The following is a 72,089-nucleotide window of genomic DNA, read 5'->3' on the forward strand; positions in this document are numbered from 1 at the left end:
GCACTCGTGGATGGTATAGGCAATTTCTTCTTGCAACCACCTCCTGGAGGCGGTTTCAAGGTTAGGTTTAGGTTAAACTATTAAAAAATGTAAGTAATATACAGGGTATTCCAAAACATGTGGGTCAACGCTCGTAAAAAGGTAGAAGGGATCGAGATGAACATAAAAGTCCAATATTGTCTTAGGTTAGGTCCACCAATAATCGAAATATTAACGTATCTGCAGATAATCTGCAGGAATCTGCAAATAATCTAATTAATTTCTATCGTAATTGTGAAATTAATAAAAACTTATCATACATTCACAATAGATTTTTTCTTCCGTGTTATGGCTCGAACGGATCGAGCTCTTTCCTTGGCGCGCTCTCATTTGCATAATTTGAAAAATTAATACTTCAATTATTGGTGGACCTAACCCAAGACAATATTGGATTTTTATGTTCATCTCGATCTTTTCAAACTTTTTACGAGCGTTAACCTACATGTTTTGGGACATCCTGCGTAATATAAATAATGTTTCTTGCCATAACTCTTTTTAGAATTTTGTACACTAAATATTGTATGTTACTCTAAATCTTTTACAATTCTGTTATCTACATGATCTGTGACAAAAACTTTTATCAATATAAAACATGAGACGTTTTGTCACTCGTGTGTCTCACTTTATACTGAGGCCGATATTCATAGTCAAATCTTATTTCAAGATCGTCTAAAGCAATGAGATGCTAATACGGATCTGTAATTGGTTGATAGCATCTTAAGACAATACTTTAAAACGATCTAAGGCGTAGTCTGCAATGGAGACTTTTAAGCTTTAAGCCGTGAGAAATTGACTAATCACAATTGAGTACTTTTATGAAAATCGATTGTGATTGGTCACTTTTTTATGGTTTAAAGCTTGTCTTCATTGTAGACTACGCCTAATAAAATATAAGACCTGGCAATGAATACCGGCCTAAGATACTTTGCTTGAGCAGAACTCTTTATGTTATATCTGTGTCTGTCAGAAACTATATAACTATTACAATTGAAGACAGAACTCTGAGTAATTTAATCAATTTTTACGAAATAATATGCCAGGCTTACACACACACACACACACATTTCACAATGTATAAAGTTGGCAATTACATTAATTACTTTTTGACATACGATATGTAATAACCCTCACACTTATGGTGTTAAAATAATTTCTCCATATAATAACATAATTGAAGATACTAACCTTAGTACCCATCCTCTTTTCGTAGAACGTCGAGGATACCAAAGAGGCCTACATTTATCGTTATATGTTTTCCCCATTGTTTGCACTATCACTAGTACACACTTTATATTTTTATTTACTTTACAAACTCACTGAGTTATTCTGCACGTGAGATCTAATACACGTTACGACGTGAACGTCTCCCCGTGCCGCCCGTGCGTCTTTGTTTTGCAACAAGCGTAACATCGGTAACAATTCCCGCTACGAAACAGTCCGCGCAGTAGATAATACCGACGCACAAGACAGTGCGTTTACTGTATGGTTTATATATACCACTATAATGATACAGCACGATTATATAGTAAAAACTGTAGTACAAATCATATAATGAAAAAGTTTCAAAATTGGTGTATATATTGCAGTAACCATTTTCTCTTATAAAAAATTAAAAAGAAATAAAATGTTTAAGATTTATTCTTACATATTTCCTAATTGTTACTGTCACAAGTATGTGCATTATAAAATTATATTACACAATTTTCTGATAGTTTAAAACATTATTCCGTTGCATTAAAACGAATCCTCGATTTAAATAAATAAATAAAATAATTTGAAATAATATAAAAAATAAAACCAGATCTAACATTTGTCGGAATAAATTTACATTTAAACAAAATGCATAATTTTTAAAAATTAGATACAATTAATAAGACAAAATAAATTTTATTGCATACTATATGTTTATGTTTATGTTAGTTATTATTGTAAAAATTAGTATTAGACATTAGACATATTGGATTTTCTGTACTATACACACTGAAAGAAAAATGTATCGAGAACTAAATATTTCTTATGACTTACGTTACAAAAAGTTTTTTTTTTTATTACTTTGACTTTTTCTCTCAGTGTGAAAAATATAATTTTATATTCGTATTTAATCTTTTTTCGGAAAAACCTTTGTGTTTAATAATAATTTGCAGGCGATCTAACATGTTTCGATCGTTTTTGTGTAATTTGTATTTGTGTGTCAATACATAAAACAACATACACTTTTTTTACTTTGTCCCTCCAAAATATGTATATATTACATGCTCATCAGCAAAAAATATTTCGAAACAAAAATAAGAAGATAGTAATTTCTCGAATCTGTTATATAGTCCATTTTTTTACGGTAATGTTCTATTTATGCTTAAAAATTATGGTATGCAAGTTCCATTTAATTTACATCAAAATATTAAAAAATATTAAAAATATAAAGTTAATCCAAAATATTAAAAATATAAAAAGTTAATCTAAAATATTAAAACAGTTAAAAATTATAGGCAAAAAAACATAAAGGATAAACCAGTTTTAAAAATATAACGTTATTCCATGACCCTATATAATATTTATTTACAATTATATGTTGAATTATCTGCAAAAAAAAGATAGTCCAACAAGATATTAACATATCTTGAATTAAAATTTTTTATATTACATTTTCCAATGTATTTGTAAAAATATAATTTTCATAAATTGTTTTATAATTAACAAATATGATTATGTTATATTAAATAATATTTATAGTAATAAACCAATTTTATGAATTGCCATAGCATATTTCTAAAAACATTACATTACATTTACATGCCGCAAAAAATAAGTGCGTGTGTGAGTGAGTGACTGAGTGAGTAAGTAAATGAGAAAGATGAAAAAAAGAATGCGATTGGCCGCCCTAAGCTGCGACTCTGAGTCCCGAGACTCCCGAGTCCGTGCGAGAATTACCCACTACACTCACGCATACGGACGCGCTCCGTGTATCCGTGAGACACCGGCGCCAGCCGCGCGCTTTTCTTCTCTGTTCCCCCCTTCTAACTCGGCACTGATTCTGAAACGACCGCGGCGTATGCTATCGCATCGACGCTCGCAATTACGATCTTAGTTACGACCTCTCTCTCTCTCTCTCTCTCTCTCTCTCTCTCTCTCTCTCTCTCTCTCTCTCTCTCTCTCTCTCTTTTCTCATATTTTATCTCTATACATACAACATTATTCTTACTAGAGCATGAACGACCAAAGAGAGAGAGAAAAAGAGGGAGAGAGGGATGACAGAGAGAGAGAGAGAGAGAGAGGACGAAGAGAAAGAGAGAGAGAGAGAGAAAGAAAGACATGCAGACGTACGTACAAGCGCGCGCGTGCGAAATTTTTTTACACAAAATGTTTACCAATGTCTATTTTTTTTATTAAGACGCCTACGCTTAATCTGATAGCGTAGTATTGTTTCTAAATGTTCACTCGTGTACGGACATAGCTTGATTTATACGTACAAGATGCAACATTTTTGTTTCATGCATATTTTGTTACGAATCAACGCCAGAAATTTTCGTAGTCTTGGCGCTATATATACCGCGTCTGTAAGGTTCATCTCAAGAAGGCTCTTTGGCAGAGGGCAATAGGCGAGTGCCTACCGATCTGTCGAGCCGGGTTCAATTCCCGCAGTATTTTCTTTCTTCTTTTTTGTAATTACAATCTATAAAAATTTTTTTTATTCACGTAAGACGAGATTTACTAATTGTTTTAAATTCTTCTATATAAAATAATTATTTTTCTATAGCAGTGAAACACGATTATTATTTATTTTCAGATTTTTTTATACGTATCATTTTTAAAACAAAAAGGAAAAATATAACGCTATTTTAATGACAATTTTTTGGCAAAAAATAATTATTTTATACAGAAAAATTAAAAACAATTAAATCTCGTCTTACGTGAATAAAAAAATTTTTATAAATTGTAATTACAAAAAAAAGAAAAAAAATACTGCGGGAATTGAACCCAGCTCCACAGATCGGTAGGCAATCGCCCATTGCCCTCCGCCAAAGAGCCTTCTTGAGATGAACCTTACAGACGCGGTATATATGTCACCAAGACTTTATGAAAATTTCTGGCGTTGACTCGTAACAAAACGGGCTGGAAATAAAAATGTTGCACCTTGTACGTATAAATCAAGCTATGTCCGTACACGAGTGAACATTGAGAAACAATACCACGCCATCAGATTGAGCGTAGGCGTCTCATTAAAAAAGATAGACATTGGTAAACATTTCGTGTAAGAAAATTTCGCACGCGCGCGCTTGTACGTGCAATGCATGTTCTCTCTCTCTCTCTCTCTCTCTCTCTCTCTCTCTCTCTCTCTTCTCTCTCTCTCTCTCTCTCTCTCTCTCTCTCTCATTTTTCCTCTATATACAACTCATTCTTGCTAGCGCATAAACGCCTGTTTTGCGCGCGCGCGCGCGCGCGCGCGTGTGTGTGTGTGTGTGTGTGTGTGTGTGTGTGGTGTGAATGCGCGGGTAAGTTTCGTTGGCAAGGAGAAGCGAGGAAGTGCTGGACTAAAGTAGCGCCGTCTGTCTGAACATTCGTCAACTAATCTACCGCTATATATATGCCATTTCATGCAAATCTAAAAAATTTTGAGACACGAAATTTTTACCAATGTTTATCTTTTTTATTAAGACGCCTACGCTCAATCTGAAAGCATAGTATTGTTTCTTAATGTTCACTCTTGTTCGGACCTGACTTGATTTATACTTACAAAGTGCACAACTTTTATATCAAGCACATTTAGTTACGAGTCCACGTTAGACGCCTACAATTAAAAAATTTTTTTTGATTTTTCGTATAAAATCGTTACGTCCGTACACTGTTATCATCTATACTTTAATTGTGGAGAAGGATTTTTAATTCTGCAAATGCAATAAAAAGAAAGGCATTGGTAAAAATTGTCGGTAAAACAGACGACTTTAGGATCCCCTTAAATGCAAGGGTGTTCTGTTATGAAAAATGAAAAAATTATTAATGTTATATGGCGTTACTATTATTAATAAAATAAAAACAATTTTAACATTTAAAATATCAAGAGGCACGGTAGTGGAGCAAGCAAAAGTAGTACCTAGTACTCTGATGCCTAAGCTATTTAACTCAACTACCTAACGTCAAGATAGAACGTGCTGCTTCCACGCACACATCACTATACAGTTCCGAATTCACGCGGTCCGCCTTTTCCTTTCTATATTCTATAAGTAATATAGGGAATAAGAATAGCTATTGCGTCTACTGCAGTCCACAAGTCGGGCGCAAGGAAATGGGTCTGAGTGTGCCATGTGCAACCTGGAGATGCGCTTACTGAAGGGATTAGTATTAATTTTGTTGGGATATCACGCATTTTGTAGTATTAAGCATTTTATTTAGAGTATGATGTTGCAATAAAAAAGTATTATATATGACTTAAATTGATTTACATTACACAATTCTTTATATTATATTATTTTTTATATTATTTTATTTTATATTATATTATACTACCGTGTCTCTTGATTTCTGCAATAGGCTGACAAGTGCAGAAAATATCGAATTTTTACAATACACAGAGTGTCGTAAAAATTAATTTCTGCAATAGGCTGACAATTGCAGAAAATATCGAATTTTTACAATACACAGAGTGTTGTAAAAATTAATTTCTGCAATAGGCTGACAATTGCAAAAAATATCGAATTTTTACAATACACAAAGTGTTGCGGAAAATATCGAATTTTTACAATACACAGAGTGTTGCAGAAAATAATTTCTGCAATAGGCTGACAATTGCAGAAAATATCGAATTTTTACAATACACAGAGTGTTGCAGAAAATATCGAATTTTTATAATACACAGAGTGTTGCAGAAAATATCGAATTTTTACAATACACAGAGTGTTGCAGAAAATATCGAATTTTTACAATACACAGAGGATTGTAAAAAATAATTTTCGCAATAATCTGACAATTGCAGAAAATATCGAATTTTTACAATACACAGAGTGTTGTAAAAAATAATTTCTGCAATAGGCTGACAATTGCAGAAAATATCGAATTTTTACAATACACAGAGTGTTGCAGAAAATATCGAATTTTTACAATACACAGAGTGTTGCAGAAAATATCGAATTTTTACAATACACAGAGTGTTGCAGAAAATATCGAATTTTTACAATACACAGAGCATTGTAAAAATTATTTTCTGCAATAGGCTGACAATTGCAGAAAATATCGAATTTTTACAATACACAGAGTGTTGTAAAAAATAATTTCTGCAATAGGCTGACAATTGCAGAAAATATCGAATTTTTACAATACACAGAGTGTTGTAAAAAATAATTTCTGCAATAGGCTGACAATTGCAGAAAATATCGAATTTTTACAATACACAGAGTGTTGTAAAAAACAATTTCTGCAATAGGCTGACAGTTGCAGAAAATATCGAATTTTTACAATACACAGAATGTTGTAAAAATTAATTTTTGCAATATGCTGACAATTGCAGAAAATATCGAATTTTTACAATACACAGAGTGTTGTAAAAATTAATTTCTGCAATAGGCTGACAATTGCAGAAAATATCGAATTTTTACAATACAGCATGTATAATTATAAATAAATTATATATGAGCCTCATATATAATTTATATATGATTTATATATAGACTCCGTTGTTCTTGTTCTTTTATATATGAAACTATATTTGACTTTATATGACTATATATGTATCTACATATGATCACTCAATTTCAATAGATACAATCAGATATGACCAGATATTATTATATATAATCGTATAAAGCATTTGCAGTTCTTCGGATATAACCCGGCAGGAACAATGGAATCTATATATAAAAATATATACATACAAATATATATAAATTATATATAAATTATATATGATGCCCATATATAATTTATATATAATTATATATGCTAGTATATATAAACCATATATAATTATATATAATTGTATGACATCATATATAATTATATTTAATAATTTTTTTATGGGTTATCAGTGTATTTATTTCACTGACAATCAGTGGAATAAATACACTGATCTTTCAGTGATTATACACTAATAAAGTAAAAATTACTAAAAGACAGTGAATATTCACTGATTATCACAGTTAAAAAGTTTTTTATGGCTGTGTTTATTATTCTCTTTTTCTCTCTTTTTTCTTCTCTTTCAGCAGATAATCGAGAAACAGCCACCATGATTTGAAGGTTCTTTTCTCCTAAAAAAAAATACGTATACATATATACATTGTGGCGAGTCAGGGCTAACGCGCCCCTGACAGTACGCCACCACAATACATTGTTAGAGAAACAGGACCACGCGCCCCTTGACGGTAGGCTACCACAAGAGCACAGTAAGAAATTCGAGATCTTACTTTCCAAAAACGCGTTACGCACGCTCACCGCTAGAGGCCCTCCTTACTCAAGAGTAAAAAGCCAGTTACCAGCCTTTATAAGGAGCAGCGGTGAACCGGAAAGTCACTCTTTGCGCTCTGAAGCAGATAGTCAATTTTGCGAGCAGAAAGCACTACGCTTTACCGCCAGTACAGTCACCACGGCGACTACTCCGGAAGAAGCCAGGAAGCTGCAGTGGAGACTCCGGGCGCTCACGCTGTCACCAGTCCGGAACACGCGGCCACCTCGTGTACTGCTAGCCGAGGGAGATCTGAGGATCTGGAGATACACCTCTCCACGGTACCAACTGCCGGACCTACTAGAGAACCTCGCCAGGGACAGCTGCAGTGTCGCCACACAGACGGACACCACAGACGACTGCCAGAGAGATCAGGCGACGCAGACAGCCCTCGGAACTACCACCACGAGTGGAACGCAGACCAACCGCAGCAGTCAGGCCGGCAGACCAAAGCGGAAGAAGGCTAAGCAACGGAGACCATCAAAGGATAGACTGTCCAGGGTAAAAAGGCATTGTATCGAGGGGCCCGCTGCTACGCCGCCCAAGAGCGTGACCGACTGTAACAACAACGAGGAACCAGCATACCGGGTTACAGTCACCAAACCACCATTACGGTGGAGGCCTAAGGCTTAAAGTCTTCTTCACAACGGTCCTTATCAGGGCCACCTGAACATGCGAAAACATAGTAGTATATATATGTACATAGTGTATAGCAAAGAATAAATATATATATTCTGTTTTACCAACGGCCTAGTTCACTGGCGAAAGACCTATCCCAAGCGACCAAAAGAAAACGAACACACCGGAACGAGCGAAGTTCCGCCACATACATATTATATTTCTACATACTAATTTATGGAAAAAATGTCTTAGATTGTCTAGATTATATGTATAAGTATGTTTATATATACATATAAGTAAATATTTTCATATGTTCGTACATAAAAGGATGTATGTATCTAAATATGTGTGTGTATGTGTGTCTGTGTGTGTGTGTTATTTGTAAATTTTATTTATCTCTCCCTCACTTTTTTTGTGTGTAAGTAATGCTTTTCTTCTTTTTTTCCGTACGTTATACAAAGTTCTAATAATTTCTAATACTCGTATACTATATTTAATATGAGTAATTAAAATAATTACTCATATTAAATATAGTATACGAGTAATAACGAATAATTTACTAGAACTATGTATAACACAAGAAAAAAGAGAAGAAAAGCATTATTTATATAAAGAAAAAAGAGAGAACACACACACGCACGCATATGTAAATACATACAGTTTTATATGTACATACATAACATATAAAAATAAATACATACATATAAACACATTATTAGCAACGTTATTGTCTATTTTGTTGTTACCTAATATTCTTCTTTATTTCTTCTCTGTCTCTCTCTTTCTCTCTCTTTTCTTCTCTCGGTATCTCTAGTCAGTTTAATTAATCTTTAAAATATTTTTCGTTTTCACTATCAAAAGACAAAAATTATATTATATAATATTCAGAAGAAAACATTACTTACACAAAGAAAAAGAAAGAGGGATAACATACACACATACATATATATGTATATATATGTACATACATACTTATATATTTATATATGTACATACATACATCTAAGAATATACACACACACACACACACACACATATAAATATATATATATTATTACACAATGTTATTCACTTCTCTCTTTTCCTCTCTCAATTTGACAATAACACTCTTTTTAACATACATTAATTATAATTTATTTAAGAAAGAAAGAGAGATACTCATATGTATATACGTACATACATATACTCGTATATATGTAAATATAAGTACATACACAATAAATATTACACGATATTATTCTCTTCTCTTCTCTCTCTCTCTCTCTCTCTCTCTCTCTCTCTTTCTCTCTCAATTTGGCAATAACGCTCTTCCTAGCATACATAATTAATTATAATTTACATGTGTAACATAACTTACTTTATTTTCACTTTTTCTTACACTTCCTTTTTATTTTTCCCTTTGGTGATTATTTTTTCCTTTGGTGAACGAAGGCGGGCGGTATGTTTAATAAATTGCCGCGTTTTCGGAAAAGTCTCTATGTTCTCCTCGCAGATGCTCTTTCTCTCTCTTTCTTTTTACTTGCCCAAACTATTCTTCCTTTAGTTCAACTTCAAGTAAAATATTTCTTTCTCTTTTTCTTTAATAACTAAAAATAAAACATGACACAAAGTACTGACTTATCTCAAAAAACTTATTTTCTTTAAAAAATGAAATTTTATGTAATATACTTATCTGATTCTATAACGCACGGTACGTTAACCAATTTCCAAATTCGGCACAACCGTATTTTCCTTTGCAATATAATACACGTACAGAAACACAAATAATTCGCTATTAATCTCGCGCACGTCATTAACTACGAACTGTCATATCATCGCCGTGAAACTCGTAGCGGATTCGACCGTCAATCATTTACGCGGAAAAGCGATGACAAAACGTGCACTTCTCGGATCTACACGACTTTTTTTATAAGAGATTATTATTATTAATCGTACGATTTATAGACATATTACTTAATATTTATTTATTTTTTACTCTCGCAAAGCGAATAACAGCGATTTATCATCATATCAATATACTTATAGTATACATCATTTATAAGAGACCTGTCACAGGTAAATCTTAATGCCCTCTAGTGTTAAATTTATGTACTGGACATCAACGACGATGACGTATCTTAAATTAAAAATTAAAAATTCGGTATTTGCGTCAAAATATCTCCACTCGTAGGGCACGTAGAGTAAAAATAAAAATAGTTTTTTTATAGAAATCGAACCCAAACTTTCGATTGAGCTTAGTTAGAACTCGATTGGTTTAGTCGTTATTGAGATCTGGTAATCTCAGGTGCTCGCAAGTCGCGTACTCGCGTATAATACACGGGACGGTCTCGCGCTGCGCGTTCACTTGGCGCGAGACACTACCGTGTCTCTTGTGTGTATATATATATATATGCGTACATACACATTTCAAATACATGTTTGATGTATCATCACTCTTGGATTAGTCTTTGACCGTCTGCCATTCACATTGAACCTTCGTATTTTGATTCATAATAGTACATATTCATGTCTGTTATGTCTAGCGATGTCTGTGCGAGATTATAAATTGCATATTGTCCTTCAAAATTAATTGGCATCGTCATCTTCTATCGGGAAGTTGCGAACGAAACGCGTGAAAAATCGAGCGCGGTAACGGGCATAATGCATATATATCGAGATTTTTAATTTTTTCTGAAAAATGATTTGTCGAAACATAACTTCATCACATACCGTTGAATTCGTAAAAAAATAATCTTTTATTTGGTGATAAAAAAATTTTTAAATTTTGAAAAAATTTATTAAGTAGTGGGGGTATTTTGAAAAATTAAAACATCAAAAAAATTTCTTTGCTACTCTTTTATAGTACTTCTAAAGTTCTTCAACTTTTATTTTGACAATTTTTTTCTATCTTGTTTAGTTTCGGAGATATTCGCCCCGAAACAGAAAATCCAATTTTTTCTAAGAGATGTTTCACCCTCTAAAAGTGCGTATGGGCACTTATAAAAAAATACGTATCCCTTATTTTTGTCTAGAAAACAACATATTAAAAGCTCATTAAGATCGGAGGGGGACACTTCCGACCCTTTCCTTGTAAATAGCAATTGAAGGTGATTTGTAAGACCCAATCACCTTCAATTGCTACTTAAGCGCTCAATGAGCGGTTGTGCTACTGAATGCAACCATTAGAAGCATTTACGATGTATGAGTAACGCGATTGTGAAGGATTTAGTTTATGGTTATTGATACCTATCCTTATGAAACATTCATCATGACAATTGCGCGACTCATACAGAATGAATTGAGTTTATGGTCATAATGAATGTTTCATAGGGATAGGGATCAATAACCATAAATTAAATCCTTAACAGTCGCGTTACTCATCATCGTAAATGCTTCTATTGATTTTTGATCCGTGATTGTTCTATCTAACATAAAAATGGACGACGTCGACGACGAGATGTAGGTAAAAAGACGTTTTATAAGTACATTAAAATATACTTAAAAACATTAAAATATACTTATTGTTGGAGTATTTTGAACTCTCCGCCTTTTTCCTTTGTACTCGCTTGACTCTGGTATTTTTGGGTCTGTTCCCCACTTTTTTTTATTCGCGACGACTGACTCTCTCTCGCGACGACTGGCGAAGTGTGGCGATGTGTAAAGAACGAAGAATAAAGAGTTAACCCGCAAGTGTCTAGTTGGTTTTTGTGCACCTTCCAAATAAAAACGTCAACAGGTTATGGGCCCAGGGACGATTCCACTGCGCCTAGACAGCTAGTTGAAAGAAGCAGAAAATAAAAAGAAGTACTGGAACGTTCTGAACGACGAGGCTTAGTGCCATTTTTTTCTGAAAAGTAAGGTAATGTGAAAAACGAATCGTTTTCTGAGCATGTCTCTAGAAACGATAAGGGCTGAAAGAATCTAATAACCTGACTGCAGCCAATGCATGCAAAAATTAATAAGTGCACAGCACACGCCACGTGGCTAATGGCGGCGAAGGCGGCATATGTAAATCTGCATGTACGACTGTTTGACCGACGAGCCTAGATCGATAAACCGCCGACAGATAGCATAACGACAAGTATTGAACGATTACCGGTATAGTTGTATCAACGTGTTACAGGAAACGATAAACCTAAAGGACAGTTGCCATATAACGAGAGGTCACTTTCCAACAAATCATGTCGATGGTTCGGAAAGTTCTAGAGCGATGCAGACGTGCGTTGCTTCTAGAGACAACTGAAGAAATGAAAGCGGAAGTCAAACTTGACGAAAGTTTTTTTACTGTGACGTCCGGTGAAACGATCAATCTAAGTACGTACTTTTTCCTTTTTCTTCCTCGTTTTTTTTTTGTTTTTGATTAATCGTGCAACGACTGTCGACGACCGTTATTTTTCACAATGTTAACGGGATACAGGAAATGACAGTTTGAAAGTGAGAAACTTAACGAAAAGGATTGGAGGGAGATACGAATTTGTTCGTTTGAGTTGTTTTTTTTTTGGTCGGATGAAACTGTGTTCGTTTCTGAAGACTGGAACAGCCAAGCTTGTCTCGGAAACACACGGTAGTAACGGGTGTGAAAGAGCAAGTCAGCTTCGAGTCACTCCGACTTGTGTTCAGTCTCAGCGACTCGAGAGCAAGTTTTTTTTTGCACTTACGTGTAGAGATTATCAAATCAATACACACTTATTGTCTTTTCGTGTCAAAAGATAAACGACAAGTCTAAAACAAGAAGTTAACGAATATAAAATTTATTTAAGGCAGGAGATCTCTGAAAACCGAGTGGGAGAATCTAAGAGCTGAGCTTACAAGTGCAAAACAGAGGCAAAAACCAGAAGGCAGCAACGCCGAGAGCAGTAAAAGGCCTGACGCTAAGATGGATACAGTTAATATCACGGATAGTGAAGAGGAAAGACTATTAGCTGATCCAGAAGGCGAAACGACAGATAAGACAGTGGACACGGAAATAGAAGGCCTCCTACCTCTGATGACTCATAGTTTGAACGACGAGTTTACTAGAGTCGAATCGTCAAAGACTATGGAGGGAGGGTCTGGAGAAAAAGAGGATTACTGTAAAAACTCGAATGACAGTGTCGAAAAGGAACGAATTTTTGCAGGGTTAATCCAGATAGGCGATGGTCAAAGCGGAAGGACGGTTAGCTTTGAAGGAAAGCTCGATAATAAAATTCAACTTTTAGAGCGTATGATGAGTACAAATATAAACTTGCATACTAAAATGCAAGATAACCTTAAGCTATGGTTCAGAAAGCGCGAGTTAGAAGACGAGAGGACAAAGAAACCAAGAATAGAGTCAATTGTGACTCTTCCTCCTAATAGTAAGATTACGACTGGACTCCGGACACTCGCAAAAGCGACGAGTATATTGAACGAGTATATTGAACAGTAATGAGAATTCGGTAAGCAATAAACAACCGGAGAGTAATGAAACAAAGACTGGCGTAACAAACGAAGCGACGAGCTATATAATACCTCGATTGATTCTCGCGGATTTGCAAATCAAGTGACCGAGGCAATCAAAATTCAATTGATTGGCAAAGATAGTAGTACGAAACACGATTATAAATTGAAACCGCAAATAAAATACGAACACTTTTATGAGTTTTTAACATCAGAATTACGCACTATCGATTTGTTGTATGTTATCGATAAAACAGTTGCTCCGCCGGAAGGCTTGAATGACAATTTGAGAGAAAAACACAAATTTAAGGTCCGCGACATTCTCATAAATAGAGTCGATAAATTTTATCATACAAAAATTTTACAAATCAAAGATCCGGTTGAAATGTTAAATAAAATAAAGGAATTCAAACGATGCGAAGTAAATGTAACAAGTGTAAGCGTTCGTAAGCAATTGTATTCGATTCCGTATAATGCAAATCGCGAAACTGCGATGCAATTTATGGACCGTTTCGAAGAAATAGTACACAACTACGAGTCGATTCAAGGCTCAATCCCGTTGTCTAACGATGAGAAACGCGATGCTCTGTATAATGCAATCATGAATCAGGTGCCGGAAGTTCAATCAGTAGAGTTTATAACAAAAAATCAAATAGGCAAAGGTTTGACATATGACCTGCTAAAATCATTTATACTTCAAGCAGAAGCAAACCGCATTCAAAAGGCGACAAGTAATCATCCAGGTATAAATTCCGGCACGATAGGCTCTACCTCCTTGGTCAACGCAAGACAGCCAAATAAGTGGGTTAACGAAAGATGCTATGAATGTGACGACTATGGTCACATGAAGAACGAGTGCCCTCGGAAGGGTCAAGGTTTACGAACATGCTATGAATGCCAACGGTTCGTTACCCACAAAGCGTACGAGTGTCCGCAGCGAACGTCCAGGCAAAAAAATGTGTCAGGTAGAGGAGGCTATAAAGGAAAACGTCATAAAAGCAATAATCCAAACTATAAATTTGACAGTCATCTACAAGCCAGAAACAAACGGCTATTTAAACCCAAAGGAAATAACAACTATTATAAAACACACACAACTAAACAAGCTCGTAACGACGGTAAACGACAATGGAATAAAGAAAACAACAGTAATGCTTCAAAACAAACCAAGAACAAGAAAGATAGCAAAAGTAACCAGCAACATCAATCTCGGACTGGAACAAGCGAAACCCCGACAGTTCACTTTGCAAATAACCAGCAGAAAAATCCAGGTATGCGAAATTTTAGTAACCACATAAATGTACATTACTTTAAGGGTCAATTAGAGAGTTTAAACCAATCTTTTTCGCCTACTGGTTGTACTTACCTTACAAAAGACAGTAATAGTTCTAAGAATGACGACGGTAATCAAAGGGACAGGTACGTGTCATTTATTGTAGACTCAGGTGCGACCGAGCATCTCACGAATTCAAAGGAAATTTTCAGTTCATTTAAACAGATTAAATCTGGCATCATTAAATGTGCCAATAAAGATAGCAGAGCAGATCTAGTTGCCGAAGACAAAGGTATCGTTAGTTTGATCTCAACCACGTGTAACGAAAATTCGCTTAGACTAGATAATACTATTTATACTAAATCACTTTCCAAAAATTTACTTTCCCTCCGACGATTCGCGGAAGCGGGGCTGACAATTCACCTGAATGATAAGTGTGTAAACATCTTTGATCCTAAACGAATAAAATAATAGCGACGGGCGTGTATGAAAGTCCCTACTGGTTGATCGAGTTTCGAATAGATAAGAAAAACTCAAAGGAACAATATAAATAATCAACGCTGCGGCTTTCGACACGAATTTAGTAGAAAAAGATCCGAAATTAAATAACGAGATAAACGCCACTGAAGGTAAAGAAACGACAGTCGAAATTGAGTATAAGAATCGCGAATCGGAAACACATGACAAACAAATATGCGAAGATAGTAGACTAAAAACAAACGATAATAATTATTGATAAGACCCCGGTTGATGGATTCGAAGTAACCACTGATAATAATCACATAGTCGATAATTATATATTTTCGGATTTTGACACGCTAATCACGAAAAGGAAAATAACTAATTTAGACAAACTGCCGACAGTTGAATTACTCGAAAGTAACTCTCCTTTAGTAAAATCATATAGCGACTTTGTTTAAACAAATAAAGCTATGCTTTGGCACGTACGAATGGGTCACGCGTCTGTTAGTTATTTACGTAAGTTACAAAATATATGGAAAAATAACGGAGATCTGCAATCCGTGATTTTTGACGACAGTATACGTGAATGTGAGATCTGTGCACTTACTAAGCTAACAAAATTGCCTTTCCGGAGCGAAAGAAATAGAGCGACGCGACCATTGCAGATTATACATTCAGATGTGATGGGAAAGATTTCACCTTCCACTTATCCGCATGAGTATCAATATATCTCGGTTTTTATTGATGATTTTTCGCGCTTAGCCTTGGCGTATCCAATGAAAACAAAAGACAAAACTGGCCATTGCTTGGAAAGATTTATAAAGAGCTCGCGAAATTTAAGCGGCAAAAACGAAAAAATTTGCTATCTGAGGTCAGATAAAGAAAAAGAATACATGGGAGGTTATACAAACGATGTGTTAATTCGCGAAGGAATAGAGCGTCAACCCGCGTGCCCTGATACACCGCAACACAATGGAATCTCGATTTTTTTTAAATTTAATTACTGTAGTTAGATAGAAGTACTTTTATTGTAAAACTTTTGTATAAAACATTTTTTAATATTTTGTTTAGTTTACGAGATATATCGAGAAAACGAAAAATGTCTCAATCTTTGAAAGGTGGTTTCACCCCTTTAAACCGTTTATGGGCAGCTACGATAAATTTCTAAATTCATATATTTACCCCCTCTACATTTATGCCAAGTTTCATTAAAATCAGAATTTTCGAGTTCGCGAGGTTCCCTTGTGAGATTTTATACTCGCATAGTAACGTTATTACACAGTGACAGTGATTAAAATGAATACGTAAGTGAGAACATCACTCAGTAACTTTATTGTGAGTACGCGAGACTCAGTAAAGCACAAGGTCTTGAAATTGCTCGGGGATTGTGGGTATAAACTCAGTTCAATCTCACTTATGAGAATGCAAAAGGAACTGAGTTATAACGTCACAAGTGAGAATTATCTGAGTTTTCGTGCAAACGGAAAGCACAAAACGTACTTAAAATTATATCTTTTTTTAGTGTCATGGCACCCACCGAAGAAAATCCAAGAATTGCAGCCTTGGAGGTGCAACTGAAGAAAGTGATGGAAATGTTAGCTGGGTCATCAAGGCTGCAAACGACTCCACCAGAACGGGTACGACCGAGCGGGTCGTCCCCGCAGCATTTGAACGAGCAACGCAGCCAGACAGAGATAGAGACTCAGTCGTCGAGCGGGACGAGCCCACAGTCGCAATCGCAACAATTACAACAGCGAGATGAAAACATACGTAACTATTTTATTTAAAACCGTCACACTGTTATTAAAGTAATAATGTGAAAGTAATATTATAAATTTTTTAATTGTTACAGCGCGGCGCTGGGAAAAGAGCTCGAGAAGGTCGAGGATGTCGAGGAGATCGAGAAGGTCGAGGAGGACGAGACGGAAAAGGCAGATCTCCGAAATGTTTTTATTTTAATGTCTATTGATGTATTTAATATCTTAATGAAAAAATGAAATAAAATAAGTAATATTAAATTTTTGAACAATTTATTTAATAAAACTGAAACCTTCAACGAAAGCGCAAAGAAGTTATTTTCAGAATTTCTGTGAATACTAAAAATCTATAGTTGTGTATGGAACGGAGGAAACTACTTGATGATGTTTATAGTAAGAGGCTAAAATCTATAATTCTATTCTAAGTTTGACAACATTCAGGAGTAGCATGGGAGAAGCGTGCACTGCAGAACCACAATTATGACAGAACAAATGGGTGCGTTGATGGAGATGACAGTAAGACGGAGGTTAGTGCTAAATATTTTTTTAGAATCTGTACGAGTTACTATAAACTGACTTTGCTGTTTAACCCTGGTTACATTTATTATCTAAAGATTATCTTTTTCATAAAATCATGTTGTGACTTTAACACGTGTTGGCTTTAATAATTAAATTAATTAATAAATGCAGCCAGAGTTAAACAGCAAAGTCAGTTTACATTATTGTATAGATCCTAAATTAATAATCTCAGTTAAATTAATAATCTAGAGTTATTAGAAATTAATCTTCTTATTGATTCTTTCAAAGTTTATTTCTATATAAACCATTAATTAATCTTGCAGAGGTGGTTTTGGACAAGGAGTAGCAAATATTCCCCATACAATCCACAAACACCTTCAGGAATAGATGTTGCTTCTTGTATCATAGGTAGCTTAGATCAAATTGGCATACGACGGATATTGAAGTACGTATTTGTGACTCTCACATGACAATCCTGCGCTCACTGGACAAAAAGCAGTCATCCGAGGAATTTCAATAATAAGAGATTGTGTGTTGATTCTGATTTTGACTGAATTAATTAAGATATTGCAATATCAATTTCAATAGTAAGAGATTGTGTGTTGATTCTAATTTTGACTAAATTGCAATATTATTTTTTTTCCAAGAAAAAACAAATTGATATTGCAATATCTTTACTAAAAAATTACTAAAATTCCTCGGATGACTGCTTGTTGTCCTGCGAGTGCAGGATTGTCATGTGAAAGTCACAAATACGTACTTTAATATCCGTTGTATGCCAATCTGATCTGAGCTTTACCTATGATACCAGAAGCAACATCTATTCCCGAAGGTGTTTGTGGATTGTATGGGAAATATTTAACTGAGATTTTTAATTTAGGATCTATACAATAATGTAAACTGACTTTGCTGTTTAACTCTGGCTGCATTTATTAATTAATTTAATTATTAAAGCCAACACGTGTTAAAGTCACAACATAATTGTTCCGTATTGTAGTTTATTGTGTATCACGTGCTCTGTATATGACTTTCACAAGTATCAATATTGAGATCAGATTCGCTCTTCTTCGGAGATTCACGAGAATCCCCGGAACCCTCCCGAATTCTCTACGAACCCGCGGCTATGAGCCTTCTAAGAAGGTGACGAAAATCACTTCGATTTGAATCATTCTCTCGAACACTTGTTAATATGGAGAGCCTACCGCCAGAACCAAAAAACATAGAATAAATCGAGAGTCAAACGAGCATACCGAAGCATTCAGAAAAATCATTATACATCCGCTCTCCCAACAACGCACAATTCAACATAATTAACCAGAGGCCTGTGCCTTCAGTCGTGTCGACCGAGGAAATCCGCCCGGAACTATACGTGACTTATATTCAACATTTTATGGTCCTTCGAGCCGGATCTCAACTTTAGAAGTTCCTGGAATGGAAATTGTCTGAGGTACAAAGAAAAATTACAACTTGAGCGACTTAGAGTCGCCATCCGAGGGCAACGGCGATGGGAAGAGTTGGATCCACCAACGCAATATTGTAAATCGATCAGGAGCGGTGTTTTGCGTGCTGGAGGACGAGGACTGCTGAGCTGCTGGACGTTCGAGCAAGGCATTGGCAGTCAATCGGCGGTCCAAATTCAGTGGCTGCAACAATGGGCGACCTTTGACCGTGAGCGGCGGACACCATCCATTCTTATAATTTGGTTGCCAATCAATTTTAATCATTGATCAATTTTCATACAAAAAAATATATACATATATATAATATACATTCGTGCGTTATATACAAACGCGTTATAAATTGTTCGAATCATGGCTCTAACGGCTCAGGCATTAAAGAAAAAGCACGCGACGATAAAGGCGGCGTGTACTGTTACGTGTGAGATGCACGTAATGTGAGAGATAGATTGCACTGGTATTTTAAAGTGTTTATTCTAACGTTTTACAGACTTTCGTCTAACTTCTAGTGGTTTAGTACAGAGACTGACTCTAATCATCGAGAGGGATCCTTATATTAAAGTCGGAATAAGTTAGCATCGTCCAATCATAGGAAGTGCTCGTAAGGCGGTAATAGCTATTGGTTGATTTCTTAAAAAGGAGAGAATTTGATAATTGATATCTATGTCATAAAGAATAGTTTGGGTGGGATGCAGGATGTTTACAGGACGAGGAAACAGACAAATATTAAGTTTAAAAAGACCGTAGATAGAAAAGGTTATCAATAAGTAAGGATCTGGTATGACACATCGGGACAGTTTTAAGACATAGTTTGTACAGAGTGATTAGATAGAAATATTTTAAAGAAGAGAATTTTTATCGTGTCTAGACACGTAACACCTTCCCCCTTAAGGGGATGCTGGAGTGACGGCCGAACTCCGACGGTCCTGCCCCGCCACCTAGACGGAACTAAAAATGTCGATAAAATCGATATTTTCAATCAAATCAAAATGTCGATAATGTCAACATCTTTAATTCCGTACATTATCATCTAAGTTCTGCTTCTTGCATCATCATGTTAGAATGTAACATGGTAATGCAGGATTAGAAAGTTATGTACAGGATGTTCCACTTGAATAATTCAAGTTAGATTATCCCATTAGTCCAGTCAAATTAGCTGGAAAAAAGCCAAAATTTGAACTAATTGTAAGTGACACTTTCTCTTCACCAAAATGTTCGGAAGATGATTAGAAATAAAATGTGTTGAGACTTGCAAGTTTCTTAAAATTGTAAAAAAGGCATAAAAGTGCGAAAAACAGGTTTTTTACATATGCAGCAAAACGTAAACGTTTTACAAAAAAGTTAAAAATAAAGTAAAAAATAAAATAATTTTAATAAGTACAAATATTTTAAAAAATAGACAAAATAACACTAAAACATGTTTTTTAATAAAGATATAAAGTATCAAAAAAATAAAAAAGTTATAGAAATGGAAGCTTAAAAAAGTTTGAAATAATTATAAATAATTTAATTATCATATATTATAACATACGATAAATTATTATATCAATATTAATTACATAAAAAAGTACATAAAAATACTTTAAAATTTAATGAACTTAATTTTTATTATGTAACATAGAACATTGAGATAAGTAAATTAATAACTTAAATTATTAAAATTATATTAATTAAACATTTTAAAAAAGCAATCGCGAGACGCTATGCTAAATTAATTATCAATCAAAAATGTACTATTTAAAAAATGCGCGTGCGCATAAAGAAGATATATACACAAAAATAGGAATACAATAAAAAAGTATACGCTTTCACGGCATAACGTCTCCCGACTACTCTTTAAAAATGTTCAATTAATATAATTTTTATAATTTAAATTTTTAATTTACTTATCTCAATGTTACATAATAAAAATTAAGTTAATTTAATTTTAAAGTATTTTTATGTATTTTTAATTATACATTTTATTAATATTATTTATATTTTATTTATTATATTAATGATAATTTAGTTAATATAATTTATCATGTGTTATAATATATAATATTTAAATTATTTATATTATTTATTTTAAACTTTCAAGCTTCCATTTCTATACCTTTTTTATTTTTTTGGTAGTTTATACCTTTATTTAAAATTTTTTTTAGTATTATTTTATTTTTAATTTTATTTTCTAAAATTTGTACTTATTAAAATTATTTATTTTTTTTAACTATAGTTTTAACTTTTTTGTAACTTTTATTTTGTTTAAATTTTAGTTTTTTATGTTATCTTTTAATTTCATTTTTTAATCGTAATTTTTTATTGTGTTTTTATAAATATATTTTTTATTTTTTTAAAACTTTTTTGTAAAACGTTTACGTTTCGTTGCACATGCGAAAAACCCGTTTTTCGCATCTTTATGCCTTTTTTTTACAATTTTTTGAAACTAGTTGCGAGTTTCAAACACACATTTTATTTCTAATCATCTTCCGACATTTTGAAGAGAAAATGCCACTTACAGTTAATTCAAAATTTGGTCTTTTTTCCAGCTAATTTAACTGACTATTATAATATATACTACATATAGACGTACAGTAGTTTATGACATTTGTACGTATACACTGTAGCATTTTCTTATAACTAGCCAGTTACAACAAATGTCTGATATTTTAATATTACTAGCCAGTTCATAAAAAATGCCTCTGGCATTTTAGAATGGGCCCCTCCATCGCCCATTCCTGTGAAACGCAACCAAAAATTTTTCATCGTTTCTCCATTCACCCTTGCTTACGTTTGTTTATGAAATAAGCAAACATAACTGCTTTTTATTTACAAAGTACTTCCATAATATAATACATATAAAATATATGTATAAATTTTGCACTTTCCCACATATACAAAAAATTTTCTACATTTCTACAAAATATCTTGCCATGTATTGAGATATTTTGCATTTTTTGAAAAGTTTCAAAAAATGGCAATATTTTTAGATATTATTTTAGATATCTGTGAAGATGTCTTGAATATATTTTAGAAATGTAAAAGACATCTTACGTGACAAATATCTTGAAAATATCTTTTAAGATTACTTTTAGACATCTAGAAATATCTTCAAGATATCTTTAATAAGATATTTTTTAAATATTCACAAGATATTTTCTGAGTTTTTTCTGATAGTTTTATCACACATGCTTTCTGGAATATACATTTAAATTTTCATATAAAAACACAATTTCAATATTCTTCGAAATAATATATCATTCAAAGAATATTTATTGTCTAGGAAAAGGAAAAAGTTCACTATTTTCTACGATAGTTACAAAATGCTGTCTCATAGATTCAATGTCAGTGGAATACGTTTCTTTGCAAGGATTTCTACCTAAGACTATGTCCGTTGCAAAAGCCGCAGCATATATTCCACAACACGTACCATCCGGTTGCGCTTGAACATTTTCAAAGCTTATGTCGGTAGGTACTATCTGTGGAAAACGAGCGTTTATATATTCTTTTTCTTTTGACGCCATTCTATCATATGTACAGCCTGGTATACTGTCATATACATAAAGTTTGATTCCGTCAAAAAAGATACAACGCCAGTGATCAGTACAATTGCCTCCTATTATTTGAACGCTTTTGCTACAACTGGCTTTAATTAATTGTGGAAATTCTATGTAGTGTACGCTTTGTGTTTCGAAACAAGAAGTTTCTGTTACAATGCGTAAGAATAGATCCAATGAATCATCATTTAATTTACTACTTTTAGGCAAAACATTGTCTCTCACTGAAGAAAGAGATATCTCACGATTATCTAAGACTCTTCTGCGACTTGCCATTTCATCAGCTGTTGGAATATATTTCATTACATGACTGACTATAACACAGTCGTCTTGCTCTATCACACCAGTAGGAACAGTAGCACTGTCTCTATTGGTCTTCATTGAAATATTATATTTCAAACGTTTATTGCCAGTTGCTTTGTTTTCTTGTTCATTGATTGTTGCTATATGTTGTCGCTTAGTGTTACAATTTATTACACTTTTGGACAATTCCTCTTTTGCCTCTATTATATATTTTGGTTCTCTGATAGGCATATGTCTATTATGCCGACTGTCCAAAATTTCAGGAAGCATACAGTCAAAATAAAAACGTATTAACAAAGGCAACATTTTTGTTTGCCAAAAATCGCTGTCTTTATTAACACGCAGAGTTTTTACGCTTTTCGGCGTCCATATAGCAAAGATGCAATAATCGCGCTGTGCTATGTTAAGTTGACCCTGTATTTGATAAAAGAACCGATGATTTCGATTCATTGCACTTGGATTTTTTCTATTTAAAATACTTCTCAGTTGAGGCAATGTGCGAATAGCTTCCTCCGCTGTTAAATTTTCAGCTGAAAGAGGACATTTGATCTCTACTAGACCATCTTCATCGAGAAGTCCATCAGGAGAAGCACCCAAGCATGGATTGTCACAATCAATAAACAATCCGCATGGTTTAATATCTTTTTCTAATTGTTTAGATAAATCTTGTTTTGCTATTTCCTCCATATCGCGGCCATATTTCATGGCTGCAGTATCGATGGATGGAGGAAACAAGATATTCTTTACAGTCGATGCGCGAGACGTTGTTGGTCTCATACGACATATCACTCCAAAATTTGATGCTGTCAACATTTCTCTTCTTAGTGATAACCAAAATTCGCAATCACTTTGCTTTCTGGTTTTGCATTCAATTTCTTGCCTATTTTTTGCATTTTCGATCAATTTTTCTAAATGTTTTTCCTTAAATTGCTCGAATATTTCAGGGGAGAGATCTGGTTGTTGCGATTGAGGTCCGTAATAACCATCTGTTCCTATCTTTCTTTTGAATTTTTGGGGTTTTCCGTCTATTTTTCGACATTCTCTGGTTCGAGCTATTTTTCTTTGACGTCGCTTCTCCAGATTTTCGATAGGAGGAAATAGGAGGAACACTGTTACATACGTTCTTATGTAATTCTGTGAGAGCTTGTTGCGTGTTATGTTGAATAACAGCTGCTGTAACTCTCGTATTATAAGAACCTCGCGCGCCATACAAAATGCGCTTTCCGCCTATTACGACGACTACCGAGTGATACAGTTCCGCAAAATTATTTGTTACATTAAACAACAAACTGTCGGAATGAGCGCTTAAATATTTAATTGCATTTTGTATTTTTGGATAAAGACCGTACAATTTCAGATACGGAATATAATTTTCCGTATCTGTATCAGCGATGTTCTCGCATGTACGATCCTTACATCGCTTGTGTTCACCAAAGATATGACTAGGAACATTTAATATATCTTCCCGTAAATTCTTTGCTAATACTTGACAATCCGGAGTATCCTTCTCTCCCCTTCTACGCTCAGCTAATTGTAATATTTCTTTTCTAATTTTTTTAATATTGTTTTTCACAATATTTCGTGATTTTATAAAATCACGATTTCTACGCAACTTTGGTTCGGTCGTCTCTGCAACTACTTTTAATTTTTTGCATAAATTACGAAGCAAATGATTAGTGCATTCTATCTTTCGCACTCTTACCATATGCTCTTGATATGGATTATTATTTAGGATGGACTGATACACGTTGCTATCACCATCGGCAATAAGTGTTTTAAAAATTAGTCCATGCATTTCAATGCTACATTTGAATCCTTCTACAACGGCATCACTTTCCATGCGTGTAGAGCTCGCGTTACGGTCAAAATTTTTGTAGCATTTATGAACTTTTGCCTCGAGACCTTTTCGTTCCGCCGTATCACATACCGTGCAAAATTTATTGCGAATACCAATAAAGAGAATTTTTCTTGTGCGATAATCAAGAATAGCTACAACTCCGGAAAGTGAATCGTAGACTGTGCCATACGACCTCTTCGCCCAACTGCCATCCGCTACAACGGTTATGTACGGAATACCATTAATCACTTCATTTCTTTCTAGAGCGAGTCGCTTTTCCTCTTCGCCTGCCATTTTCATATCTTTAAGAGCTGTTTTAAAATATTCTTCGAGTACTATGTCTCGATGTTTGATATATGTTTTTTCGGACATGGACGGTACATTTGCAGCTGCAAACATTTCTTCCATTTGAGCAAAACCAATCCCGGTAGTAATGGTTCCAGCTGCAATAGCCGTGTTGATGTCCAAAATTTTTTCATCTGTAGGATGTGACCAAATACTTGCCCTATGATGGCACATATCACATCTGTAGAAATACTGAGTCTTAAACCCAGAACGATGAATATTTATGAGTTTCCAGTATTTAAAGCTGCACTCAATTCCTCGCGCATGATCGTCAAATATTCGATGCAGTTCTTCATGGAAGAAAGCAGTATTTACAAGACTATCACCTTCAGGCTTATACTGTTGGATACGATCAGTATCTACAAAGCCTGTGTTTTCGATGACAAAAGTATCGTCATCTTCATATTCAGGCTCAGGCTGTTGGATACCATCCGTTTCTACACGGCCTGTGTTTGCGATGACAAGAGTATCGTCATCTTCATATTCAGGCTCATGCTGTTGGATACCATCCGTTTTTACACGGCCTGTTTTTTCGATGACAAGAGTATCGTCATCTTCATATTCAGGCTCATGCTGTTGGATACCATCCGTTTCTACACGGCCTGTTTTTTCGATGACAAGAGTATCGTCATCTTCATATTCAGACTCATGCTGTTGGATACCATCCGTTTCTACACGGCCTGTTTTTTCGATGACAAGAGTATCGTCATCTTTATATTCAGGCTCATGCTGTTGGATACCATCCGTTTCTACACGGCCTGTTTTTTCGATGACAAGAGTATCGTCATCTTCATATTCAGGCTCATGCTGTTGGATACCATCCATTTCTACACGGCCTGTGTTTTCGATGACAAGAGTATTGTCATCTTGACATGTTTGTACATTTTTGTACTTACCACTTTTGAAAACTGGCTCCAAGCACTGTGAAGCTTCATTAATGATCTTCAAATCCATCAAGTCAGGCAGTAATTTAACTGAATCCTGATAATTGATAGATTCGTCGCCAGTATTACATTTCTCAAGAGACAATCCTTTCAGCATCTGTCTCCTGTAAAAAATAAATATATTAGTGAAACATAATGTTAATCAGTAGTTGCGCAAATCTACAATTTTTAAAATTTGTTGTAGCGAGCATGTTACATATCAATATATACTTTTATGACAAAACAGGCCTGCGGCGGTTTGCACTTTTAATCTATTCAGTCCAGCAAAATTACACTTTTTTGTACAAAAATTGATAACTTACATTTAACTTCGCGTAAAACACAATTAATGTGTGTAGATTAAGACAGGTACGTTTGCCACTTGCAAAAAATTAGGGTCATTGCAAAATTACGAGTTGAAGTGAAGAAAAAGCAGTTTTTTGCTTGTGACTGTAAACTAAAAACGGAATCAAAAAATGTTTTAAATGTTTTATTTTTTTTTTAATGTTTTAATTAACAATTACATAACTTTTAAAATATTTACGCTGTCAAAGTAAAGTAAAATGTATTTAAAAAATGTGATTTTTTTAAATTTTAACAAACTTAATGTTTTAGTTATATTACTATTATTTGCATTAGTTTTTTTATTTAAATGTTTGTTAATTGCATTAAATTATGCGAAAAAAAATAAAACGTACACATTCCTTGTGTAATAAAAGTAGTAAAAAGATTAAATTATATTAACATATAGCATATGCACATGCCGCACAGATAAATAAATTATTTATACATATTTAACGCGTCAAATAAATAGTTTTAAAAAGGAAAAAATTAATTATTACGTTTATTTAAGGAAATATAAGAAAATAGTTTAGCTCGTTAATCTTGTCTCGTTGAGATAGCCCAGATTTAAAAAAACTCGTCTTTCTAGGACACTTAGTTTCCGAGATAATGACGATTGAAGTTATTTGAACGTGCTAGATCAATTTTGTACGCGCATGCCTGGCCGCGCGCACGCGGCTTCGCCGGCCACCGCTCTCGGATTGATACTGCTTTTATTAACACATTTACAGTAGTCAATCTTCATGAATCGTTTCAAATTTTGGAGAAAGACTACTTTAACGTTTTAATAAGACGCTGTCAAAATTTCAGCTCTTAATATTCATAACTGTAGCAACAATAATTAAAAAAAAAATTATCTCTGTTTCTAAACAACCTAGAATGACGTACTTTTTCTAAATTTAGAGAAAAATCGCACCTTTTAAATACATTTTACTTCATTTTGACAGCATAAATATTTTTAAAGTTATTTATTTGTTAATTAAACGTGTTTTTTACACGTTTATTTAAGACAATTGCATTGCACACATTTTGTAATGCCAGTATATAATACTGCAACTTCTTAAGAAGAGAAAAACTTTGGTTCTAGTTTGTGCGTGGTCTCAAAAATGTAGACATAAAATTTTAGTGGAGCGCTTTTCGGAATGATACTGAAGTTTGCATCGTTGAAATGCAACGATTTCAAATTTAAAAAAAAAATCGATGTAATCCCTAATAAACAGGTTTTTCTTGCATGATTGGTGATGAGATTTCGCAAAAACATAATAAAACAAATGTCAACAGTATTTCACCCTCGGAACTCACCTCTAGATAAGATTAAAATTTAAAAAAATTTCTCTATTCTTTTTTATTCCAAGGATCCAAAATTTTATGAACGTTATTCGTTCAGGAGTTCTGAAAATGAAAATAAAAAATTGCAAAAAATATCCGTCCCTCGGAACACACTCCTACAGAGGGTTGAAACCTTAAAAAAATAATTATGATTAAAATACGGAGGGACAAAATTAAATAATTTTGAAATGTCCAATAAGAATACTATTCGGTTTTATACTATAGCTTATATTTTTTCATTAATAAAAAAATCTTTAAAAAGATTGGCACTTAAAAGGATCAAACCCGGTGATACGCTAATAATAATTTGTAACGTCGATAAGCTTATCGAGGATCTGTTTTGTGTTTTTGTTTTCAAGTCTTTTATGCCGAAGGTATCGAGTTAGATTCCGGCAGTGCGGGTTACCCATACCCGTACTTGTGCCCTATGCCCATACAATGCTTGTAATTTTTAAGAAATGCTTGACCTGTAAAGTCATTTTTTATTTAAAGAATATCTTTTTATATAAAATATAGTTACAAAATTTTTATATAAACATTTATATTAGAATAAGTATTATAATTTTCAATATTTTTAGTAGTTTTAAAATTATTATTAAATATATAAAAAAGTAATTTATTTTTTATTGAATTTTATCCTAGATGACATAACAGAATGAATGATAAGAAAACAATAAATGGTATGCCGGCCGTGCACGGTCGTGGTCAGCTTTTTACATCATTCCTTATGTATCAATTTTTAAACATCACTTACAATCTGGTAGACGTAGCTGAGAGCGTAAGGGCCGAAGCACAAAACATGGTGTAATGATTAATACAGTCGTAGTGCGACAAACATGTGCGTGTCTACGTCTACGACTACGACTGTCTTAATCATTACGCCATGTTTTATGCTTCGCCCCTAAGACAGCGAGCCGATAACGCAAGTATCGCGCGTCGTCGCGTGTTTGAATTTTTATTCTTTTTTTTGCATTTATATAATTACTTTTGCATTGTAACTATACAACACATTTAAAAATCGTTTTTTTAATTAATTTTTAAATTTGCCGTATAACTTCCATATATTAAAAATGTAGCAAAATGTTTTTATTTACAATTAAAGCAAATAAGATCAATTTTAAATAATTTTTTAATTATACCATTTTTATGTTTATATGCGTATATAAAAATAAATATACAAAATTATATAATGTAAGTGCAGAAAATCTTCCTGATAATTATATATACATGTGTTCAGAGTAAGTGTCTAAGGTGTATAATAGGTTGTAGGAAGATAAAAAAAGGAATTTAGGTAAACGTTAATTTTTGTGTTGTTTTGCGTTATTATAATAATCGAAATTTTTTAAAATAACGAATAAGAGCGCGCCAAGAAAATCACTCGAGCCGCTCGAGCTGCAGGCCTCATAGTACGGCCCACTGTATGAAGCATGGGTGCGATGCGGCGAGACGTGGGAGCGGCGAAACGTGGCAACAACGCGCTTCCCCTCTTTTCCCCCTTCACTGACTGCCGCCGTTTCCACGTCTCGCTCGAGCCGGCTTGAGCGCTTTTCTTGGCGTGCTCTCATTCCAGGGCCGCCGCTAGATATTGAAGCACCCGTTTTGCATATTCACTTACGCCGCCTCTGTCTCATTCGTATAATTTGAAAAATTATTTTGGTTATTGTAATAATGCTAAACAGTATGAGACTTTTACACTATAGATATTTTACGCTATATAAAAAAAATATTGTACATCTTAGACATCCTGTACATATGTATATACAATTATCAAAAAGATTTACTGCATTTACACTATACCATTTATATATATATATGTTTTTGTATATACATAGAAACATAAAAAGAGTATAATTTAAAAACCACTTAAAATTGATTTGATTTGCCTTACTTTGATTATAAGTGAAAACATTTTTTTACTTTTTCAATAAATGAAAATTATATGGCAAATTTAAAATAATAATACAAAAAACTTTTTTTTTAAGAGTGTATTCCGTTTCATGCATGATGTGCATTGTGCATTGTTGATCCTCGTTGTCTATCAAACAAATAAAAGAGAGAATAAACAATGCATTATGCACATCATGCATGAAACGGAATGCACCCAAAATGTGCTGTATAATTACATGTAAAAGTAATAAAAATGCAAAAAAAAAATAAATAAAGATTTGGACTCGCAACCGTGCACTGTCAATGAGTGCTAATACTATTTATTCTATTTTCTTATTATTTATTCTGTTATGTTATTTTAAAGAATAAAATATAATTAAAAAATTAATTACTTTCTTATATATTTAATAGCACTAATTTTAAAATTACTAAAAATATTGTAAATTATAATACTTATTCCAATATAATTATTTATATGAAAGACTTTGTGACTATATTTTATATTTTGTTTAAAAAAAGCATTACATAAAAATGTTAAAAAGTTAATCATAAAAATCATGATAAATTCTTATATTTAGTTTTTGTTAAAGTATGTAAAATATTTATTTTACAAATTGTCACGCGTTGTATTATACTAATTGTTCTTTGATACTCATTACTCGTATGAGAAAAACTATAGTTACGCGATGTTGGTTAAAACTTTTCTAAAATAAATGTTTTGGATGACACGTCTCATGTTCTAATTTTGTTTGAATTAAAATTAAAGAAGGAATGTTTATAAACAATTTTAATTTGTAAATGTTAATTTTCAATTTGTAAAGAAAAGAATTGATAACGAGAGAGAGAGAGAGAGAGAGAGAGAGAGAGAGAGAGAGAGAGAGAGAGGAGAGAGAGAGAGAGAGAGAGAGAGAGAGAGAGAGAGAGAGAGAGAGAGAGAGAGAGAGAGAGAGAGAGAGAGAAGAGAGAGAGAGAGAGAGAGAGAGAGAGAGAGAGAGAGAGAGAGAGAGAGAGAGAGAGAGAGAGAGAGAGAGAGAGAGAGAGAGAGAGAGAGAGAGAGAGAGAGAGAGAGAGAGAGAGAGAGAGAGAGAGAGAGAGAGAGCGAACGCGGTGGGCCGCCCTAAGCTGCGACTCTGAGTCCGAGTCCGTGCTCGAGAATTACCCACTCCACTCACGCACACGGATCGCGCCTTGTCTATCGATGAGACATCGGCGCCAGCCGCGATCGCGGCGATGACTCTTGCAATTGTTATGATCTCTCTCTCTCTCTCTCTCTCTCTCTCTCTCTCTCTCTCTCTCTCTCTCTCTCTCTCTCTCTCTCTCTCTCACTCACTCACTCACTCACTCACTCACTCACTCACTCACTCACTCACTCACTCACTCACTCACTCACTCACTCATTCACTCACTCATACACACGCACTTATTTTCCGCGGCATACAAATCTAACGTAATGTCAGATTTTTAAAAATATGCTATGGCACTTCTTAAAATCGGTTTATTACTATTACTACTACATTATTTTTAAATATTATATAATTTGTAACATAATTATGTTTATTAATTATAAAACAATTTATAAAAATTATCTTTTTACAAATATATTAGATAATGTAATATAAAAATTTTAATTCAAAGTGATGTTAATATCTTGTTACTATCTTTGTTTTTTTTGCAGATAATTTAACATGTCATTGTAAATAAATATTATTTTTGTGTCATGGAATAACATTATATTTTAAAACCGGTTTATCCTTCATGTTTTCTTTGCCTATAATTTTTAATTGTTTTAATTTTCCGATATGCTCGAAATTATTACGCGTTGCTGCTCTGTCATCGCTGTTGCACATTACCGCGAAATCGATCTCTCTCGCGCTACATCTGGAACGGATAATTGTGAAACATTCCGTTTATTTGCAAACTTGCTGAATTTTTCGAGAAACTAGCTGTTAGCAAGAGATAAGGTTCTCGCGAACAGAACCCAGAATTTTGTGAGAAATATTTGACGTAGGTATTTTCGGAGTTTACTGAAAAACTGTCCTTGAGGCACGAAAAACGACTGTCGCTCTGAGAACTTGCGACTTGGCTAAACCAAAGTAACTCTTACAAATTAAAATTAAAAGATAAAGAAAACAAAAAAAACAGGCTTCTTATATGCTTTATGAACGGATTTTTTTTCGCATTTTTTTATCATTTTCTGAAGCTCTTGAACGAAAAACGCTCATAAAATTTTGGATCCTCGGAATAAAAAAAAAATAGAAAAATTTTTTAAGATTTTAACCTTACCTAAGGGTGAGTTCTGAGGGTGAAACACTGTTGACATTTTTTAAATTATGTTTTTGTGAAATCTTATCACCAACTATGCAAGAAAAACCTGTCTATTATGAATTACATTGTGTGTGCATTATTTTACATACACCGGTGTTCATTAATTCGGGAACGCTTGAGATTTCCTGCTTTTCACAAAAAGTTAAGTTACAGAAAAACATAATGGTAAATAATGTTTGTTATAATGTGCTCGATTCGCGTAAATTCTTTCAAAATTTATTAAACTTTTCCAATTGTCAATAATTCTTAATACGGTAATAATTATTGACGGTGGAAAAAAATCTTTAAAAAAGGCTGTAGCCGGATACGGAGGGGCAATCTGCCCTCGCACGAATCATGCTCGTTTTTTTTTTGCTTTGATTGCTATCAATGTCACTTATGATTTATCCAACTATTAGTCCTTTTTATTGAACCGTTTTGGTATAAATAATAAAAATAAAAATTCCGAAAATAATTTATATCTTTTGATCGGCTTAACCGATTTTGATGACATTTTTGTATGTTATAGATATCATTAAGACACATTCATGAAAAATTCGGGAAAGGTTTCTAATGACGAAAACATTGATGAAAAAAATAAATAAGTATTCTTGCTTTTTTTAGTCCCGATATCTTTCTGGTACAATTACGATAATTTTTTTGTAGAATCTGGAAACAGTTTCCTACCGGACATAATTTCTTAGAAGCAATAAAATGGATAGCAGGTATCCATAAAAAATAAAGTATTCTTTTTTAGTTTTTAAAAATATGATATGCTTTTGCTACAATTGCCAAATTTTTTTTGGTAGAATGTTGGGATAGTATTCTACAATACCAAATTTTATCGAATCAATGAAATCAGTGGAAGGTACTTAAAGAAACAAAATATTTTTTTATCATTGTTTTTTTATATTATTGTCATATTTTTGCTTAAAATCTTGAAATGGAATCCTACAAAAAATTTTCTGGAATCGATTAAATAAATAGGTGGTATTAAAAAATTAATAAATTAAAATAATTATAAAAAATTGTATAAGTCAAATGTTTATTAATGATTCTCAAAATAATGAATTAATGAATTACATATACACATTCCTTCACATAATCACTCTTATACTATTATTTACAATATACATATGGACGGACTAATCTTCAACACTATCTTCATTGATAATAAGCGTGATGCCGTCTGTTTTGAATAGTGTACATAAATGCTGGCCTGGTCTCGTAATTTTTGATAAATATCGATTATATTGATAATAACAATAATTTGATAATAACAGTTGGGAGCTATTCGCACATTGCTGACATTATTTATTATTTATCCTACAAACGATATTTATCAAAATTTCCGAAACCAACCCAGCACTCATGTACACTATTTAAAACAGACGGCATCATGCCTATTATCAATAAAGATAGTGATAAAGATTGGTCCGTCCATCATATGAATGTTATAAATAATAGTATGAGAGTGATTATGTGAACGAATGTGTACGTGTAATTTATTATTTTAAGAATCATTAATAAACATTGGATTTAATACAATTATAATTTATCCTTTTATACAGGGTGTAATGTAATCGGAAGCCATCCCGTAATGGAAAGATAGACGGCATCGAGATGAACATAAAAGTCCAATATTGTTTTGGGTTAGGTCTATCAATAATCGAGATATAAATATTTCAAATTGTACGAATGAGAGCGCGCCGTGTGAAGAGCTTAGACGCTCGAGCTGTAGCGCGGCCCACTGTGTCGAGCATTGGCTGCCGGCGGCGGGGGGAAGAAGGAGAAGCGGTGCCGCTGCCTGTGCTTCGCCGCCCTCGCGTCTCACCGCACCGCGCCAACACTCGTGGCGATGGCAGCTATGCACATTCGCGATTACTTGACAAATTAGGAGTTAGCAAAGATATGACAAATTAAAACCGTAATAAACTGCTGTGATTAAGAAAGTCGAAAAAGCGAAAGCGATAGATACTTATGGAATCTACAAATAATTTAATTTCTATTGTAATTGTGAATAAGTAAAATAATAAAAGTTTTTCGTACATTCACGAAAGATTCTTTCTTTTTTTTAAATATCTTGTATCATGCCTGATCTAATGATTTCGTGATAAATTATACGATACGATCGTAATTATACTTGGAGATGTTAATGTCACCAGTATGGTTAACAACAAAGCGTTTTCTTTCGTAATTATACAATAGAGAACTTAAGTTTACGGCATATTCCAACAGAACTATTAAACATGATGTCTCCGTAGATATTTTGTCATATTCCAACGAGAAAATATACTTTCCTAACAGGAAACGAGAGAACGATAGACAATGATATCACTTCTTGAAATTCTTTTTTTTTTATTCAGACAAGTAATGGATTACGAAAAAGAAATCAATTAGATTTTTGTATTTTTCTTGATATCTATTCTGAATCAATCAGTAAAAATCTGTCGTAATTAATAATGTAATTAAAGATAAAAGAAATTACGAGTTCCCTATTGTTATGAAAGAAAAACTCTTCGTTATATTAATAATATTTGATATTGAACATCTCTAAGCATAATTATCGTAGAAGACATAATCTATTGTGAAATCGTTACATCAAGAGATATTTTTCTATCGTGTTATGAACAATAAGTGTAACATATTATATGAATATATCGCGCATTTTATAATTTTCTAATTAAATATTTACGAAATAAGAATGTATGAAGAATCAATCGTAGATATTAATCGTGATAAACCTTCGTTAATTTAACATTCCATGGAAAAAAAACAATAAGAAACGATGAGAGAATTTGATGCGGCAAATATTATAATACACTTATAAAAGAAAATTATCACTTTAGAAATCAATCGTGAATTTATGGTAATTTTTTATTAATGTTTTCATCAAGGATTTAACAGTACGACACAATTCGATAAGAAGCAAAATTAGAATTGTATGATACTGTAAATAAGATATTTAAGAAAAAGAAAGAATCTTTCGTGAATGTACGAAAAACTTTTATTAATTTACTTATTCACAATTACGATAGAAATTAGATTATTTGTAGATTCCATAAGTATCTATCGCTTTCGCTTTTTCGACTTTCTTAATCACAGCAGTTTATTACGGATTTAATTTGTCATATCTTTGCTAACTCTTAATTTGTCAAGTAATCGCGAATGTGCATAGCTGCCATCGCCACGAGTGTTGGCGCGGTGCGGTGAGACGCGAGGGCGGCGAAGCACAGGCAGCGGCACCGCTTCTCCTTCTTCCCCCCGCCGCCGGCAGCCAATGCTCGACACAGTGGGCCGCGCTACAGCTCGAGCGTCTCGGCTCTTCACACGGCGCGCTCTCATTCGTACAATTTGAAAAATTTATATCTCGATTATTGATAGACCTAACCCAAGACAATATTGGACTTTTATGTTCATCTCGATCCCGTCTATCTTTCCATTACGGGATGGCTTCTGATTACATTACACCCTGTAATTATTTTATTTTATTTTTTTGTACCACATTAAAAAAAATTTTGAATTAACTTTGGTGAACTAACGGATTCTAGTTGAACCTACTAGATTTACAATTAATTTAACAAAAATTATTGTTGAATTAATTGGAAATCTGGTAAGATCAACTAGAAATCTGAACCGTTAGTTCAATTCAAATTAATTTAACAAGGCTCTTTTTTTTCAGTGCACTAATTTATTTATTCGATTCCGGAAAATTACTTGTAAAATTCCATTTCAAGATTTGAAGCAAAAATATGACAATAATATCAAAAAACAATGATAATAAAAAGGAATATTTTGTTTCTTTAAGTACCTTCCACTAAATTTATTGATTTGAAAAAATTTGGTGTTATAGAATACTATCTCAACATTCTCAAAAAAATATGGCGATTGTACCAAAAGTATATATTTAAAAAAAATAAAAAAAAAGTATATTTTTATGGGTACTTGCTACCCATTTTATTGCTACCAAGAAATTATGTCTGGTAGAAAATTGTTCCAAGATTCTACAAAAAAATTTTCATAATTGTACCAGAAAGATATCGAGACTAAAAAAAGCAAGAATATTTATTTAATTTTTTATCAACGTTTCTGTCATCAGAAACCTTTCCCGAATTGTCCATAGATGTGTCTCAATGATATCTATAACATATAAAAATATTATCAAAATTGGTTAAGTCGATCAAAAGATATGAATTATTTTCGGAATTTTTATTTTTATTATTTACACCAAAACGGTTCAATAAAAAGGACTAATATTTGGCTAAATTGTAAGTATTGATAGCAATTAAAGCAAAAAAATAAAAGCATGATCTGTGCAGAGGCAGATTGCCCCTTCTTATCCGACTACAGCCTTTTGAAAAAATTTTTGCGAATCGAGCACATTATTGTATCAGTATAACATACTTGTTTTATTGTACTGTAATTTTTTATTTTATAATATTTTAATAAAAGTAATGATAGTGAACAGATCGCGGGAAACACGCATCGAAGCTCCACACGATTTACTGCAAATATCATCTGTAAACTCAAACGTCTAACATTTCCGCGAGTAACCAACATTTTACAGAAGATTACAACAGACAAAATTGACCGAAAAGTTCTAATCAGCCACAAGCCTGACATAAAACAAATCTTTTCACTAACGACATGATTGAATGACATACTAACCTTTTAATCCATGCTTTCTTGGTAGAGCGTCTGGCTCGAGAGAGATGCAATCTTTTGCTATTTATTTTTCGTCCCATTATGTCAACACAATACACACAAATTGTATGTTTTTGATAACACTGTTAACAACACTACTGTCAACGATACTGTTAACGGTTTTGTACGTTTTGACGTGAATTCGCGTGTCTCTCGCCTGTGATGCGATTTCAAGCCCGGGCACGCTCACGCACACATCGCACTCCGTCTATCCGTGAGCCACGTGAGCTCGGCTGCGATCGGCGTGAACCGTCGCGCACTCGACTGCATTCGCGGCCGTTTCGTCCCTTCCTCTTCTGCCCGTTCTTTCTGACTCCGTGACAATCACGGCGTCTAATGTTTTTTTCGGAGTATATTTATCGCGGGCGCCGTCGGCTCTCACGATTATTACAATCGGCGCATTATTGTAAAAATAAATATATACAATTTAATAGACAATTAATTGTACAATAAAAAAAAATGAAGACTTTAAAAGTCTTAAATATTTTTTCACAAATTATAGAATTAAAATATTAATTTTTAATAGAAAATAAAAATACATTAAAAAATTGAATGTTAAAGATTTTTAGTTGATTGATAAAATACAGATTTTAATTCTCAACTAAAAATACAGATTAGAAAATTTTAATGCTTGAATAAATTTTTTCAATTTAACATTAACATTTTAATTTTGATTGAATATTTATATTACATTTTATACTTATATGTTGCAGAACAATTTTCACGTTTTATTGCATTTAATTAAAAAAAAATTATTTTTTAATGAAGTAACATATTTGTTTCTTGTTTTGTAGACAACATTTTTAACTTTTTTAATTTTAAATTTTAATTCTTAACTTTAACTAAATGTTTTTGAAACACATAAACTTTAACTTGTTAACTTTTTTCCAAACTTAAAAATTTATTTATGTAAAAGAAAAAATATATTTCTAAATAATCATTCACTGACTCACTTTGGGATGCTTATTGTTCGGATTCGCTGAGAAGAACTCAAAAAGAGTCGAAATGTTCCCGTAATTATATAATCTGCCTTCTATAATAAACAAATAAATTGATGATAATTCGCGGATGACTATCTGCGCTGTTTTCTCTCAGTAGCTCTTTCTTATATCAATTTTAAAATTGTGTTCCAAAAATATCCAGTTAAAGTTAAGAATTTAATATTAAAAAAGTTAAAAATGTAGTCTACAAAAATAAATAAACGAATACGTTGCTTTATTAAAAAATAATTATTTTTTTTTATTAAATGCAATTTTTTTTTTAATTAAAACATGAAAATTTTTTGGCAGCATATAAGTATAAAATGTAATATAAACATTCAATCAAAATTAAAATGTTAATGTCGAATTGAAAAAATTCATTCAAGCATTAAAATTTTCTAATCTGTATTTTTAGTTGAGAATTAAAATCTGTATTTTCTTAATCATCCAAAAATCTTTAACATCTAATTTTTTGTTGTATTTTTATTTTTAATTAAAAATTAATATCTTCATTCTATAGTTTGTGAAAAAAATAAAAAATATTTAAGCCTTTTAAAATTAATCTTTATTTTTCTATGCGTTATGCAAAAGTATGTGCGGGGGCCTTTACGGTACACGCAGTAAAATAGTAGATGATATCGGCGCACAGAAGAGTCTGTTTACTTTGCAGTATGTTTTCACTACTGCAACGATACGATGCGAATATAAAGATGCGTCAAGATTATGGATTCAGACCTCAATAATAAGCGCATCAAAGAAATTGGCATGCATTTTTATAAAAATATAATAGGTATAAATATTCTTTGATTGAAAAAATTATTTGTATTCAAGAAATAAAACATTCCATATTTATTAAAAGCTTTTCCCATATTTATTAAAAGTTTTCGGATTCAAATCTTGCTTTTAACCATTTATTTTAAATTTACATGTATATATTATTATGTAAGAAATTTTGAATTAATAAATAAGCATTTATTAATTTTTTATAAATATTAATAAAAAATATTTTCTATTAAACTTTTTCAAACCAAAGGAATAAAAAGAAAATAATAGAGAAGTAATGAAATAAGTACAATATTTTTATATTTTTATATTTTTTATATTTGTCACAATATATGACAGCACTATAACAATATTTCATTACTCGAATTTCTTTGAATCTTTGGATGATTTACATGTTGGAAGATATTTATCATTAAAAGATATAAAACATTATTTATGCACAACGAAAACATTTTATAAATCCGAAATTTTTACATTAACATGGTATTTTTCTTATTGAAAATGGGGAAAAATTGGTGTACGTTGCTTTTGATTATTTTTATAGATTTTTAGCTTTAGTTTATACTAACATACTCATTAATTTACAGACACTTATATCTGTCCAAAATTTCCCAAAAGTCTGAGTATGATTATTAAAACATTGTTTTATGTAGAAATACAATGTGACAATTAATAAAAGTAATGTGTACTTGTATTATTTCTTTAAAATTAGATAGAAAAAATGGCGGAAGGAGAAGGTTGGTTGAGTGAGTGCTCGCGGTTGTAAAGAGGTGAATTAGTGGAAAAAAAGTGAGGAATGATGTGAGAAGGTATGGACGAGGAAGAGGAGGAGGAGGAATAACCGGGGCATTGAAGGGAAGCACGAGACGGAAGGCAGAGAAGCAGGAGACATGGTGAAAGAAATTGGAGCAGGTGATAGTGAAGAGATGGAGAGTCGGTGGAAGAACGCGAGGCGCAGGATCGGAAGGAAGCGGAGAGGTGGTCTGGACAGATGGCGCGGCGGACGGAAGGAGCGAGTGACGGATGCGAGATATCGATATACGAGGAGAGAAACGGATTGGTGGAAGGAATGAGAGAGGGAAAGGAGTGGTAAATCATGGGATATCGATAAATCGATGGGTCGATGAGATGGGGATTGGTGGAGAGTTCGAGAGTGGAAAGATGGAAAAGAATCGAACATCGAAAAGGAGTAGGGAGAAGGGAAGCACGAGGTGTCGTGAACTGAGATGGTGGTGAAAAAGGAGGTGAAAAGCGGGAAGCGGAACAAAGAAAGCAGAGAGGATAGTGATAGAGGAAAAAAGGTGGAAGACGGGAAGATGGACAGCGGAGAGCTGAGGAAAATTAGAGAGGAATTGAGAGGAATAAGAGAAGGTATAGTGGACTTGGTGGGGTTATGGAGGAGTTGGATAGAGAAAGAGGAAAGACAGGGGAAAGCTGGAGAGGAAAGAGAACAGAAAGAGAGCAGAGGGGAAGAGGAGACGGAGGGACAAGAAGAGCAGGGATCAACAGAAGAGAAGGTTGGAAGTAGAGATTTCAAGAGAAGAGGAAGCGGAGACGAGCAGAGGGACAGCAAGGAGAGGAAGGAAGAGGAGAGAAGGAGGGTCACTGAGGGGGAAGGAGAGGTAAAGGAGAAGGAGATAAAAGGTGAGAGGAGGGAAGAAGAAACGAAGAGCAAGGAAAGGAGGTCAGATGGAGGGGAGGGGTTGAGGGTCAGAGGAGAGAAAGACAAGGAGAGGAGGGAAGAGATGAACGAGGTGACAGAAGAGATGATGGAGGAGTGGTGGAGAGAGGTGGAGGCGGAGAAGGAGAGGCTGTGGAAGAGAAAGGCAGAAGGAGAGGAGAGAAGGAGAGAGGAGGAAGAAGAAAGAGGGATGACGCTGAAGAAGTGGCAGAAGGACATAGTAAAGGAAAAAAAGGAAAGTGAATGGAGAGAGATACAGAGGAAGAAGAATGGGCAAAAAGGTGACAGAAGAAGGGAGGAGTAGGAAGGAGGGAAGAGAGGAGCCAGAGCAAGTCAAGAGGGGGGAGGATTGGGAGAAGAGGACAGATAGAAGGAAGGAGATGGAGGAGAGGACGAGGAGCAGACTGGAGGAGAGAGAGAGAGTCACGCAGAAGGAAAGAAGGAGGGCAGCAGGAGAAGAAGAGGACAAAAGGAGAAGGGAGAAGAATGTAGTATGGAGAGGGGTAGAGGGGGAGGATGGAGAGGAGAGAAGGTTCTTTGTAGAGGGCATCATGGAGCGGGTGTTGGGAAGGAGGGTGACAATAGACAGGGTGGAAGAAAGGAAGAGGGAGGGGGGAAGATGGGTACTAATTACAGAAATAGTAAGAGAGGCGGACAGGGAGGAGATTCTAGCAAGGGAAGGGGAGGTAAAGGGGACATGGGGAGTGGGAGTAGATGAGGACCTGTCAATGGAGGAGAGAAGGATGAGGTGGAGGATGGTGGAAGCGGCGAGAAGGGAGAGGGCAAAGGGAAGGAATGTGGTAGTAGCGAACAGAGGGCTGTGGGTGGATGAGAGGAGATGGAGTTGGGATGAAGAGGGGGGTAGATGGAGGGAGGAGGGAAGGGAAGGAGAGAAGAGGAAGTAAGGAGGGGATGGTGGTACAAGATTATTAAAAATGTTTTTGATTTGTGACAGGTGGCAGACAAACGGAGGAGAGGGAAGGAGATTGGACGAAAGGAGTATGGAATAAGGAGCGAGAGTGGAGAGAATACATCCTTGGACATGGAAATGAGAGAAGACTCGGATAGAGGGAGACGGAGGAGAAGCAGGAGGGAAGGAGAGAAAGCATGAGGAGGATGGAGTAGGTAAAACAGAGAGCAGAGGAAGACAGGAGAGTAAGTGGAGGAGAAAGTGGAGGAGAAGTCCAAGGATGAAAAAGGAAAGAGAGGTTCAAGGAGAAGGGGTTAAAAAAGACAGCGGGGAGGAAATGGATAGAGAGAGAGAAGGAGTGGTCAGAGAGGAGAGGGAGGAAATGGGGGAAAGGGCGTGCGAGGGGGGCGGGGGGGTAACAGATTGTAAGGGTCGCATATGGTCAGGTCGGTTCGGGAGTGGAGGGGCTATGTATGTGAACGGTTCGGGAACGCTCCGTGAAAAAAGCGCCTTGTATACCCCGTATTTGGGACGCAATAAAGTCTATTCTATTCTATTATTTCTTTAAAATTAGTTATTTTTTATTCCTTTGGTTCGATAATATTTAATATAAAATGTATATTAAAACGGACATAAATGCTTATTTTTAATATGTAATACAAGAGTGATCACCTAATATCAAAGACGCGTTAGCGACTGATTAGCTGTTTTTGAACGTCTTCGCTTTGCCTCGAATGTTTATCTGAAGCATTTTATTACACTATTAAGTTAATAAAAAAAATTTTATTAAAAAAAATTATTAATAGTTTTATTATAAAGGCTTATGACCGTCCGTGTTTCGCGCCGTACAATGTAGAGCCTGCTGTATACATCTAAAACTAAAAATCCATAAATATTTCGTTACTTTATGAGTGTACACAGCACAAACCTATTTTTAAAATAAAAAATGCAAAATTAAAAAAATGGTGCCGTTTTAGAAAAAAAGTTTATTTTTTAAGAAAAATTTTGCCAAAAACAATTAATTATTTAAAGAATATCGCTATAAATGTAGAGTTCATGCTGTGTGTACACTCATAAAGTAACGAAATATGTTTGGATTTTTAGTTTCAGATGTATATAGCAGGCGCTACATTGCACGACGCGGAACGTGGACGATTATAAGCCCTTATATATAATACCATTAATAATTTTTTCTAATAAAATTTTCTTTATTAACTTTAATAGTATAAGAAAATATCCTAAAAATTTTTAAAAGATTGATTCAATCCTTTTTTAAAATAAATTCTTAAAAGAATCGCTGTTTTTCAGCAATCATCAGGTTCCCCCCTTGATTCCATCGCTCAAAGCGTGGACGAAGCGTGGACGAAGCGTAAACAAATCGTGAGCTCACACAAACGTAGACTCATGCTTTGGTGTGCGTTGTCAGGCAGCGGCGGCGCCGCAGTGGCGCCTAGCCTAGGGCCGGTTTCACCATCTCCGGTTATCTGAACCGACTAATTATTACATCAGAATTGACCAATCGCATTTTTAATATTACTTAACGACAAATACGGTTGGTTGATCAACCAGAATCTGGCTATAATGGCTCCGGCAGACCAGCGCAATTTCTGTCGCGCGCGATGTCCAATGAGTGACCGCCTTTCCGCTCATCTCTTCCGCTCATTGTATAATGTAACCCATTAACGCTTCTGATTGGCTAGACTCTGGATGAGGGTATCTAGCGACTCTAGCGTAGCCCGTGTGGTGATTGGAAAGAGTGGGGATAGTTGTGCGAGCCGAACATTCTCGTTTAGCGGCACGTGCAGGCAAGCACGTGTTCCGTGTGCCCCCGTGTGCTTTGCCCGTGTGCTTTTGTGCGGTGTGCCTCGCAGCCGTTCTGGTGCTCTAAAGCAGCCAATTTGTACGAAGATGAGTGGACGGCGAAGAGGTAAGTAAAAATTATTGTTGAATATTAATTAAAAGTAATATCAAGACACACGGTCAAATATAAGCGCCAAATATAAGCATAGCGCGAGACCGCTGTGTATCTTCACGCGAGTACGCGACTTGCAAAGAAGATCTCAATAATGATTAAATCGATGAAGTTCTAATCAGGCTCGACCGATAGCTTGGATTTAAAATAATAAGTTTTTGATTACAGAAAAAAGTTTGCCGATGTGTAAGCTGCCGGCACGAACGACGACAACCGCGGCGACGACGACGACCGCGGCGGCGACGACAACCGCAGCGGCGACGACGACCGCGGCGGTGACGATGACCGCGGCGGCGACGACAACCGCGGCGGCGACGACGACCGCGGCGGTGACGACGACCGCGGCGGCGACGACGACGATCGCGGCGGAGACGACCACCGCGGCGGCAACGACGATCACGGCGACGACGACGACCGCGGCGGCGACGATGCTCGCGGCGACGACGACGATCGCGGCGGAGACGACCACCGCGGCGGCAACGACGATCACGGCGACGACGACAACCGCGGCAGCGATGACGACGACGGCGACGGCGACGATGGCGGCGAAGGAAATAAAAAAAATTTCCCGTCATACCCAGTATCAAAATCCTTATGGGGGCCTAAACAAAGTAAGTAATATTAATTTCAGCATGTATATATACTCTATTTAATGAGATTTAAAAAACTCGTTTCGCGTCTTGAAATATCGAGATTTCACCCGTACAGTGTTCAAAGCTTAAGCCCGAGCGTGCCGTAATTACGTATATGTACTGGATACATCCCCACTTTGCCTGATATGCCGCCTCTTGTGCGCGAAGGGGGGAGAATCTATAGTTGAATAGAGTATAGTTGTGATAATAATATGCATGCATACATGTGTGCAGGTATACATACGTACGTACATACATACATACATACATACATACACTGAGAAAAAAATTTTTTTAAAGGAAGTAAATAGAATTACTTTAAATTATTTTCTTTTGTTAAAGTAAATATTTATTTTATTTAAATAAAAATATCTAATTCCAAGTAAATATGTGTATTATATTAAGTAAATTAATTTAAATCATTGCATTTTCTACATTCAAATAAAGATTTTGAGATTTAGAGTACTATTAATAATAAAATAAAATAAATTGTTTTCTTTTTTTAATAAAAAATCCAATTTTCTTTGCTACGAAAATATTTTAGTAAATATTTAACAGAATTAATTATTTTTTTTAGTAAACTAAATTATATTTGTGCTATTTAAATAATTATATTTAAATTCATTACACTTTCTATTTTTTAAATAAAGATTTCATTCATAAAGATAAACATTTGGGAATTAGAATTATCTTCTTTAAATAAATTCTTAGGAATCTGCCTTAGAATCGCCGCTCGCGAGCGACGGCCAACTTCGCCTCCGTCCCTGGTCGCGGCCCTGAGCCGCCCGGGTGTCGGGGCGACTATCCTCGCGGGGGTTTCCGACGTTACTCTAAGTTGGGCGCCAGGTACGTTAAGCGTACCACTCTGTGTTCACCAACTCGCAACAAATGCTACTATCCTTGAATCTCGGGAAAAACGGGCGCACGCTAGGCGACCGGGGCGTTAGCGGCTCCGAGATCCAGCTGCTCAGCCCTCAAATGGCAGAGGGGGAGGTTCGGTGCGGGCGGATGGAATCGGGAAGGCGAGAGAATTGCTTGTACGACACAGATGTAACAAATAAAAATAACAATTGTATTTGATCGTAAATAATACAGAAATGGACGACTCTGCGGAGCGGTGGTGGCTCGCGCGCGTTATCAGCGGTTGTCCGCTGGATATCAAATCTTTCGAGAACGATATGTCGAACGAGCGGGCTATGATGCGTACGCGGGAACTCTCCGACTTGTCTCACGCTTGACTCGGCGTCGTTGGAGGACGCCGACTTCCGTCCGGGTGACCTCGCCAAGGGCGAGCGGGACGGATCGCAACTCCGAGCCCGCGCGACATGCGACGGACTCGTGTTCTCCCGTGCTCGAACGATTCTCGCGAAGATAAGCGCGATGATTACTAATGCTTCGCCCGTACGGCGGGATACGACGAACGCGTCGACAATTATCCGAATATACTCCCCGAAGGGCTCGCAGTCACAGTGCGATCGACCAAATTTTACAGCATTGACGAACAAAGTCTTCTACGACGCGACAAGATACAGCGCGGGGATAACCCGCGACACGACGACCGGACGCAACAACAATTGACTCGGCTGCGGATCGGGACGCACACGCAACGCGAAACAATTATAAAACACACGGCACGTAGCGAAATCACGCGGACGGGCGCGATCGGGCGAGACGACGAAGCTCCGTTGAATCCGGGAGCTCGAGATTCTCATAAACGCCGAGAGATTTTGCGACAAGTACGCGATTTCCTCGCGGCTCGCCCAACCCGCGAAATCGGTGGCTTTACAATATGCGTGACGCTCGTCTCACCACTTCGCCTCTCCTTGGCTGGCCTCCTCCGGGTCGGGATGAATTCCGTCCCCGCGTCCTTCCGTACAGCTCGGCTCGGGAACTTGAGAACGCACGCACAGTTTTTAATTCTACGTCCGCAGCACGAGTGAGGAATCCTGGATCTCGCGGGGACCGCTCGGCGGCGCGCCCCACCTTGCCTCCGGCGTTCCCGGCCCTTATTGGCGGATTTAGCGAAAATCGATTTTCGCGCAGAGCGCGGTGCCCACGCTGTCGCCGGCTGATCGATCCACGCACGGCGGTCGATGTTTATGGGCCCCGGGCACGGGAATCCTGGCGCTTCCTTGCGCGGCCGACTCTTTTCTCTTCGCCCGGCGTATCCTCCGCCATCGGGGCGTCATTTCCTCCTCGACGGGGCGTCGGCGGATCTTGAGTTGTCGTGATTCCTTCGCCGCACTTCCCGCGGTATCGGGTCTTCAGTCGCCCCGTCGGGATGTCGGCCTCGCGCGCCGTCGCTGGATCCTGAAAGCGTGATTCAGCGGCAGTATCGGAATTCTTACATGGCACAAACGGTAGGCAAGATAAGGGCGGCATTACCTGCGGACCCCCGCTTAAAAAGGGTCTTCCTTGACTCCCTCGTTGTCCGTTCCTCTGCAATCTCCGGGAAGATTTTCCGTGGAGACGAGACGTCCGACAACCACAATGAGATCTTCACAGCCACCGATCTCCGCCGCACCCGCGGTATAACGCTCGCAAAAATCTTAACACGTAATTATAGGGACAGCACGTGGGACGCCACACACACAAAAGTACAGAGAATACGCTTTTGCGTCCGCCCCCGAGCGGGAGGACGCAGCGCCCGCGTGATGTTATTGCGTAAGGGCCCTCAGGGCCTTGTGACGGACAGCAGCCTGCGGCTGTCACGTCACAGTATGTATGTATATAATATGCATATAAGATATGTACTCATTTGCGTACAATACAAATATGTTTGTTTTTTATTTCCAGAAAATTAAAGAACAAATTCATCGAGCATTTGAAAAAAAAAAGACAAGAAAAAAAGTTTATTGCTCGCTGGCAAAAACAAGATGCAGCGCCCGCCCCGGCCACACAACACGAATCTGTACGAATCGCACCGCCTCCTGCGTACGCACCACCGGCCGCTCCGTACGCACCACCCGCACCGGCCGCACCGTACGCACCACCCGCACCGGCCGCACCGTACGCACCGTACGCACCACCCTCACCGGCCGCTCCGTACGCACCACCCGCACCGGCCGCACCGTACGCACCACCCGCACCGGCCGCATCGTACGCACCGTACGCACCACCCTCACCGGCCGCTCCGTACGCACCACCCGCACCGGCCGCACCGTACGCACCACCCGCACCGGCCGCACCGTACGCACCACCCGCACCGGCCGCACCGTACGCACCACCCGCACCGGCCGCACCGTACGCACCAGCCGCACTGTACGCACCACCCGCACCGGCCGCACCGTACGCACCGTACGCACCGGCCGCTCCGTACGCACCACCCGCACCGGCCGCACCGTACGCACCACCCGCACCGGCTGCTTCGTATGCACCGTACTACTACCACCAGTAGGATATCAGGTACCAAGCCATAGAAAAAACTATATGGTTGCCACAATCATATAAATAGTAAAATATGGTATAGCCATACTGTCGCGATGCGGCAAACACTCGTAGCGGGAACTATGATATGGTTGACACTCCCACAACGTTGTGAGCGTGAGAACATCGTTATGAGTGTGACAACCATATATAGTTCTTGCTATAGCATGAGTGATTGTCGCACTGTAACAGAATGGCTGTTCCACATCTTGCTATTAATGATTGTGACAAACATAGTTTCTTCTATGTATGCAAACTAACAGGTAAATTATGTGTAAATCTTTGTCTAATTGAAAGAAGAAACAAAGACATGATTTAAATATAAATTTTCTAAAAAGTTGAAACAACCTGCCGTAGGTATTATTAAGTTAACATTCATGTATTGTAATATTGGACAACTCGAAATGGATTGTCCAATATCACAATATAATATGAGTGCTCTCGTTGCATCTAAAGACTCGCTTTAAATTTGTAAAGAACTTGGAATATTGTGTTTAAAAAATAATATGCAAGTTGTGTTTAATGCAAATTTTAACAGACGGGTGATTTAGTTATGATTTGCAAGATACGCCAAAATTGTCTTACTTCGCAGGTTGTTTTAATTTTTTAGTAAATTTATAGTTATATCATATGTCTGTTTCTTCTTTCAATTAGACGAAGATAAACACATAATTTAGCTGTTGGTTTATTCACCAAGAAATTGGAACAAATCGCAAGAAATGCTTTTTTATTAGCATGTAAGTTTTTTTTATGTTTTTCTATAATTTTAAGATAGAATGTTTAAAAAAAAATGAACGTGTAAGGAAAATTGAATGTGTAAGGATCGATTGTTCCAATATCTTGGTCAGCAAACTAACAGGTAAACTGTGTGTTAATCTTTGTCTAACTGAAAGAAGAAACAAAGACATGATTTAAATATAAATTTTCTAAAAAGTTGAAACAACCTGCCGTAGGTATTATTAAGTTAACATTCATGTATTGTAATATTGGACAACTCGAAATGGATTGTCCAATATCACAATATAATATGAGTGCTCTCCTTGCATCTAAAGACTCGCTTTAAATTTGTAAAGAACTTGGAATATTGTGTTTAAAAAATAATATGCAAGTTGTGTTTAATGCAAATTTTAACAGACGGGTGATTTAGTTATGATTTGCAAGATACGCCAAAATTGTCTTACTTCGCAGGTTGTTTTAATTTTTTAGTAAATTTATAGTTATATCATATGTCTGTTTCTTCTTTCAATTAGACGAAGATAAACACATAATTTAGCTGTTGGTTTATTCACCAAGAAATTGGAACAAATCGCAAGAAATGCTTTTTTATTAGCATGTAAGTTTTTTTTATGTTTTTCTATAATTTTAAGATAGAATGTTTAAAAAAAAATGAACGTGTAAGGAAAATTGAATGTGTAAGGATCGATTGTTCCAATATCTTGGTCAGCAAACTAACAGGTAAACTGTGTGTTAATCTTTGTCTAACTGAAAGAAGAAACAAAGACATGATTTAAATATAAATTTTCTAAAAAGTTGAAACAACCTGCCGTAGGTATTATTAAGTTAACATTCATGTATTGTAATATTGGACAACTCGAAATGGATTGTCCAATATCACAATATAATATGAGTGCTCTCCTTGCATCTAAAGACTCGCTTTAAATTTGTAAAGAACTTGGAATATTGTGTTTAAAAAATAATATGCAAGTTGTGTTTAATGCAAATTTTAACAGACGGGTGATTTAGTTATGATTTGCAAGATACGCCAAAATTGTCTTACTTCGCAGGTTGTTTTAATTTTTTAGTAAATTTATAGTTATATCATATGTCTGTTTCTTCTTTCAATTAGACGAAGATAAACACATAATTTAGCTGTTGGTTTATTCACCAAGAAATTGGAACAAATCGCAAGAAATGCTTTTTTATTAGCATGTAAGTTTTTTTTATGTTTTTCTATAATTTTAAGATAGAATGTTTAAAAAAAAATGAACGTGTAAGGAAAATTGAATGTGTAAGGATCGATTGTTCCAATATCTTGGTCAGCAAACTAACAGGTAAACTGTGTGTTAATCTTTGTCTAACTGAAAGAAGAAACAAAGACATGATTTAAATATAAATTTTCTAAAAAGTTGAAACAACCTGCCGTAGGTATTATTAAGTTAACATTCATGTATTGTAATATTGGACAACTCGAAATGGATTGTCCAATATCACAATATAATATGAGTGCTCTCCTTGCATCTAAAGACTCGCTTTAAATTTGTAAAGAACTTGGAATATTGTGTTTAAAAAATAATATGCAAGTTGTGTTTAATGCAAATTTTAACAGACGGGGGATTTAGTTATGATTTACAAGATACGCCAAAATCTTACTTCGCAGGTTGTTTTAATTTCTTAGTAAATTTATAGTTATATCATATGTCTGTTTCTCCTTTCAATTAGACGAAGATAAACACATGATTTAGCTGTTGGTTTATTCACCAAGAAATTGGAACAAATCGCAAGAAATGCTTTTTTATTAGCATGTAAGCTTTTTTGAAGTTTAAAATAATGATTTATTTTTTTATAATAAAATGTTTATTATTGAATAAATAAAATATGATACTGCTTTGTATTTTAAATATGTTTAATGTATTTTAAATAAATTTAATGTTTAATATTTTCTAACCGTAACTTTTGTTTAATCCTTTACATCCTTTTTACCTCCCTAATATTAAGTTATTATTTTTAATACTTAAATTCTGACGCAATTAAAAATAATAAATACATTGAAGACATTTATTTTTATTTTATCAATGTTAAAGTAAAATGTAATAACAATTAACTTATTTATTGAGTCTTTTATACTTATTCAATTTAATAATTAACATTGCATAAATTGTTAATAAGAAAAAAATTGTGTAAACAAGTACTAAAATAATCCACATAGGAATGTTGCACAAGAAAGGTTGTGCTGTAATTTAAAAATTACATAAATTATTTACGTAAAAATGTTTATTTTATGTTTACATGAATTTTTCATTCAGGCAATACAAGCAATGTAAATTATTATAAATTGTTAACACAACAGAAAAAAATAATTAAGTTATAAGATTGTTAATATATCTGATTTTAGTATAGATGAAATAAAAGTATATAATATTTTTAGAAATGGAATATGATTTTCTGAAAAATCTGCATTTTTTACGATTTATTGATTAATTGTTTATATAGTTGACATGTAAAACATAGTTTACATAATTTTCATTGTATACGTGTAATGTTTTTATTTTTTTTATAAGATCATTTATAATTTATGTAAACGCCCAACTTGGTCATGAGTCGACCATAGAAATTAATAACAAAACTGTAATTTTTTAACTTTTTTTGGTTTTTTGTATAAATTTTTTTACATCGCACTCCATTATTGTCTATACTTTAATTCTGGAGAAGGATATTTAATTCTATGTACCCAATAAAAAGATTTTTTGCTATAACATCTTGAAATTTACGGCATAACTCCTGGTCTTAGTAAGAGTGCGACTTGGCCTGATTGAATGAATTTGGTCGATAATTCAGATTATTATCCTATGATCCTGCAATGCACTTCACTGCACATTTGACTACAGCGCCGCATATTGCATTATCCAGCAACTAAACTATTGCTCTATCTCACTCTTCACACCGGTTCCACACGCACACATACATACGAGATTTTCTTTCAAAGAAATCATTATACTAAAGCGTCTGGGCTCATTTCTAGAAGCACAGAATTGTTCTTTCTTGTAATGCAATGTGCGAGGCACGCTTGTTTTGTACGTACAAAGTCTAAAACTTTTATAAGCAGTAAATGTTTTCACGAGTCGACCGCAGGAGTCGATAACAAAACTGTAATTTTTTAATTTTTGTTCGTTTTTCATATAAACTTTTGTACTGCGCACTCCGTTAGTGTTTATATTTTAATTCTGGAAAAGGATTTTTAATTCCGTGTAATCAACAAAAAGATTTTTTAGAAAAACGATAATCGCGTTTAATCGCTAAAACAGACCCATCTCCAGCATCCCCTTAAATTAAAGATCCTTCTTGATTTGACAAATTCTTATAATCTAGCGAATTACGATTACGGTGACATGATAACTTAATCTATTAATGTTCATACATAATACAGTTACACCATTTCAGATTGATACATAAATGAAATTAAAATTGAAACCTTAAGACTAATATATGGTCTTACATACTAAAATCGCACGCAATAAAATTACATTAAATTTGTAAGTCGGCTATTACGGGAACGAGATCGACGCCTTCCACTATTCTTTTCACATTTTTCAGTTTCGTCGTTCTGAAAAAGTTCATCTGCCGTAGGTACTGCGGTGAAAGTTACTACGTGTCGCGGGTCATTATGACGAGTTGTAACATTATTGTTGAAACATTTATAAAAATACTGAACGCATCCTTCTTTTGGTACGCAACATAGTTTAAAAATGTCGATACATTTTGTTATTAATGAACATTTTGCAATTATATATAAAATTACTAGGCCTGCAATGGTATATATTACACAGTAAAACCATCCTATAACTTTATGGTACAGAGTTTGAGTACGATGATGTTTGCCTAACTCTTCTGCTTCTTTATAAATTTCATCTAGAGCGGAGCTTGCGGTTTTTCAACACTTGCATGTCTAGATTAGGAGTTTTACCAATATTTAATAAGTGAATATCTGAAATATTTATGTTATGTTTCTTGAGATCTTCGCATAATTTACTAGTATTTAATTTAACATCGGGAATATAATCCTTTTCGATAGTATTTATAGCGCCTATGGTTTGACTGCGTAACAATGCATTATCGGAAATAGCATCACAATCTGCGGAAAGCTTAATAAGTCCGGTTGAAAATAATTGTGTTTGTCGCGGCTTATTGTCTTTACATAAGATGTGAAGAGTTTCGTTACGAGGAGCTGTGTATATCCAAGAATTCGTAGTTTTTAATTGATACCACACTGTGTTGTGAATTTTCATAACTCGAACATCACATTCTTTTAATATGCTCTCTAATCTGGCTGACTTTAATAATTCTGATTCACAATTATGAATCGCTGAGACTTGGTATAGCAAATCCGTTTGTTTACAAATCATTACATTATTAATCTTTTTACATTTATCAATATCGCGTTCTGTTAAATGAGTATATAATTGTTTATCAGATCTAAGACCTAAATAAGTATAAATAGGGTTTATGAATGCATAAATGCCCCTCTCGCCCTGCTTGATTGATAACGGAATCACATGATATAAAATAAAGTTGTTTTGTTCGATTAGAGGTATTTCGATAACATAAATTAATCGGTGATTCTTATAAAATATGTTTATATCGCTAACGTCTATTAGATTAGTAAATTGATCAGGTTCCAAAGGTACGGGTAACTGTTTATCATTTACTGCATAACGGGTCTCTTTTAAATTATTAAACAATTCTTTGGGTGTAAGAATTTTTGGATGAATTAACCCTCGACGTGCTAATAAAATAGCATCGGTTAATATTTCTAATTCTAATCCATATTCAAGTAACATTTCAGAACATTCTATTAGATATGAATTAACCATAGTATTTAATTGTGCTTCATTTATTTTTTCTTCTCCTTTTAATATGAGTTTGTGAAGTTCTCCTATATTAAAATCTACTTCTTTAAATTTTTGGTTATTTTCCGCAAAGGCATTTGAAAAATTACCTATGGCTGCTTGAATAATACTTATTTGTTTTTTATACAAGTTCGTTACTTGTTTTGAATTATTATACGCAAGGTCTGTCTGTTCGTTGTAATATTCGGCATCGGATGAGTCTAATGTACCAAACAGAATTTTCGCTATTTGACCAACAAAATCAAAAACGCCCCGTTTCCATCTATGTTCGTCTTTTATGTTATTATATCGACCTATTAAATCGTTAATGGTTTCCCTATCAGCCTTTAGGCTTGCCAATCCCCGCTGTAAGCGTTCTAATTCTTGCAATCCTGAGCATGTTATATCGTATCCGTACTTACTATAACATAAGAGGTCAATTTTATTTAAAGAAAATTTTAATACTTTTTCTTTTAACGGTGTAAGATTAACATAATTTATAAATTTCCAATGGTCCCTAAAAATGTGTAGGTCCGCCAAATTTTCAAAATATATCCCAGCCAATCGTTCAAGTGGTTGGTTAACGAAAGTTTCTACCAGTTCTGTATTAGTCATCCGAATCATCCTGTAACGGAAAATATGCGCGTTTTAACTTGTTAATGTGTAAAATTTGATTACGCCTGCCTCTTTTAATCTCATAATTGACATCGTTTATCCGACGTATTACTTCGAATGGACCTTCATATTGATCCGTTAATTTTTTGCTACCTGTTCTAATTGTTTCATGCAATACATAAACATATTCTCCCGGATCTAATATCAAAGGTTTTACACGTTTATCGTAATATCGTTTAGAGGATTCCTTAGCTTTCTGAAGATTTTCCTTTGCATTTTTCTTTAAATAAGATAATCTATTAATTAAATCTTCGAGAAATTCTTTATGTGTAACTCCCTGCCGAGGTTCGACCGAATATTAACTCGTAAGGGGAAATTTTTGTTCCCTCATGATATGAAGTATTATATGAGAACATTGCGGCGTCCAGAGATGAATCCCAATTATTCTGTTGTTGATTAATAAAAGGCTTTAAATATTCAGCTAGTACATGATGTGAACGTTCCAAAGATCCGTTTGATTGTGGATGATAAACGCTAGTTTTAATTTGTTTTATTTGAAAAATTCTAGCAACTTCTTTCATTAATTCTCCGGATATGTTACTACCTTGATCAGAGAGCAGTTCTGCGGGTGAACCAAAAGTGTAAATAAATTTATTGATAATTATATCGGCTATTGTTGTGCTACTTGTATCTGATAATGGATATGCCGTGCAAAACTTCGTCAGCTGATCTTGCGTAGTTAGTATATATTTATTTCCGTTTTCCGTTTCTGGTAGAGGTCCTACAATATCTATTGCAACTTTTTGAAAAGCTTCGCTCGGCGTATCAGTAATTAACATAGGAGCTTTCGTTTTTTCACGAACTAATTTTCGTTTTTGGCAATCGTGACAGGTTTTTTTATAATTCTTAACATCTTGTTTCATGCCGTCCCATGAATAATATTGTTGTATTCGCTTTAAAGTTTTAGTGATACCTTTATGACCGCCGGTTTTTGAACTATGTAATTCCTTGAGAATGTTCTGTTTCATTTTTGGATCAATAATTTCCTTGGGTGTGGACTCGAGTAAAAATACTTGTATTGGCGTATCCTTAAATAAATATTTAATCATTTGAGTTATTTTTGATTTATTAGTGATATTTCCTATGGGTGCTATTGATATTATTCTTTGATGGTGCGAAATAACATATTCTTTTAATTTAATTAAACAGTTAAATATTGTTTCTAATTTTATGGGTATTTGATTATTTTCTCGCGTAATAAGATTTATTTCAGTTGAGCGTTTCTTTTTTATTACGTTAATATTTCCTGGCGTAAGTGTTATATTTTCTACTTTATTTCCGTCTGTTTCCAATAATTTAATTTTAATTTTTGGAGAAGAATTTGTCTCTGTTACTAATAGTCCTTGTACTTTGCCTGAAATTTGTGGAATTATGTTGTCTGTTTTCCATAATTCATCATTTAAAGCATGTTGCAAAAATAAACTGTAACTAGGATTTTTACTACTGCTAGTTGAAGCTGTGGCTTGTAAAATTGATATTTGTGGTATTCTAGAAAGAGCATCTGCATTAGTGTTTTGCTTTCCCTCTTTATATAAAACTTCGTAATTGTATTCCTCTAATTTTAATCGCCATCGCATTAGGCGAGATGATGGGTCTTTAACATTAAAAAGCCAAATTAATGGTTTGTGATCAGTAACTATTTTAAATTTTTTTCCATATAGGTATGGTCGAAAATGTTTTGTTGCCCAAATTATAGCTAAGAGTTCTTTTTCCGTGGTGTCATAATTACGTTCCGCTTTATTTAGTGTTCGAGAAGCGTACGCGATTGGAAGATCATTTCCTATTTTTCCTTGTGATAAAACCGCACCGATTCCTTCGTCGCTCGCGTCCGTAGTTAGTATAAATTCTTTATTAAAATCTGGATATTGTAGAATAAGTTCGCTTAATAGTAATTGCCTGATTTTCTCAAAGTTTATTTGTTGTCGCATTTCCCATTTAAATGGAATGTTTTTCCTCAGAAGTGACGTAAATGGTTGAGTGATTGAACTAAAATCCTTAATAAAACGTCGATAATACCCTACAAGTCCGAGAAATTGCTTAAGTTCTTTATGGTTCTTTGGGACAGGATATTCTTTTACTGCTCTCACCTTTTCTGGGTTAGGTTTTACTCCTTTGTCCAAAATTACATAACCTAGGTAAATCAATTCTTTTTTGAAAAATTCACACTTATCCGGTTGAAGACTAAGGCCTGCTTCTCTTAAGCGTTGAAAAAGTTGATTGAGTTTTAATTTATGTTCTTCTAAAGACTGTGCATATATGACAATATCGTCTAGATAAACAAAACAAACATTTCCTTGTAAGCCCGTTAAAACATTATCCATCAAACGTTGAAACGTCGCGGGGGCATTTTTTAATCCAAAAGGCATTTTTTTATATTCATAATGACCGTGGATCCATCGGAATTTGGTAAAAACCTGAAGCTAAATCGAAGCATGAAAAATATCTAGCTTTTCCTAATTGATCCAAAATGTCTGTTATATTAGGCAATGGGTATGCATCTCCCACTGTTTTATCATTTAATTTCCTAAAGTCTATTACTAATCTCCATCGTTTATTACCGTCTGCATCAGGCTTTTTTGGTACTACCCATAATGGCGAATTAAACGGTGAAATAGAAGGTTGAATTATATCTTGTTCGAGTAGTTTGTTAATTTGTTGTTTAATTTCCTCCTTGTGAACAGGGGGGTATCTGTATTGTTTAACAATTATAGGAACATTGTCTGTAGTAGGGATAGAATGTGTAATTCTATTTGTTCCTTTTAATTTATCTCCCGGCAAATGGAATACATCATTATAATTTTCAATAATAGGTAATATAGAAGATTCTTCTTCCTTATTCAAATGATTTAGTCGTAGGTTTTCTCTTAATATTTTTAATCTATCCGTTAAATTACTTGAGATCACCGAATTTATTATGTATGTAGAGCTGTCCCTCGGGCTCGTGTCGATTAACACTGGCTCCACATTAATTAAAGGTGTCTCGATATTTATTTCGTTTTCTGTCGTATTGACTAAATATGTATGTACGTTACCGTTGTTTACTTTCACAACGCTATCTAAAAGAAAGACGCCCTCCTGTCTTATTTCCTGTCGATTTATCAGTCCGTTATCGATATTACTTTGCTTAGTTTTAATTACACACGGATACATGTTTCTAGCTGGCACAGTTATTAAATTACTATATTCCAACGAGTATACTTTATTATTCCGGATTGTAACTTTTTGTTTTTCGAAATCTATTTTCGCGTTTTCGAGGCGTAAGAAGGTTGAGCCTATTATGCCTTGTTCCTTTAGTGGAAAATTACTTGATACTACATGAAATTCGTGAATGCCATTTTCTGAATTTAAATACGCGGTTCCAAGCGTTTGTTGTTTTTCTTCCGTGATGCCCTGTATTTCTACCTTTCTGTCTTGATATACTAAAGTGTCGCGGAGTAAAGCGTTTGCTTTTATGATATTTATATCAGCTTCCGTGTCTAACAAGAATCTGTCTGTTGGATTTCTAAGTTCGTTGAAGGGGATGGAAATGACATTTCGAGAACTTGTTCGGATTGTGTATGTTCGGACGCTGGTTCTATCAGGTGAATCGGATTTGCGCGACTGGATGATTGGCCTTGGCGTTGCGCGCTCTTCGCTTGGCCTTGATAGTTTAAATTAGGTTGGCTATTGTTTTGACGATAATTGTTTGATGAATTATTTGAATTATAACGAGAATTATAATTTTGTCCGTTATTTGCTTGATATCTATTAGCTTGAGTATTATCATTAAATTTACTTTTCGAACTATCGAAATTTTGCACAGAATCACGTCCATTATGATGATTATTGTATTGAAAATTTTGACCTGCGTTTTTATTTTGTGTATAAAAAGTCTTTTTTCTACATTCACTTTCGGAATGACCTATTTTTTTGCAATAATTACAAGTTACATAGCCTGGTTTATTAAAATTATTCACTCTAAATCTTTCTGCATGATATTGTGATTTTTTAATAAATCTTATGGTCCCTTCTATTGCATCTTCCAAAGTGTTAAATTTTTGTGCTAGAAGATGTTGTCCGACGCTTCTATGTAACCCGCCTAAAAAGTGGTCTATTAATTTATTGGTTGCGAAAACTCTTAATCCCGCTCTTGCTGCCTGGTCAGGGTAATTAGATATTGCGATAATCATATCTGAATTTAATTTCCTAACTTTAGTAACGTATTTTTCAATAGATTCATCTCTGTTTTGTCTAAGATTATTTATTTCTAATTCCCAATGTTCAAACGTTAAGTAATTTCCAAATTCTTTTATTAATGCCTCACATAATTCTTCAAGATTAGTTATAGTGTATACGGATCTAACTAACGCCCGTTAATTTTGTTTGAAGGATCGCCCTAAAAAAAATAATCTTTCTTCTGGCTCTACTAATTCTAAAACTCCTCTACAATCGGATGTAAATTGGTGAACCGGAATATTTTTACCATTAAAGATTGGCAAGAGATTTAAGCTATGGCGAACAGAAAAATAACTATTACCTGTCGAAATCGAGGATCTTCGACTTTGTTGGTCCCTATCTAAGTGACTTTCGCCGTGAAGATTTATCGGTGCCGACGCTTGGTTATTCATGGTTAATGTTAAAGATGTGTGATCGGATTCGAAATTGTCTACTAAACTACTTTCGCCCGAACTATCTGAATTATAGTGTACGCTAGGACTTCGGTAATTCATAAAGACTTACAGTAGTAGTACAATAAACATTGTTCGTATGGTGTTTTGATGTTGGTCCAGGATGTTGTCCGATGATTTGATGATTCTTTTTACGTGCTAGCTGTCCACGGAGTCTCGTCGCTGTCGTCTCAAGAAGATGCTAGATACCTCGTGCTTTTCCTCCCACTTTTCGGCTTTCGTGCTGCTCCGACGTTTCAGCTCCTCTGCCTTTTTCCTCGGATGCTGGGCCGTAGTCCGCCAGGAGGTTTTATCGGTGAAACCAAATTGTCGAATTATGCAGATTATAGCCAATTGTCAAGGATCGTCTTCTACCACAGTATTTGTGAGGTTTTCTCGACTTAATCCTTTGTGTTTCGTGTGTCCTTACTTTGCGCCTTCCTCGAACTTTTATGCTTGCATGAGCAATAAAACAAAATGCTGATGGAGGCCTTTTTTCAGGACAACTGGTTAACCGCTGCCACCAATTGTTACGTGTGAGATGCACGTAATGTGAGAGATAGATCGCACTGGTATTTTAAAGTGTTTATTCTAACGTTTTACAGACTTTCGTCTAACTTCTAGTGGTTTAGTACAGAGACTGACTCTAATCATCGAGAGGGATCCTTATATTAAAGTAGGAATAAGTTAGCATCGTCCAATCATAGGAAGTGCTCGTAAAGCGGTGAGAGCTATTGGTTGATTTCTTAAAAAGGAGAGAATTTGATAATTGATATCTATGTCATAAAGAATAGTTTGGGTGGGATGCAGGATGTTTACAGGACGAGGAAACAGACTAATATTAAGTTTAAAAAGACCTTAGATAGAAAAGGTTATCAATAAGTAAGGATCTGGTATGAGACATCGGGATAGTTTTAAGACATAGTTTGTACAGAGTGATTAGATAGAAATATTTTAAAGAAGAGAATTTTTATCGTGTCTAGGCACGTAACAGTACGCGCATTCGGACGTAGGAATCCCTGGACGAAACGGACGTGATTGATTTAACATCGGAAATGATCGCGAACTTAGAGGAACAAAAGGAGAAGCTGGCCAGTCATTGAGCAGCTTACAACGAGATACAATTTGAAATAGAGTCGCTATGCGATGACGAGAAAGGTGATCGCGACTCATTCGAAGATTTATGTTTCGGGGTGAACGCCGCGATCCGTCGCTTGATTTCGAGCACCAAGCCCGCGTTTCCTGTTGATCGTGCCGCAGTATGTCCGACCGCATCATTGTCCGGCGTGGCCGGCTCTGCGTATAACGTACGACTGCCCAAATTAGATTTGCTTAAATTCACCGGCAAGTACGAAGAATGGTTCCCATTCTACGGAATATTCAAATCAGCTATAGATAACAATCATTTGTTGAACGATTCCCAAAAATTGCAATATCTAAAGGTGTCAATAACAAGGTGACTCATATAATCGAATCATTGGAATTATCGGATCGCAATGTCAATAGCGAGGCGGCTCATATAATCGAATCATTGGAATTATCGGATCGCAATTATTAGGTGGCCTGGAATTTACTAAAAGAAAGATATGACAACAAACGCACTATAGTGCAGACGTGCATTATTTGACCTGCCGAAAATATCGAAGAAAAACGCGGTCAAATTACGCCGGGTGACGGACAGTGCTACGAAGCGTATACATATACAAGCCCTGAGGGCTTTGCAACGTCCCACCGAGTATTGGGACGATATATTAATATATTTAATCTCATCTAAATTCGATTCCATAACGAAAAAGGAAAGGAAGGCAACGCTGATGGGCACGGAGTTGCCTTCTTTCAAACAATTTTCCGAATTTTTAAGTCGTAGATGTGAATTATTGGAGTCGATCAGTAAAAGCAATTCATCTACTCAATCCGCCGTAAAACGCTTGACGCCTCACGTTGCTGCCACATCTTCATGTGGCTATTGTCAGGGTCAACATCTCATTTATTATTGTCGTGATTTTCTTGATTTAAAGGTTACGCAGCGAATTACGGAGGCTCAAAAGCGTAAGCTATGCACGAATTGCTTGCGCGGCTCCAATCGTGCATCTGGAAAATGTAGATCGGGCGCGTGTAGGATATGCGGAAACAAACATAATTCGCTGCTTCACGTTCCCGCGAAAGATCGTGAAACTTCCCAGAAGGCAAAGGCAGACAACAATTCGCTTCGGGCCTCAGACGAGGAAACAACGGTGATGATTCATTCGTCGATCACTCATGATAATAATGTATTGCTATCGACGGCAATTGTGTATGTGTTCGATGTAAACGGCGCGAGAAGGCCGTGCCGGGTATTGTTAGACAGCGGCTCCCAAGCAAATTTTATAACGCGAGCATGTTTCGAACAATTAAATCTACGTGCGAGTCCGAGCAATATAAAAATAACCGGAATCAATGGTATAGTTAGTAGCGCCAATGAGATTGTAGAAATAAAATTGCAGTCGCGATTGAACGGATTTTCTGCGGTTTTGCGATGTATCTTGACAGATCGAATCACTGACAGAATTCCCGCATTCCCGATCGATCGAAAAAACATACACATACCGCGAAATATTAAATTAGCCGACCCTGAATTTCACCAATGTTCGGATGTCGACGTATTGATAGGGCCGAGCTGTTTAGGCAGCTGTTGTGTATCGGGTCAGTAAAATCTCCTGCGCATCCAATGTTGTAAAAGACGCATTTCGGGTGGATCATAGCCGGCCGAGTAAATGACGATGGTCAGTGCGCTCGCGGTCGCGAGGTGAGTGCGTTCCACGTGTTGATGACGGGTGACAAACTGCAAAGGCAATTGGCTAGATTCTGGCAATTGGAGGAGAGTGCCAGGCCGGGTGACGCGTATTCGGCCGTCGAACGCTTTTGCGAACGACATTTTTTAGACAATACGAGGAGAGATTCACAGGGTCGCGTCATAGTAAAACTTCCGATAAGAAAAGAGGTTCTAAAAGCAATCGGCGAAACCCGCGATATAACGCGGCGGCGATTTTATAGCCTAGAGAAACGCTTAAATCCGAAACTAAAATCGCAATATAAGAATTTCATGCATGAATACTGCTCGGGCATATGAAAACGATAAACGTCGAGGATGATCGCGATGACGATGAGCCAGCATATTATTTGCCGCACCACTGTATATTAAAGCCATCCAACGAGACCACCAAATTACGCGTGGCTTTTAACGGTGTCGTGTAAAAGTTCCACGGGAGTCTCATTAAACGACGCTCTTGGTGGGACCCACCGTACAGCAAGACTTATTTTCGATCGTATTGAGATTTCGTACTTTCCGGTTCGTGTTTTCCGCCGACATTACAAAGATGTATCGACAGATATTGCTTAACCACAGTCAGACGCGACTGCAGCGTATTCTTTGGCGTGACAGCTCCACTACAAATTTACAGACTTACGAATTGAAGACAGTGACATACGGCACTGCGGCTGCTTCGTATTTAGCCACCAGAACTCTTCAATTTCTAGCGGAGACATATGAAACAGTTTCCCATCGAGTCGCGGCGCGTGATGCGTGATTTTTATGTCGATGATCTATTGACAGGGGCGAAACCATCGAAGAAACTTTGCAAATAAAAACCGAAATAATAGAAATATTGAAACGCGGCAAGTTTCAGCTTAACAAGTGGTCGGCAAATAGTGAAAGAATTGTAGATAAGAAGGCTTAAAATAAAGAAAGCGAGGAAACTCAAATTGATAAGAACGATACATCGCGCGTCCTCGGAATTTGTTGGAATTCAACAACGAAATGTTTTTCGTTTCGCGATCAAGGTGCCAACAACATACACACACACAATAACAAAGCGTACGATATTGTCGGAGGTAGCAAGGTTATTCGATCCGTTGAGTCTGCTCGGGCCGGTTGTTATCATTCCAAAAATATTGCTCCAAGAAATCTGGCAATTAAAATTACAATGGGATGAATCGGTGCCTTTAGACTTACACACAAGATGGAGCGAATTTAGAAATCAATTAGGCGAGTTAAATAATATGAGTGTTCCGCGATTCGTCGGTGAAGGGAGTGGATATCCTCGGCGGTTTCAGGTACACGGATTTTGCGATGCAAGCCAGCGGGCATACGGAGCCTGCTTATATATTAGAAGGCAAGTCAGTGACAAGAAAATTTGCGTTGAATTATTATGCTCAAAGAGTAGAGTAGCGCTCCTCAAAACTATCTCCATTCCGCATCTCAAACTTTGCGCGGCGACATTATTGGCGCAATTATGGGCCAAGGTACGATCGTCTATAGAGGGGGAAATCGAAAGGCTGTACCTATGGTCAGATTCTACAATAACACTGCATTGGATTTCTTCGAGCGCTAAGAGATGGTCCGTATTTGTAGCAAATCGCGTTGGCGAGATACAGCGGCTGACTTCCGTTTCGGATTGGCGGCACGTTTCGTCTGCCGAAAATCCCGCTGATTTGCTATCTCGGTGCTTAACCCCGCATGACATTACGAGCGCTGCGTTGTGGTGGCGCGGCCCCGAATTCCTGAAAGGGAAGAAGGAATCGTGGCCAAAGAGCAACGCAAGTGTTCCCGAGCTCGAGATGCCCGAAATAAGAAGGGTGGCCGTTGCTGTCGCTCGCGCGACGACAGTGAATCCATTCTTGGAGTTAATACACAAATATTCAAACTTAAACAAATTGTGTCGAGTTGTCGCGTATTGCCTGCGATTTCGCGGACCACGAATACCCTCGCACGGAGGAACGGGCGCTCAGATCTCGCACGAAGAAGTCTCAAACGCATTAGACATATTATGCAAAATTGTACAAAAAGATGCATTTCCCAACGAGGTTAGCTTACTAGAAAAAAGGGCATTGCTTACTTCCGCTAATTCTCTACTCTCATTGTCACCTTTTGTGGATAGTCGTGGTCTGATGCGGGTCGGGCGTAGGTTAAAAAATTTGCAGCTTTCGTGCAATGCCCGCCACCCTATTCTGCTGCCAAAAAGCCACAAGCTCACTCAACTAATTATAAGGCGAGAGCACATGCGCAATCTCCACGCGGGATTGCAAAGTACTATAGCGGCGGTATAATATACGGCAAAATTTCTGGCCGCTTTCCATTCAATCCGTTGCACGAAAGATTATCAAATCGTGCATAATCTGTTTTAAATGCAGGCCGGTCGCATCTGAGACAAAAATGGGGGAGCTACCAGCCCCCGAGTGGTGCCGTCTCGTCCGTTTTCATTGCGGAGTCGACTACGCCGGTCCGTTATTAGTACGCGAAAGCAAGCGTCGAAATGCGCGAAATAATAAAGCCTATATTTGTGTATTTGTGTGTCTCGCTACAAAGACGAAGCAGTAAGCGATTTGACAACCGATGCTTTTCTCGCCACTCTTAAATGATTCATTTCGCGGCGGGGGAGGCCGGCGTCAATTTATTCCGACAATGGCACGAATTTTAAAGGAGCGTCGCGTCAGCTGTCGGAACGAGTTCTGTCGCGCCACAAAAATCCGAGAAAAAATAACGCATTTCTGTTGCAAGTCGGAGATATCGTGGCAGTTCATTCTGCCCGGTGCGCCACATTTCGGTGGCCTATGGGAAGCGACAGTAAAGTCCGACAGTAAAGTGGGCAGCGAAGCATCACCTTGAGCGCATCGCAGGCGATGCTCACCTTACGTTCAAGGAATTGCAAACGGTTCTTTGCGAAATAGAGGCCGTACTTAACTAGCGTTCTTTAACGCCGCTGAGCTCTGATCCGAACGATCTGACTTACCTCTTGTCGGGACATTTCTTGATTGGCAGCGGGCTGAATGGTTTTCCGTGCCGCGATTTGACCGACGTAAAAACAAACAAACTCATACGATCGCAGAGTCGAGCAACTCCGCCAACATTTTTGGAGCCGATGGAGCCACGAGTATTTGAATTAATTGTAGCAGCGGCACAAATGGCGGTCCAACAAAGGCGAACAGTTAGCGGTTGGAAAAATGGTGCTGGTGAAGCAGATCGGGCTCCAGCCGATGCAGTGGATGCTGGGCCGTGTGGCCGAAACGCATGCCGGATCAGATGGCATCGTGCGGTCGGCCACCATAACAACCACCAAAGGCTGGTTCCCATCACCAGGCCCTTGTCCAAAATTGCAGTAGAACGTATGCCCATAGAACAAGAGGATTCGACACCACGCATTCTCCAATTAAAGGAAACGACAACCTCAAGGGCTGAATTTATAAGTTATAAAATGTAAAAAAAAATGTCTTTGTATGTAAAACTGTGTCATTCATGACAATAAGCTCGACAACGACGCGATTGATGTACGCGGACAAGTACCTTTAATTTATTTGACTTAATTAATTAATTAATTTATCTATTTATTACTCATTCAAATAATTATCTTTATTTACTTATCTACTTATATTTATTATTTATTCAAACATTAAGCTGCTTAATTTAAACATTTTCATAAGTATTATTTACTGTTATCTAGCTCCTCATAAGCAGCAATTTTAATTATACATAAAAAATGATTGTTATTTTCCTAGTTGAAAGGTGCATATTATATTGTAAATCGTAATTACTTAACTTAAAACTTAACTACATAATTACTATACAATGATAATTGTAAGATACAGTCTTTCAAGGCGGCCGGTGTTCCGTATTGTAGTTTATTGTGTATCACGTGCTCTGTATATGACTTTCACGGTATCAATATTGAGATCAGATTCGCTCTTCTTCGGAAATTCATGAAAATCCCCGGAATCCCCTCGAATTCTCTACGAACCCGCGGCTATGAGCCTTCACCATCAAGAAGGTGACGAAAATCACTTCGGTTTGAATCATTCTCTCGAGCACTTGCTAATACGGAGAGCCTACCGCCAGAACCAAGAAACATAGAATAAATCGAGAGTTAAACGAGCATACCGAAGCAGTCAAAAAAATCATTATACATCCGCTCCCCCAATGACGCACAATTCAACATAATTAACCAGAAGCCTGTGCCTCCAGTCGTGTCGACTGAGGAAATCCGCCCGGAACTACACGCGACTATATTCAACAATAATTTTGTGAAAAAGATAATCTTTAGATAATAAATGTAGCCAGGGTTAAACAGCAAAGTCAGTTTATAGTAACTCGTACAGATTCTAAAAAAATATTTAGCACTAACCTACGTCTTACTGACCTGTTTATCAACGCACCCATCTGTTCTGTCATAATCGTGGTTCTGCAGTGCACGCTTCTCCCATGCTACTCCTGAATGTTGTCAACCTTAAAATAGAATTACAGATTTTAGCCTCTTACCATGAACATCAAGTAGCTTCCTCCGTTCCATACACAACTATAGATTTTCAGTACCGACAGCAATTCTGAAACATAACTTCTTTGTGCTTTAATTGATAATCGTGTCGATGGTAGAACGTCGTCGTCGAAGATGCAGGAAACTGTTCTTCGACGACAACGTTCTACCATCGACCATCAACACGATTATCAATTAAAGCACAAAGAAATTATGTTTACACAATTTTACATCACACAACATCTCATCTATTTTATTGACACAAATGTAAAATCTTAATGAACGATGATTAAAAATGTCAAAAATCATTAAATAAATGATTTAACCTCCACTACACATGTCACTTGACACGAGCTGACTCGTGACCCCGAGCAATCCATGTGACTCATATCATCAACAATTAATCAAAAAGAAAAATAGCTTTCGGATTTTACATTAGTGTCGGCGAGAGATGAGATGTTGTATGATGTAGAAGAATTGTGTATTGGTTAAATGTTGCTGTAATGTCAAATCTACTACACATGTCACACTTGACACGAGCTAACTCGTGACCCGAGCAATCCATGTGACTCATTAATTATCAACACAATATAAAATTAAAATAGCTCAGATTTTACATTAATGTCAATGAGAGATAAGATGTATGATGTAGAAAAATTGGTTAAATGTTGCTGTAATTGTCAATCAATATTAATATGTATTAATTAGATCTAACAAAATTTCAAATGAAATTTTTATTCTTTACTTTACTAGTAATATATGTTGATATCTTGATGATAAAAGTAATACCGTTGTGATGGTGATAGTTCTTATTCTTATAACATTATCATGACAATTACAGCAATAATACACATTTTACATCACGCAACATCTCATTTACCTCATCGACACCAGTGTAAAATTTGAGCTATGTTACTCTCTGATTATTTAATTTTACGTTGCTGTCAATAATTATAATTGACAATTACAAAAATATACAATTTTTTTACATCACACAACATCTCATCTATTTCATCGACACAAGTGTAAAATCTTAATGAACTATGTTACTCTCTGATTAATTAATTTTACATTGGTGTCGATGATTAAATAGATATAAGATGTTAAAAAATTAAGAGACACGGTCAATATAACCTCGCACTATACACGTCACTTCATAATACTGGTGCATGGTGCGAGCGAGCCACTGGCGTCCCACGTGACATATACACGGTGCTATAGTGACGATGCGAACGCCACATGGTGACAGATACGAAAGATGGAATTTCGTCCCTCATTTCGGCACTCGCACTACCCGTAGAGATACATACAAGGTTGACGATGACAATGACGACGACGTATCTTAAATGAAATTTTGCCTTTTCGGACTTTGTGTCGCGATATCTCCATTCATAGGACATGTAGAGGAAAAACAAAAATAGTTTTCTAATATAAATCGACCCCAAGCTTTCGATTGAGCCTAGTTAAAACTCGATTGGTTTAGCCATTTCTGAGATCCGATAATCTCGGGTGCTCGCAAGTCGCGTACTCGCGTAAAAGAGCACGGTCGGGCTCGCGCTGCGCTTTCACTTGGCGCGAGCCACTACCGTGTCTCTTGATATTACGGCTGATGTTTTTCTCTGCCTTAGGTCGAAGGCAGAGAACGAAACGTAGGTGTCGTAGTCGTAGTCGTAGGGTTGTGACCGAACATGCTCACAGAATTGAATAATTCCTGAAGAATCTTAATATTTCCACAGAATTCTTACTTATCACGGTCGCCAGGTCGGTGAATTGCCCCGCCGCCAGGGTGTGGTCACGGCCCTTTGTCTCGATCGGCCGGACGATGAAATGTGCCTACACGGCTTCTGGATGCGGAAGTCCACGTAGAATTACGTCCGCTCACACTTGGCTGGGACCCCCGCGTCGTGGAATCCTCTGGGGTGCTTCGCTGCGTGGTCGGCGTCGGATGACGCAATCTCCCGCCACTAACGGTCACTCGCCCAGGATAGGAAAATTGGGTCGCACGAGTAAACAAAGGCTTTCTGATGTTCACACAACTCGATTTATTGCTAATTTCACGCACACACTCACACTACGGCATTTGGTCGCCCACGCGTGTGTCGTGATTCACTTATCTAACGTGACGCCTCTCGCATAACGCACGCAGATATCGCGAATTTATTACGCGCTCGCGTTTATTTATACGCGCGGAAAGAATCTGCAAGGCATGGCTCGCGGGTGTTGTCGCGGAACTATTAATTCGCGCCCGTTACTGCCAATGCACTAATTTCGACTTAATCGATTACAAGATCGCGCGGGAAGACGTAACACGCACGCACGTCCGTCTCCCAAGACGTCTCGTTGCAGACTTTCCGTCGTTAGGACGCCGAGCCGTTCGTTCACATTCATCCCTACCACTCGGTGCACCCCGATTGGCTTGTTGTCGTCAGGCTGTAGTCTGTCGCCAATCGGTGAGCATCGAATGGTATCTCACTCACTCATGCTTCTTTTCTCGCTCTGATGCTATGGCACCGCATGCGCAATGCGTTCGAAATCCATAGCGCTGAGCGAGCAATCTCGCAATGCGATTGGTTGCACTGGTCCGTGCATACGGACTGCCTTAGAGGCTTAATGTCCCAAAATGATTAATAATCAATTAAAATGAAATGTATTGCCTAATTTGGCATTAAACAAAGTAAATTACTTAAGAAATTCGCATTCGCGTCCAGCGAAATGCGTTTCGAACAATATTACGGACCAGTGTTCTTTGTTGGGTGAACGCGCCTTAAGCGTCACTATAATGACCTATAATATGAATAATTAACGCATAATTAGCGTTGGCTACATAGTATGTTCCGCTTCGCCTGTCGTGGCTTCGTATATTTGCCATAGAACGGTCGCGATTCCCTCTCGTTCATGCGATATCGTAATCGTTATAAAAATGTGGTAGATGATATCCCACCAATAAATATTAAAGTAAAGAACGATAGTTTGGGGAATCTCGATCGTTATCTCGCGGTTTACGCGTCTCGCATACATGCTAATATCAATGCGTAGGTATGACCATGGGCAACCTAACCTCAACCTGTCACTTCGGGCTGGCCGGTTCCCATGCACCTTATGCCGCACGCGGTCCCCGGCTATTTCCGTCTCTGTTCGAACAAAGATACGGGTACTTACTAACACTGCCTTTGGGACGCAACAAATAATATAATGAATAAATGAACTTAATTAACATGCAACGAACATAATTTATTAACGGTTATTCCGTTTAACATAATAATATAAAATATACTATATCTACATGCACGCAATCACACCGCGTACTCTCTCTCACACACGCATGCACACACGGCTCGGCGCGTACGATTCGAGTAATCTTATCGGGTGACAATGCGTTTATTCAACACGCAGATAAACAAATAAACTTACTTCGCTTTTGTATCGCGGTTCCGACATTATCTTGTCGTTATAACAAAATATATATATTAAAAACATAATATGCGCTCTAATGCGCTTATCACGCGCCGCTCGCTATCGCGACGTCTTGTTGAGTACAATATTGTTAATATAACTATAGAATCTTATGACGGCTATATATATGCTAGTGCAGTAACAATCCTAGTCTGGATATAATAAACTTTTAGAAAACTTATGCGGGCTTGCCGCTAACGCACGCTGTACGTAACTCTCTTAAAAGAAATATATAAAATATTGAATATAACTTTACACGGTCTTACCATTATGAACAAAGTCAAACTAACTAAATATTAATATAATAAAATGGCTTTAACTCTATATAAACTATATAAATGCGGTCTTAATGCCATGTCTCGCCGCTGCGAGTATCATAATATTATTTAATAATTATAAACTAACGCACACTCTGAATAACTATATATATATATATATGCACACGCTTAACTAATAACTACTTATAGCTAACTTATAATACTATTGCACGGATTAATGTCTCTCGCGCACTGTAGTTCTCGGCGTTGACTCATCACAATGTGACGTCACGTCCAACAGGGGGAACGTACGAGTCTCCCTCGTCCCCTCCGTTACTTTGGGCTGCCAGCTGACTCAGCGGGACCGGTGAGCGGTGAGTCAGTCGTCGCCGGTAGCATAGTCGTATCCGAGTCGGGCGTCGGACTCGGCGTCGGCGTCGTCCTCGGCGTCGGCGTCGGCGTTGTCCTCGGCGTCGGCGTCGGCGTTGTCCTCGGCGTCGTTGTCGGCCTCGGTGTCGGCGTCGGCCTCGGTGACTGCGTCTGTCTCGGCGCCTCGTCCATCCTTGCCACGGTTATCCTGATGTCCCGGATCGGTGCAACGTCGGGTGTACCTGGCGGTTGCAGGGTAAGGTAGAGAAAAACGTAAGTCGTAATATACTACTATTCTAGAGTCTAGAATAGTATACTACGACATGTACGACTTACGTTTTTCTCTGTCTTACCCTACGACTACGACTGCGACACCTACGTGCTCTGTCTTCAGCCTAATATTCATGTGTCGTACGATAAACCAGTTGGACGTTCTCGATTGGTCATAGACTATAGAGAGGTTTCCGAGTTTTTAGAAATGCTTTATCTTATTGCTAATTGAACAGTCTAATTAACTTGTCGTACGATACATGAAATGTTAGCCTAATGCCCTAATGCATAACGCATTAGAGAATTAACCAAAGATTTTTATTTCTAGCGTTTGCGAACACAGCTTTAGAAATTTTATAGCCGTTTAGATGTTTCTTTATTGTTGATAGATTGTTTGTGGCCGCGGTTTGTCTTTATTATTGATACAGATTATCAATATAATTTGATTATTATTAAATCAAAGGTGAGAAGAAAGTATTGAAAATAATATTTTAGTAAATATCAAGATAAATGTGTAACTATTTTCAAAATAGACTCTTGAAATTTTACAAAATTAGATAAAAGCAAACGGGCATTAAGAGTGAAACACGGTTGTTTTTTTATTTACGTTTTGACATTTATACTTATTTTGACAATCCGAATTTTGACAATGCTTTTACAATTAAATATGCTAACATTTTATGATCTAAGCCTATTCGCTGCAATGTATATTTTTGTTTTGCTACTGATTGAAATAATCAAATTTTTAGATTTTTAAATACAGATTTGGAAGTCGATTCTGTATTTCTGAAGGAGTAAAAATATGAAAAACAATACAGAACCTTTTGTATTGAAAAGCTAATTCGTCAATTTTGAAAAGCTAATTTGTTAAGTTTATGAAAATATAAATATATTTATGGATATAAGTACTGCGTTCTCAATTTTCTTGTTTGCCTCTATTTTTTATATTATGTTATAATTAAAATAGTGTAAACTGGAAAAATATTAATATTTTTATTTTTAAACAGAGCGTCTCTACTGACTTATTTTCTAAATCTCAAAAATGGCTTTATATGGAAAAATGTTTCAGATGAAAATTGTAAGTAGGATATTAATAATGGGAAAAATATGATTTTGACTTTGATGTTGCCAAGGTCAGGAGGATGTTATGGTAATATATAAATATTAAGGTGATCTTGTAATCTTGTCAACGTTATTGAATACCGAACCGGTATTCATAGCCCGGTATTCATATTCGAGTTTTATTTTAAGATATGTTATAAAGATCCGTCTCAAGTGTTACGTCCAGCCTTATAGAATTGAACTCTTTATTTGGAAGGAAGGATATTTCAGGGAGAACAGGTAAGACAGGGAAAAACGTAACAAAACGTGTATAATTCCCGTAGGCACACAGATTAAGAGAAGGTAGGTGCCTTGGGTCGAACGCACTTTTTATGACTCAAAAATATAGGTCCGATAGGTCCGCTATAACCCGTTTCAAGTTGTACGTCCGTCGGTCCAAGTTTCAAGTCAACGAATTGAATCGCTTTAACTCGGGATTGGACCAGGTGCGGTCTTCGTTCAGGAAGGGCGAGGTCGTTGAAATGTAAATGAATGATGAAATTTACGTAAAATTAACGAAAGTATTTATTCTAATAACAAATAAAAGTAAAAATAAAAAAAATACAAATAAGCGCTGAAGTCGTGGTTTGACAATTTTGTAATAACGGTATAATCGAATTTAAAAGGCATAATGAGTATGAATATAGTTGTACAAATATTAAATAAGTATGTGATGGGCGAAGAAAGGGGAACAAAGATTTTTGTTTTTTAATTTATAGTTATAACGGTAAACGCGGAGCAAAGAAATAGTCGAAGGATTTATTACAAATGGTTACATGGGGAAAACAGAGATGTTTGAAATCGTAAGAAAATAAAGAATAACGCGGGAGAAAGTGGTGATGGAACATCTTCGGGTTTCAGGGGAACTTATGGGAGAGTAACTTAAAGAAGGAGGAGGTAAACTAGGAAAAGAATATGTCGGGAATATCTGAGGAACGTGTTCATGTTCTTCAGTAATTGGAGGCGAAGGGGAGGGTCGAGGAACACTAAGTTCTTCGAAGGGGGTAGGAGGAGAGAAAAGTCGAGGAACACTAAGTTCTTCGAAGGTGGTAGCTGAAGAGGAGGGTCAAGAACACTAAGCGGGAATTATTTATAAAATAATAGGAACGTGTCTTAAAAAATTAAAACGGAAGGGAGTAGATGAGTAATGTAAAAACAAAAGAAAGAAATTATGATTGTGGGACTTACTCATTACTTTTCGAACAAATCTGTCGGAATCGAATAGATTTCTTGATCGGATGGAACGGCACTAAAATTTATTCGCGCACTGATTCTATATGATTATTTCACTGCTCTTTAACTACTAGGAAAACTCTTTAACTAAGTCTAAAAACGTAACTCTAAAAATTCTAAACGTAACTGACCTTCTTCGTAACTGATTCTTAGTATTATATATATATATATATATATATATATATATATATATATATATATATATAGAGTCTTACAGGGGAAGGATCCAGATATAGGTGGTTCGAATATTTTAATTGGTAGGACTCTTTTTCGGGAATGCGTGGGAACTAGTTCCTAAAGGTCCCATTGGATAAGTGGTTATTTAGTTTCGGGGTACTGTTTATTAGGGTC

At 36.1% G+C, this 72,089-nt stretch overlaps 2 protein-coding genes across 2 annotated transcripts; both read right to left on the reverse strand.

Moving 5' to 3' along the window:
- Positions 1-23,704: 23,704 nt before the first annotated feature.
- On the reverse strand, positions 23,705-26,487 carry LOC118648888. Its single transcript, XM_036295403.1, has one exon. The coding sequence runs from the start codon at positions 26,014-26,016 to the stop codon at positions 23,734-23,736; it is 2,283 nt and encodes a 760-aa protein (XP_036151296.1). The 5' UTR covers positions 26,017-26,487; the 3' UTR covers positions 23,705-23,733.
- Positions 26,488-50,202: 23,715 nt separating this feature from the next.
- LOC118646322 (retrovirus-related Env polyprotein from transposon 297) lies at positions 50,203-53,099 on the reverse strand. The gene has a single exon (XM_036288971.1). The coding sequence runs from the start codon at positions 53,073-53,075 to the stop codon at positions 51,471-51,473; it is 1,605 nt and encodes a 534-aa protein (XP_036144864.1). The 5' UTR covers positions 53,076-53,099; the 3' UTR covers positions 50,203-51,470.
- Between the last annotated feature and the right edge of the window lie 18,990 nt (positions 53,100-72,089).

Source organism: Monomorium pharaonis, chromosome 1, assembly GCF_013373865.1.
Source record: "Monomorium pharaonis isolate MP-MQ-018 chromosome 1, ASM1337386v2, whole genome shotgun sequence".
Taxonomy (NCBI): Eukaryota; Metazoa; Arthropoda; class Insecta; order Hymenoptera; family Formicidae; genus Monomorium; species Monomorium pharaonis.

What these genes read in the sequence shown, in the direction of transcription:
- LOC118646322 (XM_036288971.1), bottom strand. Translation starts at nt 53,075, where the DNA reads ATGATTCGGATGACTAATACAGAACTGGTAGAAACTTTCGTTAACCAA.
- LOC118648888 (XM_036295403.1), bottom strand. Translation starts at nt 26,016, where the DNA reads ATGCTGAAAGGATTGTCTCTTGAGAAATGTAATACTGGCGACGAATCT.